General features: G+C 38.5%; 2 protein-coding genes and 2 pseudogenes across 2 annotated transcripts; 3 read left to right on the top strand and 1 right to left on the bottom strand.

Moving 5' to 3' along the window:
* Window positions 1-15,502: 15,502 nt before the first annotated feature.
* LOC147607415 (uncharacterized) lies at window positions 15,503-21,898 on the bottom strand (annotated as a pseudogene).
* On the top strand, window positions 16,266-17,509 carry LOC147607417 (uncharacterized). Its single transcript, XM_086790433.1, has 2 exons — window positions 16,266-16,288; window positions 16,801-17,509. The coding sequence occupies exons 1-2, from the start codon at window positions 16,266-16,268 to the stop codon at window positions 17,507-17,509; spliced, it is 732 nt and encodes a 243-aa protein (XP_086646559.1).
* On the top strand, window positions 18,659-19,919 carry LOC147607416 (uncharacterized; annotated as a pseudogene).
* Window positions 21,899-43,744: 21,846 nt separating the features above from the next.
* LOC147607414 (putative pre-mRNA-splicing factor ATP-dependent RNA helicase DEAH2) lies at window positions 43,745-47,416 on the top strand. The gene is made up of 7 exons (XM_086790827.1): window positions 43,745-44,269; window positions 44,422-44,609; window positions 44,728-45,812; window positions 46,147-46,272; window positions 46,356-46,594; window positions 46,802-46,920; window positions 47,013-47,416. The coding sequence occupies exons 1-7, from the start codon at window positions 44,012-44,014 to the stop codon at window positions 47,143-47,145; spliced, it is 2,148 nt and encodes a 715-aa protein (XP_086646953.1). The 5' UTR covers window positions 43,745-44,011; the 3' UTR covers window positions 47,146-47,416.
* Window positions 47,417-64,782: the final 17,366 nt, after the last annotated feature.

Here is a 64,782-nt window from a genome sequence, read left to right as displayed (position 1 = left end):
AGTGTTAGTCTCCTTAAATGGAATTTATGTATAAATAAATGTGTAGAGAAATCTTATATCAAATAAAAGAATTCTCTTAAAAAAAAAAAGATATGAAATGTGATAAGATGTGATAAGAGGTGTATGAGATGTGATAAGAATTGATAAGATGCGTATGGAAAGTGATAGGATGTGATAAGAGGTGTGATAAGAGGTGATAAGATGCTTATGAAATAAGTTAGGATGTGATAAGATGAATTAAGATGTGTATGGGGGGATGAGGTAAGAAGTGTATGTGATAGGATAAGATGTATATGGGTTGATGTATATGGGTTGATGTATATGGGTTGTGATAGGGCGAGAATGGATGTGATGTAAAAGATTAGATGTGAAGGTATATGGGGTTATATAAATGGGAATGTGAAAATGGATGTATGTATGTGGATGTGTGGATATGGAGATGGGAGTGTGGATATATGAACATGAAAATGGATATATGCATGAAGATGTATATGCATAGATGTAAATGTGGATGTAGATGTGGATGTATAGATGTGAATGGATGTGGATGTATAGATGTGAATGGAAATGTGGATGTGAATGTATGTGAATGTGGATGTAGATGTGGATGTATAGATGTGAATGTGGAATGTGGATGTGGATGTATGTATGTATGTGGATGTAGATGTGGATGTATAGATGTGAATGAGAATGGGGATGTGGATGTATGTGAATGTGAATGTAGATGTGGATGTATGTGAATGTGAATGTAGATGTGAATGTGGAATGTGGATGTATAGATGTGGATGTATGTGGATGTAGATGTGGATGTATAGATGTGAATGGGAATGGGGATGTGGATGTATGTGAATGTGAATGTAGATGTGGATGTATGTGAATGTGAATGTAGATGTGAATGTGGAATGTGGATGTATAGATGTGGATGTATGGGAATGTGGATGTGGATGTATGTGAATGTGAATGTAGATGTGGATGTATAGATGTGAATGTGGAATGTGGATGTGGATGTATGTATGTATGTGGATGTGGATGTGGATGTATGGATGTGTATGTATGAATGTGGATATGGGATGTGGATGTATAAATGAGGATGTGAAAATGGAGGTAAGCATGTAGATGTGGATGCATGGATGTGAATGTGGATGTGGATGTGGATGTGGATATGGATGTGTATGTATGAATGTGGATATGGGATGTGGATGTATAAATGAGGATGTGAAAATGGAGATAAGCATGTAGATGTGGATGTATGGATGTGAATGTGGATGTGGATGTGGATGTATGGATGTGGATATGGATGTGAATATATGATATGTGATGTGAAGGAATCTGAAGTGAAGAGATGGAAAAAGGAGGTGATTGGATGAGTACACATATACATGGAATGTGGAATAAGTAATGTGGATTAATGAGGGACAATGTGGAAAAATGAGAGTTAATATAGAAACTGTATTTGTAAACTGTTTGTAAATGCTGTTTGTAAATGGCTGTTTTATGTCAAGAATGCTGGGGAAGCATTTTGACCGTCTTGTGATTAAGGTCGTGGAGACCTAACTGATAAAGTTGCAACTGCTGACGGAGAGTCAATGGAGGACGTCTCGCGTAGCAAGGTCGACCGAGGTCTTGACCAGCCTCGGTTCGATTAAAATGGTGAGCTTCCGGTACGGTGGATGAGGGACCAAGGAAGCGGCCTATGAGTGAAGCGCTAGGTCACCTGCGAAGGATCCTAGAGGGTGCTGACCATACGGTGCTCGGGCTCTGGGTCGCCTAGGATACCCACGCGTGCGTCGAGGAAGATATTGGAACAAGGAGTAAGAGTTGTTTTGTGAAACCGGGCATGGATCTAGTTGACTGACCTTGCTGGTCCTCAACGGATGAGTCCATGGCTCTTTTATATGGATCTGTTGGTTGATCTTGCTGATCTTCAACGAGAGTCCATCTTGATAAGTGATTATATTGCCGAGTATTATGGGCTAGGAACTATGGAAACGGCCTCTGAGTGGACAGGTGGTGAGCGTTCTAGTTGCCAATGATGCCATAGATACTCTGATGATGAAGGAATGATGGGAAATTTGAGAATCAACCGGATAATTTGGAAGATTGTGATCAGTGGTACTATGGTTTCATTAAAGGATTGTTTTAAAGTTAGCTGATGCTAAGAATAAGGCAATTTCAAATTGGGTGTGTAAGTGGTGTGCCTAATTTTATGTTTGCATGAACTTCCGGCTAGGGGGCCTTGGAACTCTTTTCCTTGGTACCCGGGACAAACCTAACCAAATTCCAAATTGGATCCCATCACTACAGTGGTTGGGCGGTTGGCTAACCCATGGGATCGGATGGGGTTAGGCTGGACTGATGGATCCGTAAATCGAGACTCAACTTTTGTTAATACGATAGATAAAGTAAATCCCGGACAGTAATTGTTCTATGGATAGGAATCAACGGCTGTGCCTCTTGAATGGGGAAAAAAGCGTTGATCCCAATGATCCAAGTGCAAGTTTCTTCCTTGATCTGATCTAGTATCTTGAAGATACAATTGGATCAGCTTGATCAGAAATGATCTTGTCTTCGTTAGAGAAAAAAATTATCCTGGTGGAATCGCCCGTGCTTTCCGGTAAGGGAAGTTTTTTCCGGGTTCGGTTTTGGAAAAACCGACGGATTAGTCTCTTGTCCGGATATCCGTGGACGAGGCCCCGAATGTGGGACCCCTGTCCCGCGCGAGAAGTGCTACTTCCGCTGCTAGTACCCGAATCCGTTGCTCGGTGGGAACAGGGGGACCTCACAGTTGGTATTAGAGCATTTGGCTAATAAAGATCAACTGAGAAACCAAATATGTCAAAAATTTATCAAGAAGCACAAAAAAAGGTTGTAATTGTGTGATATAATTCATACAATTTGATATTCAAACTGAAATTCGTAAATTGGTAATTGGGTCTTCAGATGGAAGTACCGCAATTATATAGAATCCCTGACTTGCTTGAGGCCTAGACATGATGGTATTTACCTTATAATTCCAAGGGCCGTGACTACCGTATATACCGAGAGTATAAGTGCAGCTCTTTACTGACAGTATATACGAGTAAATCTAAGACTTGAAATTATAAGCGTTAATGCTATCCAGATGATGATTTCGAATGTGGTTGATATGATTTTTAGTTCTGTTTGGAAACCGATGAATTGATTTGGATTCTGATTGAAAAATGATGATCCCTGAAAATGGATTGAAATGTAATAAGCTGAGCGAAACCACAAGGTGGATGATTGGGGGACGAGTCCCTGTAATGATAAATGATGAAAATGATTCAGCAAATCACTATGAGATTAGTGGATTGTGCTGTCAAATTGCTACTGTTAACACTTGACCGTTAGATCAAGTTAAGGGATGACAAATTGAGAACTTACTTGACTGAAATTCCCGTGGAGGAATGCTCAGAAGGAAATTTTTCGGTCTAATGGACCTTTATCATGTTAAAGATATGAATGATATGATCTGAATGAATTGTTATTTAATGATGAGTTCTAAGGGATATTTATCCCAGTATTCTGTTGGGTTGACCAGAATATAAGGAACCCCAGAATAAAATTGGATCTTAAGAAAAAGAGTTGTCCTCTACTTTATGAGATGAGGACATCTCGCACTTTTTAAGTGGGGCAGAATGTAAGATTCTCCCCCAGCCTTCGAGGTATACAGGAGTAAGAATCTCCCTTTTTGATCTTATAATTATTCCCTCTCTAAAATAAAAGAAAGATTCTGTTTAAAAAAGGAAGAACCTTTTTCCTGAATACTTCTCAAGAATCCCACCTGTTTTAAGGATTCAGAACAACGAGTTCAGAAGTGAGAATCGATGTTTTGGATATCAAGGTTTTGGTCTCGAGTACGACCCAAAAGAAGTTCTTTATCTCTTGGGAAGTATAAGAAGTTATCTCCCAGATATTGTGGACCAAAGAAAGTAGGTGATTTAACTTACGAACTTTTTTTATCTCCTCATCTCAAAGTTCTTAATGCCTTCTATAGAAAATTGTGCCAAACCCAAATCATGGAAAGACGGTAAAACTTCAGTGGCAAGCTACCGTTGGCTTCTAAGTTACGCTAGCTCCTTCCTTTATATAAGTCGTAACTTTTACTTGTCGCTCACAGTAATCTTACTCCCATCGATCTCCTTTCTTCCTAATCTCCTTCATGGCTTGGCAACAAGAATTAGTTTTATCCATAATGATTCCTCACCTTCAAGACGCAAGTGAGTCTGTGAAGAAGGATTTTATAGAACAGTATGAGCGCTCACTTTTCCCTCACTTGGGAACTTCTGTAGCGTAGACCAAATGGCGGACCTATCAAGACATAACTAGGGTAACACCCTGGGGTCAGCAGCACTTTCGCAACAATGTCCGCTTGGCCATGGTTATTGAAGCCTTGGGTTTGGGTCCCCGATACTACTGCGTCATGAGATCAAGGCATCCTGGGTTTTCTGAGCGGGTCTTCTTATTGGCGTGTTTTCTTCCTCACGAGAAGATATGCCTTTACCCCGTTTTTGGCTTGCCTCTCAGAGGTCCTTTTGTTAGATCACCTCATACCACTGAGATAGGTGCGATAATAACCAGCAGAATCATTCCCATAGATGAGTTACCCTATACTTGTGCAGCTTGTGAGTGCTGCTTTTGTGATCATATGATGGACGGGCTTATGGAAGTGTAAAGAGTTCTTCTATCTTTACTGTATAAGTTCCGAGAATGAATAAAGTTTAAATCTTGTTCTTATCTTGAATCTTGCTCTCTTTGAGACTTTTTCTTGGTGGTTAATCCTGATTTAAATTTTTCTCTAAGTCTCATAATTCGTGCATCTTGCGAAATTATCCCAGTTTGCGAGATGAGGACATCTCGCGTTTTTTAAGTGGGGTAGAATGTAAGATTCCTCCCCCAAACCCCTTTTTGATGTCTAGTATCTTCTTCTATAATCAATCCCTCTTCAGAAATATAAAAGACTTGTTTCTAACTGTTTTAACCTAGAGAGAGAAAATATTCTAGAGAGAGAATATTCAGATTTTTAATATTTTTAGATAGAAAATTATCTCATCTTATTAAAATAAGTTCCCCTGAAACAGAAATTCAAAAAGAACTTTCCAATGTGCAATTGGAATTAATTGGAAATGTGTATAAAGGACCTTAGTCTAAGGGTCTAGATTTTCAGAAATTTTTGGATTATGGTCCAATTAAGGTTCCTATGGGCCAATAGCATCAATCCATGTGTAGGGAGGAGATAAATCCAATTTGAAAAAGAAGATACCCAAAAATGAGTAAATGCTCACATAAGATGAAGAGTTGAAAATGTACAAGGTTTATTAGTAAAAAATTATGAGCAATATTAAAAGTATGACATATGTAAGGAAGAGGAGTTCTTTAAAGGAGGTGCATATTTCACATAAGATGAAGAGTTGAAAATGTACAAGGTTTATTAGTAAAAAATTATGAGCAATATTAAAAGTATGACATATGTAAGGAAGAGGAGTTCTTTAAAGGAGGTGCATATTTCACATAAGATGAAGAGTTGAAAATGTACAAGGTTTATTAGTAAAAAATTATGAGCAATATTAAAAGTATGACATATGTAAGGAAGGGGAGTTCTTTAAAGGAGGTGCATATTTCACATAAGATGAAGAGTTGAAAATGTACAAGGTTTATTAGTAAAAAACTATGAGCAATATTAAAAATATGACATATGTAAGGAAGGGGAGTTCTTTAAAGGAGGTGCATATTTCACATGCTTGAATGAGTTTTAAACTCATAAAAATTGAGATATTTCATCTCTCCTCTCTCCTCATTTAAGTCTAGTTCCAAAAAGTTAGCTTAACTGACCTAAAAATGGTCAAATATTGACCAAACTGATTTAGAAAATTCTAGAATCAGTTTGTTTGGTTAGGAGCTCAATTTTTCCTATAAATAGAAGCCTCCCCCTTGTTGAAAAATATATAGTGTTTATGCATCGTTACTCTACTCCACCTAAGCCAAGAACTGTGAATTCATTTAATAATTCACTAGTTTTTGGAGCTTCCCTCTTTCTTCAATCCCCATTAGTGGCTCCATCAACATACTTAACCAATTGATTGGTTGGGGGCCTCTACCGTGAACAAAGAATCAAGCAAGTTGTAAGGTAATTAGTGAATATTGATCTTTCTATAATTTCTCAATGTTTCTCTCTTCTCAACCCCTCTCAAGCTTGAGAAGTTTAATTGGTATGGTTTTTTTTTAATGCTATTGAAGTTTGAATAGTAGTGAAGAGTTACATAATGCTATTGAAGTTAATTTTCATTTATGTTTAAATTCTAATGATTTTTATGTAAATTCTCTCTCTCACTCAAGAAATGGTCATACTCATGAACCGTTCTCAATCCAAATCAAGCTTTTCATAAAGCTTTTCCTTAACCCAAGATTAAGCTATGCTTGAGGCCAAATTAATGGCTTTTTTCTATGCTTTTAGTTTATGTATATTAATGATTCAATCCATTATGGATTGATAATCCAATTAGAGATTATTTTAATTATTTTCTTAATGATAAGCATTATCCCTTAGAAAAATTGAGATTTATCAGTCATAGCAGCGGAGCTATGGCAAAATTTTTATAAAAATTATGCATAAAATAATCTCATTCAAAGCATAAAAAGAGGACTTCCTACCATATTCTAGGAATTATCATCCTAGATTAATTGAAAGAATTTCATTACAATCATGGAGAAATTGAATTTTAATGCTAGGCATAATGGATAAATTTTTATATCAAAAGTGTTATTTTTACCATTTTTATTTCATGCATAGAAGTATGCAAAATGGATAAATTTTTATATCAAAAGTGTTATTTTTACCATTTTTATTTCATGCATAGAAGTATGCATAATGGATAAATTTTTATATCAAAAGTGTTATTTTTACCATTTTTATTTCATGCATAGAAGTATGCATAAAGGAAAAATTTTTATATCAAAAGTGTTACTTTTATTATTTTTAATTTTCATGCATAAAAGTATGCATAAAAGAAAATTTTTATATCAAAAGTGTTACTTTTATCATTTTTAATTTTCATGCATAGAAGTATGCATAAAGGAAAATTTTTATATCAAAAGTGTTACTTTTATCATTTTTAATTTTCATGCATAGAAGTATGCATAAAGGAAAAATTTTTATATCAAAAGTGTTACTTTTATCATATTGGATTTCATGCATATAGGTATGCATAAAAGATATTTTTTTTATACTAAAAGTATGATTTTCCTCATAAATGGATTTTATGCTTAACTTAGATGCATAAGAGAAATTCTTTTATTCTAAAAGTATAATTCCCTACCAAATTGAAATCATGCATAAGAAGATGCATAAAAGATTGATTTTAATTTCGAAAGTGTTAGTCTCTTTAAATGGAATTTAGGTATAAATAAATGTGTAGAGAAATCTTATATCAAATAAAAGAATTCTCTTTAAAAAAAAAAAGATATGAAATGTGATAAGATGTGATAAGAGGTGTATGAGATGTGATAAGAATTGATAAGATGCGTATGGAAAGTGATAGGATGTGATAAGAGGTGTGATAAGAGGTGATAAGATGCTTATGAAATAAGTTAGGATGTGATAAGATGAATTAAGATGTGTATGGGGGGATGAGGTAAGAAGTGTATGTGATAGGATAAGATGTATATGGGTTGATGTATATGGGTTGTGATAGGGCGAGAATGGATGTGATGTAAAAGATTAGATGTGAAGGTATATGGGGTTATATAAATGGGAATGTGAAAATGGATGTATGTATGTGGATGTGTGGATATGGAGATGGGAGTGTGGATGTATGAACATGAAAATGGATATATGCATGAAGATGTATATGCATAGATGTAAATGTGGATGTAGATGTGGATGTATAGATGTGAATGGATGTGGATGTATAGATGTGAATGGAAATGTGGATGTGGATGTATGTGAATGTGGATGTAGATGTGGATGTATAGATGTGAATGTGGAATGTGGATGTGGATGTATGTATGTATGTGGATGTAGATGTGGATGTATAGATGTGAATGAGAATGGGGATGTGGATGTATGTGAATGTGAATGTAGATGTGGATGTATGTGAATGTGAATGTAGATGTGAATGTGGAATGTGGATGTATAGATGTGGATGTATGTATGTATGTGGATGTAGATGTGGATGTATAGATGTGAATGGGAATGGGGATGTGGATGTATGTGAATGTGAATGTAGATGTGGATGTATGTGAATGTGAATGTAGATGTGAATGTGGAATGTGGATGTATAGATGTGGATGTATGGGAATGTGGATGTGGATGTATGTGAATGTGAATGTAGATGTGGATGTATAGATGTGAATGTGGAATGTGGATGTGGATGTATGTATGTATGTGGATGTGGATGTGGATGTATGGATGTGTATGTATGAATGTGGATATGGGATGTGGATGTATAAATGAGGATGTGAAAATGGAGGTAAGCATGTAGATGTGGATGCATGGATGTGAATGTGGATGTGGATGTGGATGTGGATATGGATGTGTATGTATGAATGTGGATATGGGATGTGGATGTATAAATGAGGATGTGAAAATGGAGATAAGCATGTAGATGTGGATGTATGGATGTGAATGTGGATGTGGATGTGGATGTATGGATGTGGATATGGATGTGAATATATGATATGTGATGTGAAGGAATCTGAAGTGAAGAGATGGAAAAAGGAGGTGATTGGATGAGTACACATATACATGGAATGTGGAATAAGTAATGTGGATTAATGAGGGACAATGTGGAAAAATGAGAGTTAATATAGAAACTGTATTTGTAAATGCTGTTTGTAAATGGCTGTTTTATGTCAAGAATGCTGGGGAAGCATTTTGACCGTCTTGTGATTAAGGTCGTGGAGACCTAACTGATAAAGTTGCAACTGCTGACGGAGAGTCAATGGAGGACGTCTCGCGTAGCAAGGTCGACCGAGGTCTTGACCAGCCTCGGTTCGATTAAAATGGTGAGCTTCCGGTACGGTGGATGAGGGACCAAGGAAGCGGCCTATGAGTGAAGCGCTAGGTCACCTGCGAAGGATCCTAGAGGGTGCTGACCATACGGTGCTCGGGCTCTGGGTCGCCTAGGATACCCACACGTGCGTCGAGGAAGATATTGGAACAAGGAGTAAGAGTTGTTTTGTGAAACCGGGCATGGATCTGGTTGACTGACCTTGCTGGTCCTCAACGGATGAGTCCATGGCTCTTTTATATGGATCTGTTGGTTGATCTTGCTGATCTTCAACGAGAGTCCATCTTGATAAGTGATTATATTGTCGAGTATTATGGGCTAGGAACTATGGAAACGGCCTCTGAGTGGACAGGTGGTGAGCGTTCTAGTTGCCAATGATGCCATAGATACTCTGATGATGAAGGAATGATGGAAAATTTGAGAATCAACCGGATAATTTGGAAGACTGTGATCAGTGGTACTATGGTTTCATTAAAGGATTGTTTTAAAGTTAGCTGATGCTAAGAATAAGGCAATTTCAAATTGGGTGTGTACTATGGTTTCATTAAAGGATTGTTTTAAAGTTAGCTTATTCTTAGCTGATGCTAAGAATAAGGCAATTTCAAATTGGGTGTGTAAGTGGTGTGCCTAATTTTATGTTTGCATGAACTTCCGGCTAGGGGGCCTTGGAACTCTTTTCCTTGGTACCCGGGACAAACCGAACCAAATTCCAAATTGGATCCCATCACTACAGTGGTTGGGCGGTTGGCTAACCCATGGGATCGGATGGGGTTAGGCTGGACTGATGGATCCGTAAATCGAGACTCAACTTTTGTTAATACGATAGATAAAGTAAATCCCGGACAGTAATTGTTCTATGGATAGGAATCAACGGCTGTGCCTCTTGAATGGGGAAAAAAGCGTTGATCCCAATGATCCAAGTGCAAGTTTCTTCCTTGATCTGATCTAGTATCTTGAAGATACAATTGGATCAGCTTGATCAGAAATGATCTTGTCTTCGTTAGAGAAAAAAATTATCCTGGTGGAATCGCCCGTGCTTTCCGGTAAGGGAAGTTTTTTCCGGGTTCGGTTTTGGAAAAACCGACGGATTAGTCTCTTGTCCGGATATCCGTGGACGAGGCCCCGAATGTGGGACCCCTGTCCCGCGCGAGAAGTGCTACTTCCGCTGCTAGTACCCGAATCCGTTGCTCGGTGGGAACAGGGGGACCTCACAGATTTCATGCATAGAGGTATGCATAAAAGATATTCTTTTTATACTAAAAGTGTGATTCTTCATCATAAATGGATTTTATGCATAATTTAGATGCATAAGATAAATTCTTTTATTCTAAAAGTGTAATTCCTACCAAATTGAATTTATGCATAGGAAGATGCATAAAAGATTGATTCAAAAGTGTCATTCTCATCTAAATTGAATTTATGCATAGGAAGATGCATAAAAGATTGAATTTTAATTCAAAAGTGTCATTTTCATTTAAAATGAATTTATGCATAGGAAGATGCATAAAAGATTGATTTTTACTTCGAAAGTATTAATCTCCTTAAATGGAATTTATGCATAAATAAATGTGTAAAGAAATCTTATATCAAGTATAAGAATTCTCTTGTATTCTATAAATAGATATGAGATGTGATAGGATGTGATAAGAGGTGTATAAGATGTGATAAGAGGTGATAAGATGCTTATGAAATAAGTTAACAGGTGATAAGATGAATTAAGATGTGATAAGATGTGTATGAGATGAGATAAGAAGTGTATGTGATAGGATAAGATGTATATGGGTTGTGATAAGACAAGAATGGATGTGATATAAAAGATTAGATGTGAAGGCATATGGGGTTCTATGAATGGGAATGTGGAAATGGATGTATGTATGTGGATGTGGATGTGAATGTGGATGTATGGATGTAGATACGGATGTATATGTATGTATGTATGTGGATGTATAGATGTGAATGGGAATGTGGATGTGGATGTGGATGTATAGATGTGAATGGGAATGTGGATGTGGATGTATGAATGTGGATGTGGATGTATGGATCTGTATGTATGAATGTGGATATGGGATGTGGATGTATAAATGAGGATGTGAAAATGGATGTATGCATGTAGATGTGGATGTATGGATGTGAATGTGAATGTGTATGCGAATTAATGTGTCGTTGATATGAGGAAATGGATGAGAATGAGTACACATTGAATGGAATGTGGAATAAGTAATGTGGATTAAGGAGGGATAATGTGGAAAGACGAGAGTTCGATTTAGAAACTGTATTTTGTGATTGTTTGTAAATGACGGTTTTATGTCAAGAATGCTGGGGAAGCATTTTGACCGTCTTGTGGATTAAGGTCATGAAGACCTAACTGTTAAAGTTGCAACTACTGACGGAGAGTCAATGGAGGACGTCTCGCATAGCAAGGTCGACCGAGGTCTTGACCAGCCTCGGTTCGATTAAAATGGTGAGCTTCCGGTACGGTGGATGAGGGACCAAGGAAGCGGCCTATGAGTGAAGCGCTAGGTCACCTGCGAAGGATCCTAGAGGGTGCTGACCATACGGTGCTCGGGCTCTGGGTCGCCTAGGATACCCACGCGTGCGTCGAGGAAGATATTGGAACAAGGAGTAAGAGTTGTTTTCTGAAACCGGGCATGGATCTGGTTGATTGACCTTGCTGGTCTTCAATGGATGAGTCCATGGCTCTTTTTATGGATCTGTTGGTTGATCTTGCTGATCTTCAACGAGAGTCCATCTTGATTTTTATAAGTGATTATATTGCCGAGTATTATAGGCTAGGAACTATTGAAAAGGCCCCTGAGTGGACAGGTGGTGAGCGTTCTAGTTGCCAATGATGCCATAGATACTTTGATGAAGGAATGATGGGAAATTATGAATCAACCGGATAAATTGGAAGATTGTGATCAGTGGTACTATGGTTTCATTAAAGGATTGTTTTAAAGTTAACTGATGCTAAGAAAAAGGCAATTTCATATTGGGTGTGTAAGTAGTGTGGCTAGTTTTATGTTTGCATGAACTTCCGGCTAGGGGGCCTTGGAACTCTTTTCCTTGGTACCCGGGACAAAACCTAACCAAATTCCAAATTGGATCCCATTCACTACAGTGGTTGGGCGGTTGGCTAACCCATGGGATCGGATGGGGTTAGGCTGGACTGATGGATCCGTAAATCGAGACTCAATTTTTGTTACTACGATAGATAAAGTAAATCCCGGATAGTAATTGTTCTATGGATAGGAATCAACGGCTGTGCCTCTTGATGGGAAAAAAACCGTTGATCCCAATGATCTAAGTGCAAGTTTCTTCCTTGATCTGACCAAGTATCTTCATAGATGCAGTCGGATCAGCTTGATCAGAAATGGTCTTGACTACGTTAGAGTAAAAGTTATCCTGGTGGAATCGCCCGTGCTTTCCGGGTAAAGGAAGTTTTTCTGGGTTTGGTTTTGGATAAACCGACGGATTAGTCTCTTGTCCGGATATCCGTGGGCGAGGTGAGACCCCTGGCCGCGCAAGATGTGCTACTTCCGCTGCTAGTACCCGAATCCGTTGCGCGGTGGGAACAGGGATCTCACAGTTGGTATCAGAGCCAATTGGCTAATAAAGATTAACTGAGAAGCCAAATATGTCAAAAATTTATCAAGAAGTACAAAAAGATTGTAATTGTGTGATATAATTCATATAATTTGATATTCAAACTGAAATTTGTAATTTGGTAATTGGGTCTTCAGATGGAAGTACTGCAATTATATAGAATCCCTGACTTGCTTGAGGCCTAGACATGATGGTATTTACCTTATAGTTCCAAATATTATGACGACCCGTATATACCGAGGGTATAACTGTAGCTCTTTATCGACAGTATATACGAGTAAATCTAAGACTTGAAATTATAAGCATTAATGCTATCCAGATGATGATTTCGAATGTGGTTGATATGATTTTTAATTCTGTTTGAGAACTGATGAATTGATTTGGATTCTGATTGAAAAATGATGATCCCTGAAATTTGGTTGAAATGTAATAAGCTAAGCGAAACCTCAATGAGGATGAATGGGACGAGTCCCTGTGATGATATTCATAACTGGAATGATGATAATGATTTCAGCAAATCACTATGAGAATAGTGGATTGTGCTGCCAAATTGCTACTGTTAACACTTGACTCCGTATATCAAGTTAAGGGATGACAAATTGAGAACTTGCTTGACTGAAATTATCGTGGAGGAATGTTCAGAAAGAAAAATTTTTGGTCTAATGAACCATTATCATGTTAAAGATATGAATGATGTGATCTGAATGAATTGTTATTTAATGATGAGTTCTATTTAAGGGATATTTATCTCTGTATTCTGTTGGGTTGACCTGAATATAAGGAACCCCAAAATAAATTGGATCTTAAGAAAATGAGTTGTCCTCTACTTGCGAGATGAGGATATCTCGCACTTTTTAAGTGGGGTAGAATGTAAGATTCCTTTCCCCAACCTTCAAGGTATGCAGGAGTAAGAATCTCCCTTTCTGATCTTATAATTATTCCCTCTCTAAAATAAAAGAAAGATTCTATTTAAAAAAGGAAGACCCTTTCCCTAGAATACTTCTCAGGAGTCCCACCTGTTTTAAGGATTCAGAACAATGAGTTCAGAAGTGAAAATTGGTGTTTTGGATATCAAGGTTTTGGTCTTCATTCGAGTACGGCCCAAAAGAAGTTTCTTTATCTCTAGGGGAGTATAAGTAGTTATCCCCCAGATATTGTGGACCAAAGAAAGTAGGTGACTTAGCCTACGAACTTCTTTTATCTCCTCATCTCAAAGTTCTTAATGCCTCCTATAGAAATATGTGCCAAAACCAAATCATGGAAAGACGGTAAAACTTCAGTGGCAAGATACCGTTGGCTTCTAGGTTACGCTAGCTCCTTCCTTTATATAAGTCGTAACTTTTACTTGTCGCTCACAGTAATCTTACTTCCATCGATCTCCTTTCTTTCTTAATCTCCTTCATGGCTTGGCAACAGGAATTAGTTTTATCCATGATGATTTCTCACCTTCAAGATGCAAGCGAGTCTGTGAAGAAGGATTTTATAGAACTGTATGAGCACTCACTTTTCCCTCACTTGGGAACTTCTGTAGCTCAGACCAAATGGCGGACCTATCAAGACATAACTAGGGTAACACCGTGGGGTCAGCAGCACTTTCGCAACAATGTCCGCGGCTATGGTTATTGAAGCTTTGGGTTTGGGTCCCCGATACTATTGCGTGATGAGATCAAGGCATATTGGGTTTTCTGAGCGGGTCTTCTTCTTTTCGCAATAGTATCGGGGACCCAAACCCAAAGCTTCAATAACCATAGCCAAGCGGACATTGTTGCGAAAGTGCTGCTGACCCCACGGTGTTACCCTAGTTATGTCTTGATAGGTCCGCCATTTGGTCTGAGCTACAGAAGTTCCCAAGTGACGAAAAAGTGAGCGCTCATACAGTTCTATAAAATCCTTCTTCACAGACTCGCTTGCGTCTTGAAGGTGAGAAATCATCATGGATAAAACTAATTCCTGTTGCCAAGCCATGAAGGAGATTAAGAAAGAAAGGAGATCGATGGAAGTAAGATTACTGTGAGCGACAAGTAAAAGTTACGACTTATATAAAGGAAGGAGCTAGCGTAACCTAGAAGCCAACGGTATCTTGCCCCACTGAAGTTTTACCGTCTTTCCATGATTTGGTTTTGGCACATATTTCTATAGGAGGCATTAAGAACTTTGAGATGAGGAGATAAAAGAAGTTCGTAGGCTAAGTCACCTACTTTCTTTGGTCCACAATATCTGGGGGATAACTACTTATACTCCCCTAGAGATAAAGAAACTTCTTTTGGGCCGTACTCGAATGAAGACCAAAACCTTGATATCCAAAACACCATGGTACAGGTACGTGGTACATAAATTGGTACTTTGAAATCACGTGCTTTGAAACTTCATGGTTCGGATCTTTAAGCTTGAAAGTTAGCTTGAGTTGATACGTATCGTACAATCAGGGACCCCTGCAAAAAATATGAAAATCAAAAGCTTGTTAATATTAGAGCCTAACATAGAAAAACAGTCAAACTGGAACTGCGATAAAGTTTTTGATTTGTCTCTATCTAGCTTTCCAAGAGCTTTTGAGAAATTGGTGATGCTTGCCAATCTTTTGCTTCTTTTGATGTGTTACATTGTGGGCTCGCCTCTTTTCTTGTTTAGGATTTGTTTTGTTTTAAAACATACAGATAAATAAATAACGTTCTAGCTTCTCGCACATACTTAGGCTAATTAACTTACCGACAAATAATTAATTGTTTGACAATAGACAAATTCAGTGATGCAACGAGAACATATGTCAACATATATCATCAACAAATATATGTACATGTATATCATCAACAAATATATGTACATGTGTCTACAGTGTGTGGTGATCAATCCTCTCATATATATAAAACAAATCACTAAGTATCACTACGTGAGCCATCACTACATGAGTCGCTAGTATCACACTCGGAATCATCATCAACATTAGCACTGCCACCACTCGTGCCCCCAACAACCACAACACCACCATCACCATCGCCACCACCGATGTCCCCACCTGGGATCACGCCGCCGCCGCCGCCCGCCTCAGACTCTCATCGTCGCCCCTCGGCCTCCTGTCGAGCCACCTCTGTCATGTCCTCCTCGCCATGTTGCTCCTGCATTACTTAGTGAAATCAAATAAGAATATATTACAGTTAATATGAAAATAAACCACAAAATAAATCAGTGATACCCACAAGTGGATCAGGCATGTCCGGAAGTGTCGCCTGCAAAGCGCGGTACCCGTAGTATGTAGCGTACTCCATCTCCTACGCCGTAGGTGCACGACCATAGTCTTTGGTCTACATCAAGACAGAACCAAAGACTTATTGATTTCTTCATTCAATAATAGTATCTTTGAAAGTTAAAATTAGAACGATTTATACTCACAAATGTGGCCACAAATCCATCTCGACCCATCCGGCCTAGTCTAGATGTGTGACCAACTTGCAGTCTCTTTCGTGCTGCCGTCTATGTAAATTTCATTAAACAAAATGACATAGATTAGAGAATACTTAGAATCAATCTATCAAAGTTCAAATTAATTCTAATATACATTAGCAAAGGCACACACCTTCTGCTCTGGAAAAGTGATTCGTAGGCGTTTGTCTCTCCTTGCGGAAGTATTGCCATGTCTCCATGCACATATCAGCCCTCCTCTTGTTTGTCTCCACCATACAGTAGCGTCTGTTTATTTTTCATATTGCATACCATAGAACTTGTTAGATTTCAATGTTTTCTTTCATGCATTGCTTTTTTCTTCTCGATCATTTGATTAATGACTCGTGTTTTTATGGTACTTGAAAATCAGATTCGAACCAATCAGAGGGTACACCACCACCTCCTACTCGTGGTGATTGGGGTGCACAGAGTTCCAATACTGCACATGAACCCGTTTATGATGATTTCTACTATGATGAGTCTATTATATGCTGGTGCGCTCGTTGTCGTGGCACATATCGGAGGCCACGACGGGAGTGCTTTTCACATGAGATGACTCATGGTACTTTTGAGCGAGCACTGCCACCTGAGGAGCGACATCGACCTATGGTATGTGACTGTTCTCCCTTAGTTTTATTATTGGTTATTTTATAAATCAAAGGCTCATATATAATGTAACCATATCATATATGTAGGTATATTCACTTGATGACGTGGATGACTTCACTATCAGTGGTGCACATGTCCCTCGCACACGGCACGGACAGGTCACTCTGCAGCTCGAGGTTTCTCGACATCCTCTACCTCCTGCTTTGGAGGCCGAGACGGGTGGAGATCATCCGTTGCCTACTCGTTTGCATTCTCTAGTACAGACGTATGATCACAGACGATACGGAGGATGGCAGAGAGGATCACTTCCTTTAGATGGAGTGGTTTTCAGCTTCTGGGGCAATCGCTACATGATTGCTCCATCTACCATTAGTGGAGCAGGACGAGGCCTCTTTATTGCACAGGATTTACATGTGCCCCCTCATTCAGAGGTCACCCTTATGTCTTTCTGTGGACCTATATATAGATGGGGTCCATGGCATCAGCTTACTCACTACATTCAGAGCATGAGTACTTATGGATTATGTCTCAATGCAGCCTCTCTTTCTGATAGAGGGATCACACATGCAGAAGGACAAAGACTCTATGTTGATGGAAGACCTTACTCTCAAGGAAACATAGCAGGTTTAATCAATAGTAGTCGAGGGATGAGTTCAAGAACCAATTGCACGTTTGTGGAGTGTGAGAATAGTCATGAACCAGAACATATGAGCAGGGATGTACAAAGATACATAGTTGTCAATGCTATTAGATCATTACATGCTGGTGATGAATTGCTGGTCAATTATGGATGGCGTAGACCTCCACGAGCATCCTTACTAGATGAGGATTGAGAGCTTCATTGTATACATTTCCTAATGTTATTGGACCTCTTGTACCCTAATTCTATAGTTTAATTTGCACCACGTTCTCTACTGTCTCTATCTTAATTTGATAATCATTTTTTATTGTCTGTAACTATTTTGTATCTATCTTTTCTTTTATATAGAAGCATGCTATTGATATTGCCTTCAAATATGTAGATTCTAGATTGTGACATCGACAATATCACAAATCAACATTCACATGACACGCATCTCACATATCAATAGAGTGCATGAGGATCCTACGCAAGAGTGATCCTAATGCGTATGCAAGACTAAAAAAACAATATTCTCAGGACTTCAATAATGTGCGGGACCATATCTTTGATGACGACGATGGCATGTCTGATTTTATTGAGGATTGGTATCAAAATAATAGTGCGAGCGATATTCCTAATAACAACGAGAAGTATCTTCGAGAAGAAGCTCTAAAGCGTATCTACGCACAGGAAGCCAACTGACACGACTCAGTGCAAGCTTACTTATTCTGAATCTTCAAAACCGTTTTGGATGGAGTAATATATCCATTTCAGCACTTTTGAAGTATGTAACAATCTAACACTTTTTGAAATCTAAATATTTTAGGAGTAATCACAATATGTTTTGTTCTTATTGATCATATTTTTAATGGACTTTGCAGGCTACTCTCTCAGAAGTTCTTGCCGACAAGCAATTCCCTTCCTACATCACATGATGAGGTGAAGAAGATGATAAGTAGGTCAATCAACCAGATCCATGCAAAACAACTCTTACTCCTTGTTCCAATATCTTCCACGATGCACGTGTGGGCTCGTGATTGTCCACATCGCTCAAGGCAAGCAGCTTGATCCAATACAACAGTACCACAGTTTCCACCAATTGAAAGATATTGTCTAGGGTGTTGTGTAGAACACATCCCAAAGGATTGTTTGCTGAAACCAACTTGACTATTCTATACATGTATGTCCCAACGATTGTATTTTATATAGAGGTCAGTACGAGGACGGTGTGACATGTCCAAAATGTCAAACTCCTCGTTATAAAGAGGAGAAAGGTAAGGTTCCTCGGAAGGTATTGAGACATTTTCCCCTGGCTCCGCGTATAAAACATATGTCCCAAAGTCCCGAATTAGCTAAGCTTATGACATGGGGAGCGGAGCACAAGAGCAAAGATGGAGTAATGCGAATTCCATCAGATTGTCCTGCATTTGAGCATATTGATCTGCGATGGCCATATTTTGCAAAAGAACCATGCCATTTAAAGATGGGTGTAGCATTGGATGGCATGAATCCATTTTCAATGAGATCAAGTAAATGGTCTACATGGCCAGTGGTAGTTATTAACTATAATCTACCCCCGTATCTCAGCATTAAGAAAGAGCATTTAATGCTCTCACTCTTAATTTCGGGAAAATGACAAGTTAAAGATCTGAATGTTTATTTGGCCCCTCTCATCAACAATCTTCAAGATTTGTGGAGAGGGATTGATGTCATGGATATGTCCGAAGCATCGATCAAAGACAGTTCATTGTTCGTGGAATTTTAGCATGGACTATCCACGACTTTCCAAGATATGGTTTTTGCTCAGGTAAATGGTTTAAATATATATATTCTTTCATAAGTTTGTACGATGTTCATTACGCTAATCATCTTTGTTATGTTTTCCATGCAGGGATATGTACCAAGGGTTATAAAGCTTGTCCAATTTGTGGTGATTGGTTGAGATCGACTTATAGCAAAAACCTCAACAAAAATATATATCTTTGACATAGACGATTTTTATCTAAGGATCATTATCTACGAGACAGAAGGCAAGCCATACATTTTAATGGAAAGGTAGAAGAAGGGAGATGTCCAATACCAATGACACCAAAGGATTGGTATCTAAAGTGGACTGTTGGACACGCTATCGATCCGGAGTCGGAGATCATAAGCGGCGATGATGATGACGCTGTAAAGTAGCAAGTGAGAGGAAAACGTACTGTAGCTCAAAGTCCTTCGATATGGTATACTTTGGAATATTGGAAGGATTTGAGGATATGTCATCTTCTTGATCCCATGCACATATTCAAGAACGTTGGTCAAACCTTATGGCAACACCTCGTTGGCTTGAAAGACACAGCGGCTGCAAAAGAAATGACTTAAAGGATCAAAACTCAAAACCCAATCTATGGCCACTTTATGATGAAACTCGACGTGAGACAACCTACGAGCCTGCCCCATGGGTGCTCAAGACCGAAGAGCTGGAGACTATCAACAGGAAGATTCAGTCGATTTGTACGCCTACAGGATATGGAGCATCTTGTCGAAACATGTTCACTCTAGATGACAAGAGTTTGTCTGGTTTAAAAACACACGATTGGCACAATTTTGTGAAGGTAGGTTCCGTGCGCCGGGTATAAAGGCAATAATGCCACAATGAAAAGAGAACCATCCGGATTTTGGTCCGTCGACTCCTCGAAGTTATTGCGTGCAACAAAAGAGCCTTACATTCTGCCAACTCATGTTGAACAAGCATTCTTTTACAAGAATACAGATGCTCATCCATGGTGGCAAGTTGTGCATGTCCAACCTAGAGGTCGACACTTGTTTGATAGCGTTGACTCTGAGACAGCGGATCAGGATAATTTGATTACATCCTCGAATCTAGACACATCGACCTCAGAGAGGTGTAGAATTCTTCTATCCGTCGATCATGATGACATTGTAGGTGATGAGAACGACAACGATCCAGACTCTGACACTACAGACACCGAAGAGGAGGAAACAATGGATGTCGAGCCTACGGAGGAAATGAACGTGAAAAAATTTAACGATTGAGGAGTTCGAAGAAGTCAACAAGGATAATGAAGATGAAATTTTATTGACGGTTTATCTCAGAGATGATGATGAGGACCAGTAGTCTTACGTATCAACTCACAGATCAGCCTATGTTCGGTAAGATTTAATCTCAAAATCATTCATTGTGAAGTCTTGTTTTTTTTAATTTATAAACTTACTAACAAGGGTGGGTGGTGGGGAGTCTCGTGGTGATAGCCTCATATGGCTAGTGTTGGGGTTCGATTCCCCTCAGACTCGTTTTTCTTACTCTAGTTGTGTACAGGCTTCTATCTCGCGTTTCAACCCCAGTATCAGCATCTCAACCTTCAGTACCCATAATCAAGCAAGGTTCCCTGGATCGACTTGGCCTAGCAGTAGACCATCGAAGCCAACAGTCTTCTAGCATTTCGTTGCAGTAGTTCTTGCAGCACCCTCAGTGACTATCCGCAGTACCCTTAACCGCAACACACCCCATGCTGCCCATTGGTATCAGAGCTCTCTGGTGGTAACTTTTTGGTCTCATAGGTCATCTTGGCCTTTTGAAGACGTAAATATAGCATTTCATTTTGTTTCATTTCTCTCTCTCTACTTACTGTGCATTGTCGCGTCGATGACTCAGGAGTTTACACATTTGTTTCAGCAACCACTTCCGACTCCATCCTGCCCCAAACTCCATCTCCAGTGTGTTGATGACATATTTCTTGTCATCCTCGAGTTGATCGCTGCATTGCAAAATAAAGTCAGTTAGTAATTCAAATAAAAAACTGTAATTCATATTCTTTATGTTAAATAATACTTACTGCCATGGTATATGAACTCGCTGTAGATATGACATGCAAAGATCTCTCATCCGTCGTCTGAAGGCAATGCCGGCTCCGACTTGAAGGATATCCCCGTCAGGTGTGATGTCGCATGTGACACCCAAAGTCCCAGTGCACGTGCGCATCGGCACTGGTGGGGGCACTGGGTGGTGGGGGCACTGGTGGTGTGGTACTCTGCCGCCCACTGATGCCTACGCGCAATACAAACATACGATATATTGAGATGTGAGTTCGTAAAAAATACTTGATATTTAATCCATAATTGCCATAAAAGATATACCTGCGGGAGGAACGGCCACTACCCTGTGAATCAGGTGTCACCTGAGTACTAGGAGGTACATCAGGAGTAAGCCGCTGACTCTCGTGATGTGATGTAACTGGGATAGGAGTCCTAAGCAAACAAAGACATCAAAAGGATATATATATTAAGAATTCTATATGTAAAAAATGGATGACATTACTATTTTATCAATCAAGAAGATTACCGACGCGCAGTAGTATGTGCATGCCAAGACGTCTCCACTCGTCTCCACTCCTGCATGTGGCTGGGAGGATGTACCCTCTCCAAGTCGTACGAGCATACTGAATCTCCCAAGAATCTCAATCGCGCCGTCTAAACCCGCATCATCCAACTCCACATAATTTGTCATGGCCTCTGACAGTGTATCTCTAGAAAGTCCAGTGCCTCGTAGCAAAGACTTGATGATCGCCAACTTCACTTTACGGCCGTGGTCACTCATCGTATCTATATATTTAAAACAACTATATGTCAGACTAGAGATACATTGTTAGAGAAGAGCTGAATACATTGTTAGAGAAGAGCTGAATACATTGTTAGAGAAGAGCTGAATACATTGTTAGAGAGGAGCTAAATACATTGTTGGGGAGAGGAGCTCAATCGGGCCAAGGCTCATATTGGCAGCTGACCATAAGAGAGCGAAGGGCTAAAAGATTGCCCACGGTGAAACCTTGAGACTTGGGAGGCAACCCTGAGGCGGCTGGTGAAACCCGGCTACTACGGACACATAACGCAGTAATTCTTTCAATTAAATACCTGGACTTTATGACACACACACAAACAGAATCCTCGCTCCCTCGCTCAACACCAGATTGGCCCCGAAGTCCGGCGCCCCTTGCGGTATTTATTTCTTCATTAAGAGATTGAAAATAGAAAGCGGGAGTGCAATTGGGCACTCCATTTGAGTCCCAAACAGTGAATTTCAGCTTGCTATATTTTTTGTACATACCTGTTTTCAGCTCTGTACAACCACCACACTGTCTTGGTACACCCTAGCAAGGTCCCTCTACAATCTGGCATCAACTGGGCCTTGGAACAGCCCCTGAACAGTCCAAAAACAGCACTGATTTAGTGCTGAATTGGACACCTGCGTGGTGAGGTAACTATCCTCACCTGTTCCTGCTTTGGAGCAGCAGTTAGTTGCTCCTGTTCCTGTCAAAGGAGGCTCTTGCCTCAGCCAAAAAGTATATTCCCCACACAGTTGTACATAATTCATGAGAGTAGCCCACTAGAGGGGCATTACCATAGCTGAATATAGGTTAAGAGAGGCTGTGGGGAGCAAGCTCAACCCTCAATGCATAGAGAACAGGGAAGGGGAAGCTCCAATAGCTCTTAACCTGCAACAATCCACCTGAAAAACCACAAAAATGAGCCCAGGGGGAAGATAATCGAGCGCCCAGCCTCCTGTACTTAGAAACTGGCCTAAAAGCTGCCACATGGCAGTCATGCAGCTCATTTCCCATTCCAGCCTTCCGGTCTAAAAATCTCCCAATCTGCTAACATTTTGACATCAGTCCTTTGGTGATTATTGATCCTTGCAACATTCCGGAGAGATTGACGCGAAGAGATTTCAAATCTGATCACTGTCCAAAAATAGCAGTTTTCCTAAATTTTAGGGATGATGTCATCTACATTCCTTATGGTCTCTTGACCATCTTTGACCTCTATGGTCACTTCAAAATCTGCTTAGAAATCAAGATACAGTGACCTTTCAGGCGACGGCCACTAACTGGTGTGAACCGTCGCTTCTAGCCAAATCCATTGGCCTATCCTTTCATCCAAGTGACCATGTCCTGTTCATTGGTAGTCACATTTCAGTGCATATCTCAGGCTTGGCCATCCACTGGTCCAACGTCCCACTGGACCACCCAATTGACAATGCAATGGCCCTAGCTCTTCCAAGAGATCCGGGGGAAAGCAACAGCAGCCAAAGAAAGAAAAAGAAAAAGATATTTATATAAAGAAATAAATAGGGAAAACAACTGCAGCAAAGTACACCACTTGGTGACAGCTGGAGGACCCAGTAGCTGTCCGACTGCTCAGACATCAGTCGTGGAGTGTCTCACTGCTGGCCGACTGGATGTATGCAGTCGTGGGCCTCATGTGCTGCTGGCCAACTGTTGCTACAGTCGTGGAGGGCCTTTTCAGCAGGCCGACTGCCCATCTGGGGGCATATAAATAGGCCCCCAGCCCCATACCACTCAGTGTATCTTATCGGGATCTTCTTGTGTATATCAGAGCAGAGTTACACGCCTACATCTCTCTCTGTCTTGTGCTGTTTTTCTGCATGCGTTTTTTGCTCTTGTGTTCCCAGATCTGGTCATCATCTCCGCTGACAGTTCCCTTTGTGTTCCCAGATCTGGTCATCATCTCCGCTGCGTATTCTGACAACAACTTGGGGACACAAAGGGAACTGTCAGCGGGTGTTGTGGCTCGGCACTGTCAGCTCCTCATAAAGCAAGGTGTACATATCACGCTCCTTCCTCCATCGTTGCGCCCCTCCTTCCTCCTTCGTTTCCTTCCTCCTTCACTGCGCCCATCCGCCTCTCTTCCTGTTTCGCCACCCATCCTCCTCCGCCTCCCCTCCTTGCCTCTGCCCGCCCTAATTCGCCTCTTCCTTCCCCTCTGTTCGCTCCTACCCCTGCCCGCCCTTCTTCGCCCTCCTGTTGATCGCTCCTCTAAACGCCTCCCCTCCTTCCTCCGCCTCTTCCCTCTGCGCAGCCCTATTGTGAGGACCGGCAAGGTTTTGGCCTGGATAATGGCATCTAGACAAAGGTGGCATTGGATTTTCATCATTAAAGTGATGAGTTAGTGTTTTCATACACTAATAGCAAAGGGGTGGACATATTAGTATTTGGGCATGGCTCAAAAAGTCAATAAAAGCCAGGCGCCTACCTTTAATGAGGTATTTTTATAATCTAGACTCTAAAGATGGCAAGTTGGGTCATTTATAGAGTGATTGGATATATAAAGCACAAATTTGGATATTTTTATGAGGGAAGGCCACTTTTAGCTAAGGGAAAAGCAAGCACATACTGAAAATAGAGGAGGTCGACTCTATGAAAAGGGGGAGAAGGGAGGCGCCTCTTGGATCAGCAGTATGTATATATATGTATATATATATATATATATATATATATACCTCTCTCTCTCTCTCTCTCTCTCTCTCTCTCTCTCTCTCTCTCTCTCTCTCTCTCTCTCTCTCTCTCAATCATCAGCAGCGATTGAGGGAGCACTCAGGCGGCAGTTTTCTCTCTTTCCCCTCCACCGGCCGTACTGATACAAGCAATTGGGCAACCTCTTCTTTCTTTTGTGCTGACCGTACAATGTACGGCATTTGTATAGTTCTGCCCCCTCTCTTGTGTGCAGGCCGTATAGGTGCCGTGAAGCCTCTTCCCCTCTTTTCCTTGTGCAGGCTATGTAGTAGGTACATCAGCCGTGAAGCACTCCATCTCCTGCCTATGCTGGTTGTACAAGATATAGCAACAGTGCAGGTGTCAGAAGATCTCTTATCTCTCTTACATTTGGTCAATCTTGGAGCCGAGATTTGGGACTGTTTTGGAGAAATCCGGGATAGTTTCAAGGCTTAGTTTTGGAACTAATTTGGCATGGGGTTCGGGGCAGCTCCTGGTTTCATACCGGGCTGATTTTGGGGACTGTTTTGTGACAGTTTTGGATAGCTTTTAGAGGTGTTTGCATCTTGGCACCGGATAGATTATTTGAACAAGATTTGTGTTGATGCTTTGTGGAAAGATCTGGTGTTGTTCACACTCGCACCTTGGTATCTTGTAAAAGCTTCTCTATCAATAAAGAAGTTCCTAGGGGGGGCCGGCCATTCCGGCTCAGTGTCGTGTTCCCTTTAGCCTTGTTTATAGTTATTTCCACTGTGTTTTCACATCTTTGTTTAACATTTGAAGTGTTTGTCCATTGATCTAGGTTCCTATCCGGTTTCATATATAGATGACATTGTGCTGATGTCTAGTTCTAAAGAGGGGCTGCAGAAGCACCTGGAGGCATTGCAAGATTTTTGTGAGCAAAGGGACCTCACCATTAACCTTGGAAAAGCCAAGGTCATAGTCTTCAATACCACATCGATGGGACTGAGAGACACGAGATTCGCATATGTAGGGGAGACAGTGGAGATTGTGCACTCTTATGTATATCTATCTGGGGGTCACTTTCATAGGGCCACGATACTGGATGAAACCAACAGCACATGTCAGGATTGCTAGGGGATATGCAGCTCTTGCGAGACTTGAGCGACAGTGCTTTCAGGCCTACTTCTAGGAACTGTACGCCAAGAGATGGTGTTTTGACACCTTAGTGACACCTGCAGCGATGTTAGGGCACCTTTTTGGGGCCCCAATCTTAGTGGAGAGGATTGGAGGAGGGTGGAGAGGCTACAGATTATGATGTATTCACGTATGATCAGGAGTAAACCATCAGTGCCTCATGCCATTGTTCTAACAGAGTTTGCAGCCTCCCTGCTAGTTGTGGATGCCATGTTCCAGAGGGTCTATAGTTTTGAGCAGAGATAGGCTCCCCATGCTGGAACTCGAGTCATCCCGCCGCCTAGCAGAGGTAGGACACATGCAAAACTTGGTATGCCAGGGTCACAATGGTTTCAGGCACATGGGTTCCATATAGACTAGTTACCTCCTTTCCACTACATCCTCGATGCTCTTCTCCTACAGCTCACCCACTAGGACATTAATCACCTCATCCATAGAGATCTATCTAGACTAGAGACACATCACATGGGTAGCACCACAACAGCTTGGCGCTAAGATGTAGTTCTATCATGACAGTTGCCAATAGTTCAGGCCAGGTGGCTTCTTTCGGGAGCCCCGTTACATGCTTAGGCACATTTCACATGACATGAGGATTGCTATTGGCCAGATCAGAATTTCGTCTCACTAGCTCAGGGTGGAGACAGGGAGAGCAACAAATATCCCTAGGGAGGACAGGATCTACTTTCTATGCACATTGGGGAGGTGGAGACGGGGGGGCACTACATATGCAGATACTCAGTGTATTGTGAGATCAGAGGGAAATTCCACTGTCTTTTCCTTGAGGGGTTTGGGCCACTCACAAGAGTTCCAAACTATCTAGATTAGAGATGCTTGTGGCTTTACCTACTAGAGATCAGGTGGCACAGAAACCATTTACTTCACATGAGACAGGCAGCCCACATACACATCCCAGTTAACCCATCACGAGCTTCTTTGACCAACCACTGAGATTAACCATGCAATGTATACAAGCCTTGAGTGTTTCCGGAGAGAGCTACTCAGATCCAGAGATCCAGACAGCTGCGACCGAGAGGACCCCAGATGGCCTCTTTCAGGAGATTTCACGTGCTATCCTATGCGACATGGTGCCAGCACATAACACTATGTACTAGCTCCTCTATCTCTGATACCTCATGTACAACATCTTACAGTCTTAGCATGCCCTATTGGAGTAGCTGCAGATCATGCATACCTCTCTTTCTCCCTGGACTGTCACTACTCCACACAGCCTATCAGACATCAGAGATCGAGGCATCCTAGATACCACTTCACTAGGGAGACTGCCCATGTCTATACTATTTACATTCCACTCTGGGTATCGATGCCAAAGAGGAATAAAACTGGAAAAAAAAACTCAAAAATGAACTCTTAAGACTCTTAAGAGTTTAAATTACAATGGGTTCTATTGCATCTAGTTCGAAATTGAGGTTCAAAATAAAAATAGCTATATTTCATCCATGGATGGATTTGCTCTTGAGGGGGGTGGGGCACGGAATTCTTTAATGATTGCTTGTCCTCCTCTGTATATTGCCCATTTGCCATTCTTTCTTGCTTCTTTAACTTTATTCAGCTCTGCCGATCTGTTCTTGAGTTGTAGCGGGGTGAGTTCATCAGCTATCCATACCTTTGTCCATCACTGCTATTTTCTCATTGTTGTCCATATAGGAGACTTTTGCCTGTGTACCCTTTACTATAATAGAGATAGGGTCTCCTAAGTCCACGAAGGGGACTACTTTGCTCAGTTGTGCTGTAAGTACATCTGTATCTAATATGTAGTCTTCTCGAAGCTCTTGAGCTATGTCTGCCCTATCCTAGCCTCTCTCTCTCTCTCTCTCTCTCTCTCTCTCTCTCTCTCATATATATATATATATATATATATATATATATATATATGAGAGAGAGAGAGAGAGAGAGAGAGAGAGAGTGCGTCTCTCTCTCTCTCTCTCTCTCTCTCTCTCTCTCTCTCATATATATATATATATATATATATGAGAGAGAGAGAGAGAGAGAGAGAGAGAGAGAGAGAGATATATATATATATATATGAGAGAGAGAGAGAGAGATATATATATATATATGAGAGAGAGAGAGAGAGAGAGAGAGAGAGAGAGAAAGACACACACATACATACATACAAACACACACATACATACCTCTCCGTGCTCTCCCGTCAAAGAGAAATGAGATTCTCGGTAGCGCGGGAGTATAAAAATGCGTAGCGTCGCTTAAGCGATAGCAAAAAAAAACGTCGCATAAGCGAGGATTTTTTTTTAAAATTTAACGTCGCTTATGCGACGCTAGTCAGTCTGCAAGCGTCGTAAAAAACGTCGTTCAACATCATCGCATAAGCGATTCAAAAAAAAAGCATCGCATAAGCGATATTTTTTTTTTAAAATAAATTTTTTACATCGCTTAAGCGACATGAGATTGCTTAAGCGACGCATTCGTCATCGTGTAAGCGACGGTGTATATTTTTAACACCCTCGCTACTACAGTCCCCAAGTGTGTTACAAATAACTTGGTCGAAACTGCATCATTATGGTGGAATGTAGTCAAGCAAGGACGTGAAAGACCAAAAACTTGGAAGGAATTTCAAAAGCTTATCAAAAAGAATTTCTTCCAGCTCAATATAAAGAAAGATCATGTCAACAATGGGATATGCTTCGTCAACTTGACAAAGAGACCATATAGCTATATGTGGACAAATTTTGGCAAGTTCTCATCCAACTCCAAACCATTGAATGAGTGAGATCATTAAAGAACCAGAAACACAAATTCATTGCCAGACTAAAGTCTACTCTTCAAGTGGAGACCAATATGTTCCAATCAAATTCTCTTTCCATGGCAATCTCTTTGGCTTACAATTGTGAGCAAAAGAATGGAGTACCAAGGGATAGCAGACCACCTCAGTATTCTCAAACTAACAAATTTTAAAAGTCTGTTCCTTTTTGTAAGTTTTACAAGTACAGCAACGATACCAAATATGTTGTTCTCAAAACAACAACAACAATCGTGGTGTTAATGACAACAAAGAAATAAAATCTTGTACCTCGAGTTGTGACATGTTACAATTATCGACAAAAAGGACATATTGCAGCCAATTGCCTGGAGAAGAAGTAGCAGTCAACAAACGAGTCAACATGATTGATGGCAAAGATGATGCAGAGGACAATGACATTTCTCTCGAGCAAGAAGAACACAAAGATTTTTTAGATAATCTAGGTATGCCTAAACCTATTGAAAAACAAGTTTCACCTCATATGCTTCTAAAAACAAAAGGACAAATTAAGGGCATGCAAGTAAATATATTGCATGATGATGGTAGACTGGTAGTACGTATGATTTTTTTTTGAAAAGCTCGTGCATGCTCTTAAATTGAATTCTATTCCTTCAAAGTATAAAATCAAAACTTCTTTTCAAGGAACAAAGTATAATTGCACTAAGGAAGTGAAAGATGTAGTTTTATCTATTGCACCATATAGTCAACCTTACACTTTTCTAGTTGCACCTTTGCAATCATATAATGTTATTCTTGGTATGCCATGGATACATGAGCATAATCCTTGCATCGATTATGATTCTCATGAAACATCTTTTAAATTCAATGGTGAAAATATTTGTTTGAAAGGATTACATGAATCTAGTGGATGTACGCTCCTTAGCCATATCCAAGCTAAGAAAGCCATGAGGAAAGAGGATAAGACTCATCTAGTCAAGGTTAATGAAGTTTTATCTCTAAAGTAATTCCAAGGATACCTTGCACAGCCATTCATTTCATAATTTTTGGATTATTTTATGAATGAGTTACCTCCTTGATTACCTAATTCTAGACCGAAAGACCATAGGATAGACATTATTCCTAATAGTATTCTGCCCCTTATAGAGCTCCTTATAGAGTAAAATTTTTAAAGCAAAAAGAAATCCACTATTAGATTGAGGACCTACTTGATACGAAACTTATTAGGCATAGTAATTCTACATACGAATCACTTGTTCTTCTTGTCAAAAAGAAGAATGAAACGTTTTGCGTGTGCATAGAGTACTAAGCTTTAAATAAGAATATTATAAAAAATAGACATCCTATTCAATGTGTGGATGATCTCTTAGATAAGTTAAGAGGAGCCAAAGTATTTTCTAAAATTGATCTTAAGTCAGGCTATCATCAGTTAGAATGGCTGAAGAAGATGTCTATAAGTCTGCTTTTTGTAGGCAAATAGGTCATTTTATGAGTTTTTAGTAATGCCTTTTGGACTTACTAATGCTTCGGCTACATTTAGTCGCATGATGAACCGTATATTCCTATAGCACCAGAATTTTGTAGTTGTTTTCTTTGATGATATCTTGGTCTTTAGCAAAGACGAATATGAGCACAAGAAACATCTAGAGATAGTATTCAATCTTTTAAAAGAAAATCAACTCCATGCCAACAGTGAGTTCTTTCAAAAAGATACCTTGGACATATTGTGTCCTGTAGAAGGAATTCATGTCATGGCCTAGACCAAAGGCATTCATCATGAAGAGTTGAGATCTTTTTTTGCTTTAGGTTATTATTATTGAAGATTTATGAAAAAAAATTCTTACAAAGCACATTGTTTAACTGAATTATTGAAAAAGACTAAAGTTTTTCTTTGGATATAATTTTTTAAAATGCACTTATGTATACGCTAACCCATGAACATGTATTAACATTATATGATTTTCTTAGACCGTTCTTTGTGGTAGTAACTAATGTTAGTGGACATGGTATCTGTGATGTGCTTATGCAAGATAACCATCCAATTGCTTTTGAAAGTAGAAAATTCAAATGATCTGAGCTTAAGTATAGTACTTATGATAAAAAATTGATTGCTGTTGTTCATACATTGAAAATTTGAAAACACTATCTTATAGGTTTTAAGTTTATCATTAAAACTGATCAACAAAGTATTAAAGATTTTCTTTCACAACCTTTAATGCCAGATAGACATATTAAGTGGGCATCTTTTATTTAAAGTTTTCAGCCAGCTATTCAATATACACCTGGACATTAAAATCTTGTTGTTGATGCTTTGAGTAGAAGACCTAGCATTAATAATATATCTGTTACTATTAAAGGCATTTCTTTTGATAACATGAAAGAAACATATGAAAATGATTCTATTTTTTTTGATGCATATAACAAGATGAAATATAATGATTGGTTACCTCATTCGGATTATTCATATGATGATGGTTACCTCATTCGGATTATTCATATGATGATGGTTTTCTTTTCTTCCAAAAGAAATTATGCATTAATAGACTATTTAGGCAAGCTATTATTGAAGAATCTCCCACCTTTTGTTGGTCATCGAGGAGCATCATCTTCTTTGCAAAAAGTTTCCAAAGATTTCTTTTAGCCTATTATGTGTAATGATATTGCTAAGTTTATGTTTGAATGTGTTGTTTATCAAAAGATTAAGAGTCATAAAGGAAAGAAATTTGGTTTGCTTATGCCTTTACCTATTCCTAAATATAGATTTAGCGAATAGGCTTACTTTATTTGCTTGCAAAAAGACATTGATTGCATATTGATCTGCACATGTCTTCATTAAACAAGTGTTTGTGCATCATGGTTTACCAAAGATCATTGTTTTTGATAAAGATATAAGTTTTTAGTAACTTTTGGACTACTTTGTTTGATAATCTTGGAATAAAACTTGATTTCTCTACTGCTTTTCATCGTGAATCTAATGGACAAACCGAAGTAATAAATAGTACAATTCTTGATTTGCTTCGATCATATGTCTCATCTTAGCCTAGGCAATGGGATAAGTATTTACATATTTTACAATTTGCATATAATAAATGTCCTCATACTGCTACTAAGAAAGAACCATTTACGATAGTCTATGGTAAGGCTTTGCCAACTTCTAAGACTAGACTTTCACATTCTATAGAGGCTGCATAATCTTTTGTTAGAGGCTGCATAATCTTTTGTTAGAGACTTTGACCAAATTCATGAGTTAGTAAATTTGAATATTGAAAAATCTCAAGAAAAGTACAGGAAGTATGCAAACATGTCATTTTCAATGAAGGTGATTATGTACTTTTTTGTATCAAGAAAAAGACTTAAGTTTGTAGAGACCAATCCTGTAGTAAAGTTAGCTCCTAGATTTTATGGACCTTTCAAGATAATTGCAAAGATAAATGATAATACATATAAGTTGGAGCTACCTTCTAATTGGCATATTCATAATTCTTTTCATATTAATCTTTTGATACCTTTTGGAGGACCTCCATCTCCGCATCCTACTTTAGAACAACCTCTTGAATTGGTAGATAAAGAAGAACATTTTGGGCCTGAGTCTATCATTGACCCCACGAGACCATGAGACCATCACTACACACATAGGCAATACTTATATTAAATATCATGTGACTTTCAAGAATTATCTTATTGAAGATGCCAAATGGATGCTAGAAAAGTTTTTATGTTCTTACCAAAATCTCATCCACTCTTACCATCCACGCAATTAAGGTCAATTGAAACCTGAGCAAGAGGGAATTTTAGTCATAACCTTTATGGGAACGCTCATTATTTTATTTTGGGATATTGTATTTTGGATGCTCCTTTTATTTATATCATCTACCAAGATTAATGTGTTTAATGAGTTGTGTGCAGCACTGGTATGATATAGTCGAGATTAATGTGTTTAATCAGATGTGATATTTTATTTTGGATGTACCTTTTATTTATATCATATACCAGGATTAATGTGTTTAATGAGTTGTGTGTATTGGTATGATATAGTCAAGATTAATGTGTTTAATCTGCTATGAGAATTAACTAATATTATTTTGGATGTAGGTGATAATTGAGTGGCAGATTATGCGTTGATCGCAGTGAAACATGTGTTGGACTACTATGAAATATTTTAGAAGACATGTGAATACCTTTTATGGTTTCATATTTTGGTATTAAGACTAAGGGCTCAAACCTTTATATATACCAATTAGTGTTTTATACTTTTGGTAGGCCCAAGACTTATATTTGTAGTTTGTTATATTTTTACATAGCTTTTATGCTCAAAAACTCAAAAGCACTTGTGCTTTGTTTAGATATCTTTTTAAAAAGCAAGCTTTCTAATACATATAAATATGGGTAAGTGGTACAAGGGCCACACTCATCCCAGGGGAGATTTAACCTAATCTTGTGTCGACGGTGATCTCTTTCTTATTCTCTGGCTCTCTTATTTATTCAACTTTTATTATTAACGTTTATGCTTCTAATTTGTGCAAGTCTATGTTATGCTCTAATTTTTGTGCTTGAGAATTAGAGTTTCTTCTCAAAGTGTCATAAAGGTCCTAATAATAACATTTTTGATGCCATTGTTAGGGAGGAAATCTTGCTTCCTTCACTTTTTTTAAGGTCTCTGCTTCCTCATACAAGTAACTTCTCCCTTAGCCATTGTACTATGAGCAGTGTTGTGGTGGTAGGTTAAGAAGTTGATAAGGTTAGGTGTTATAATACTATCATGTTATCCATAGTAATTCACACCTTGAAAAACTAAATCACTAGTTTTTTCATGCCCATCAAATTCTCAAAAGTCTTTAATGAAAATATTTGCATCATAAATCATCATTGTGATCATCTCAAAGAACAACAATCTCTATGTTTAAAGAAACCTCCAAACCAACACCATGAATAACCAAATTTTAAGTGAAATTATTTTTTCACACAATAAAATACGAGGTAGTTTTTCACGCCGTAAAAACTCAAGGCCCTGTCAATTATTGGGGTATTAGAGTATTATGCAAATATCATTGCCATACATTGAAAAGACAACATTGTGTAAACTACATTGGAAAAAACGTCATTTGCAAGGTGGAGTCACCATCGTGAAAAAATCAACTTTTACATCGTGAAAACCCAGGTAGTTTTTCACATCGTGAAAAATGCAATTATGTAAAAACTAGAATCTTTAACAAAATATTGACATAGGTGTGGTGAGTGAAATTTGACTTGTCTTTAGACTCGCTCTCATACACTTAAAATCTGGGAGAGTGATTGGTAACAATCTCACTCCAGAAGATAGTGCATTTAATCACCCATGATCCTCCTCAAAGGACTGGAATCTATTGAAACCAGTAGTGAGGAATCCATGGAGAACACTTCAAAAAATCTAAGGGAGAAATTTGACGAGAGGATATCCTCTCCCAAAAGCCTTTCAAATTATGCTAAAGGACTATTTGGATTACAACCTAAAACCAAACAAGAACCCCAATAAGGACTGAGGTAATAAACTTAAAATGTTCATGTACTCAACCCCATTAGTGGTTACAAGTCTTAAAGAACAACTCGAGGGACCAAAAGTGTCTAAATTTGAGCAAAGACGTCGCATCGTAGTATTAGCTTAAGCAAAAGAAGGAGCAAAGGCTCGATAAGCTAAGTTGGTCCTAAACAATCTAACATTCTTATGGATGATTTGATAAAATTTGATGATGATGATGATGAAGCCATTGAACCATCTAAACTATGGGTATGATTACATGCTAAAAAATTGATGTGTTGTTGTGCTTTGGTTGATACAAGTGACTTACACATGAATGTGGGAGTTGTTGGGCAAGCCCAAGTTGATTGATTCTAATGCATTTGTGGAAGGTGTAAATGGACAAATAATATGGGTGTATAAATCTTGATATTGACGTGGAAAATGATTACTTGGTGAGGAAGTTATTTATAGGCCTAGAAAATACTCTTAAAGAGTGGGTTGTATTGGGACGAGTTTAGATCAAGGAGACACAGTGCATCAGGCAAAGTGCTAAACAAAGTTTCATTAAGGGATGAACCATAATTATGCGATGTGAAGGAAAGCTCGAGCTATAGAATCCCTTAATGGATATAGACAAAGGGATGAACCATAATTTTGCTATGTGAAGGAAGCCTGATCTACAGAATCCTTTAATGGACACAGAAAAATGAACATGTATATCAATGTACTCTTGCAATCCTAAATATGATAGCATATTTATCTAAATCATTGTTTTTATTGAATAAGTTATAATTGAAACTATGATATAAAGCATCATTAGTAGCTTGCATTATCTATGCTAATAAATGAATAAATGTAAGCATACTCCTAAGCTAAGGTATGAATAAGACTATTAAATTTTTTTGTTCTATTTTTTGAGTCGAGGTCAGGGGTAACCAGAGCCTTCCCTAGACTAGGATTTAACACCTAGCACACCCACTAGTCGGTTGGCCATTTCATGGATAATCCACACGACAGCGATGGATAATTAACAATATATCCTAAGTGGCCCAACCCTTATCCATCTCTAGGATGACAAAATACTACACAAATGACTTAGATTTCTTACTGAAGAGTTGACTATTGCTAAAATTGATTGACAAGCATAAGGGGGGAAAAATGTGCCCAAGCCAGAACATCTACCAGCTATGCATCTAACCATAAACTTCCTTGCCAGTAGTCAGAGCTTCTTTGGCCATGTACTCATTTCATTGAACTATGGCTTCAACTAGATCAAGGTTGGATAGGGTGCTTCAATCTATGAGAGGTGTTGCTAGAGTGTGTGTTGCACACTTGAGCTTTTGCATCAACCATCTTGGGCTGCCCTCAACCTTACCTTCCTTTAGGCATCTTCTCCTCTTTGATTCTCTTTGAAGATCATCCTCCAGCCTCTTGATGGTCTAGTGCACGCTAATTTCATTCAATTCCATAACTTCTGGACGTGATCACAGGGTTGGGAGACCTGATGTGGGTAGCCTAGGCCTCTTCCTTCTATATTTACAGGGACTATTTTTCTATTTGTAAACCTTGCATTTGTCACGTGACTACCATGGCACTTAATTACATGTAATGTGACAAGAAACCTGCATTCGTGAGAGAGGTCTGCCTCCTTAGAAAAAGCATCACTTCCAAGAAGTCATCACCTTATGAGTCTCTACAGAGGAACCATTTGTGGAGAGCGGAGAGAGGTTTTGGGGCTACTACATAATAAGTTGTTGGAGGTCATTGTGTTGCTTATCCACTAGACAATTGTGGTGGGTAATTTGTGGGGTGGTGGTGAATCTATCTTTTGCTGCTTAGAGGGATTGGATGAACCACACTCACTACCAGCTGCTCCACCCATAGTACCCTTGTGGAGGGTTTTGTCTTCTTCATAAATTCAAAATCTCTTTTAACCTTGACTTGGTCTGTGTGAAAGAATGCATTTGACACATGTGCAACACAATGACCAACACACATTAAGGAAAGAAGGTACCGATTCTGGTAACGTCAACACATGTAGACACATCAAGGAAAGAAATTCTGATTTTGGTAACTTCAACACATGTAGACACATCAAGGAAAGAAGTTACCGGATTTTGGTAGCTTCCCATAGTAAGTTGTTTATGCCTTGGGCAATTTAACACTATCCATCACGAACATGCTTGATCTAATCTTTATGGAAACACGATAAGAGCCAACCCAATGTCGCTTTAATTTTTCGGGATGTAGGCCCATCGGATAATTAAGAGGACTAGGTCACCAACCTCAAACATCCGAAACTTAAGCATTTCGATCCACCTATAGCTTTTGTTGACACTGGATGATATATATACTAGAGCCACTTCTCAACAAGAGCTAATAATTGCTGAATTTGTTGCTCCTTTGGAGATAATTTGGTTGACATAGCTGCACGTAAACTTGGAACACAAGTTCCATGAAAAGTACTACTTACCATGAAAATGGTGTATGACCTATTATGTCTTGTAAGCGGTGCTACCAGAATGCCCAAAATAATGAAAGCTTATGGTCTGTTTCAAGTGAGACTGCCTTCTTCAAGACATTTTGTAGGAACGTGTTGGAGGATTTAACATGACCATTTGCTTCTCTATATTATCTTAAGGAAGAGTTTCACAAAGTTGCCAAGTGGCAAGAATTTGGAGGTTCGGGAAAGGGAGGAGGAGGTTTGGGTAGAATTTGATTTTGGAAGCCTCAAAAGACGTGCAAAGCACGGGTTCCCAACTAGTATAAATAATACATGATAGGTTTATTATAAATGATCATGTGTGGTTTGATCACATTTTGTATTGCTTTATTAAGAAAATGTCCTCTTGACTCAATTCGACAACCAAATCAGGTCATGATCATCTGATAGAGAAAATCTACAATAGAAGTGGCCTTATTTTCTCTTAAAGCATGAGCCTTTACCCACTTGATGCAATAATTTGTTACCATCAGAATGTACTTATTCCTCCTTATCTGTTGAGCTGATAGTTTGAATGTTCCTACATAATCAAGACCCCATTTTTGGAACGGCTTAGGGAGAAATATTGGATTGTGTGGCATCTCATATGCAACGTTAGGCTAACCCAATTTTTGCAAACATCACATTGCTTGGCAAAATTCCATGCATCCTTTAACAATGTGGGCCACTATGAGCCTATGAAATGCCTTCCTTCCTATAACATCGCCGGATAAATTCTCTCCTTTAATTCCTTCTTGTAAACATCATTGTATCCAATACTGCTTATTGCTCATGAATGCTTGTTGGTCATGTCATTGCATACACACATCCCGTCTCATACGACTGCTTGGGTAACAACCACCATAAAAGTCTTACTCTTGAGCGGTGATCTTAACTCATTGCCTTTGGAAAGCTCTCTTTTGGAAGAAAGAACATTATCTCACATTCTAATATGGAGGGACAGTAAAATACATCTGAAGATTGATCCAATATCCCATCCACCACTGGTTCTCTTGCTTTAATCTGGGATAAGAAATCCTAATTGCATGCTAGTGTAGTGGTGTATGCTAGATTGAAAAATCAAACTCCTATAGCAACATCCTTTGGACTAACTTGCTTGCCAATTTCGGTTTGTGCATTGCCTGCTAATCTATGAAATGTGATGACCCAAAATGTAATTATGAAATTTATTGACAAAGTAGATCTTCATCCTAAGAGCTTTATTGACAAATTACATCTTCATTCTAAGAGCTTCCTATTTTGTGGTGAAATACTTATAGGAAAGCATTATAGTAGATAGGCCATTCATCTAATTCTCCCAATCATCATCCTAAGGAGCCTCCCATTTTATGGTGGAATATTTGCACTCCACATTAAAAAGTATTATAATAGCATAGTAGGTAGGCTAGAATAATGCTTATCATATTCTTGCATCAACATGCTCTTAATCATCAAATGCATCAATGGACACTTGGAATGGTTTGGGCTAATCCACTCTGAAGGTTGCGTGATTCTAACATAAGGTTACAAGTATCTGAAAGCCTTTTGGCATTGCTCGAACTAGTCATACCATGCATCTCTAGTCCACATCAACTAGGAATCTCAAGAATTGACTATGCCACTGGATTTGGCCAAGGAATCCGCCCAATTCTTTGAGGTTCTGTAACCTTTATAGGGATGCCCATTATTTTATTTTGGGATATTTGATTTGGATGCACCTTTTATTTATATCATCTACCAGGATTAATGTGTTTAATAAAGCTGTGTATGGCGCTGGTATGACGTCTCTACTAGGATCAAGTTGTGTGTGGCATTGGTATGATGTCTCTACTAGGATCAAGCTGTGTGTGGCATTGGTATGATGTCTCCACTAGGATTAATGTGTTTAATCAATTGTGTGTGCCGGTATGATATGGTCATGATTAATGTGTTTAATCAGCTGTGTGCAATGACTCATATTATTTTGGATGAAGGCAATGATTGAGTGGCAAATTATGTGTTAATCATGGGTGGAACATGTGTTGGACCACTATGGGATATTTTGGAAGACATGTGAACAACTTTTATGGTTTCATATTTAGGCATCAATATTTTTGTAAGGCTAAGGCCTTATACCTTTATACATACCAAATAGTATTCTATACTTTTGGTAGGCCCAAGACTTTATATTAATGCTTGCTATATTTTTGTATAGCTTGCATGCTCATAAAATTAAAAGTACTTGTGCTTTGTTTTTGGGGGTATTTTTTTGATAGCAAGCGTCTTTTCTAACACATAAATATGGGTGAGTGATACAAGGGCCACACTCATTCCAATGGAGATTCAACCCAATCTTGTGTCGATGGTGATCTCTATTCTATTTTCCATGTCTCTTGTTTATTTAATTTGGTTTATTTAGGTTTATGCTCTTAATTTATGCAAGTATATGTTATGCTCTTAATTTATGCAAGTATATGTTATGCTCTAATTTTTGTGTTGAGAAATTAGAATTCCTTTTCCAAGGGTTTTAAAGGTCCTGACACGTTCCATTAGTGTTTTAATCACCTCCACTTTCTTAGATTCCACTATTATTCTAAGTGTGGACAATACATGACCCTACATAATACCACTAGTGCTACTGTGAATGTACACTTAGCTAGATTCAAGCTTAGTTGGTCTAAATGGCACTTGTCCATGTATAAAGACAAGCAGAAGAGGAGATCCACAACTTTGCTAAAGATCATAGAAGGTTCGACATCATCAATAATAATTTTATAAATTCTTTCCTGCATAGGGTCAGTGGGATTATTAAAGGTCTTTATCTCATCGCCTTCATGTTTTCTCTTGTTTAGCCCTCTCTAGGTGCACCCACAAAGTTTTGTGGACAATAAATTTCTTCCAAAATCTACCCTTTTTTCCCTTTCTTAGAGCAAGTCTTTTAGACATAAAACTATAAAAATTACGAAAACATAAGAATTATGCACCACATAGATTATAGGACTACAAATTTATGTACCACATATAGTAGCAACTACAAACTTCTAAATAATACAAGTACTTATCTATAATAAGAAAAATTCATTCACTGCATCTTGCGAGCTTGACTTTGGATAATTTTGTCTAACTTCATCCCATGTGTTCCAATTAGTCTTGAATTTTCATTAACACCTTGCGATTACAAAGAACTTTCATATTAGTGATACTATTACCAAAAATATTCATGCTCTAAATTAATAAACAAGAGAAAATAGTTTTTTGTTAAATTCTAATGCCATCTTGTCCAATGAAAGCTCTTTTGATATTTATCTTAAAAGGGTTGATACCAAGTGTGTCTCCTTTTTAATCCCTTGCAAAGAATGCTTATTCTTTGGAAGGTCCCCAATAGTGACATCCACCCTTATGAACTCTACCCTCAATATAACGTTTGCATCATCTCACACTTTTATATGATTTTGGCCTTCAATTCTTTGTTTTCCCAAATATTGTCTTATAGTTCTCACAATTGTCCCATTTTAAAAGCAAGTTAAAAATAAGGATTATATGTTTAAGGAACTTTAGATTTTTTAGACTCATTAACAATAATCCCCACTTATATAAGACATTTTCTTCACATAGTTGTAGCATAATCCTCACTTATATAAGACATTTTCTTCACATAGTTGCAGCATAATCCTCAAATTCATGGTTGAAAAATATATTTCTTTCTAAAAAGACATCTTTGCAAGGTAGTTATTGTCATTGTTGTGGTCCTAAGCAAGATTTTTCTTCTTCTTCAAGTGACATTTATCATATTTGAAAATAACGTGATAAGCTGTTCATGGGCTTCTTGCTTCTATAGAATGTGACACTCCTATTACAATTACATAGTAACCGTGCAACATTAACATTTTTGAAACTATGTCTATTAATGGGTTATTATGTAGGATCACCATAGTTGAGCTCGTCAATATCTCAACAGTTTCCCTTGAGCTTAACTCCACCCTATACTCCAAGTAAGCTCATGAACCTACGTAGCTTCTCTTTACCTAATGCCTTTGTGAAGATGTGAACTGTTTTGTCCTTTGTACTGATAATACCCCAAATCCACATCACTTGCTAGAGCCTTTTCCCTCATAAAAAGTGATAATACACCTCAATATGCTTTATCCTAGCATGATGTGTTATAAAAGGCTCTAGTACTTCAATTTATCCTTGTTTAGGTCCGAGGGGTTGATTTTCTGAGAGATTGATGCAAGTGAAAGTCATGAGTGGTTAAGCTCTTTTGGCACATGTTCCCTAGACCTCTAAGTCTCTGTACATCCACGTTGTTAAGCCACTATGCCATGCTTGTTAAGCCTGCCAAGCTCATTGGCCTCTAAACCATACTTACTAGCCTCTGAGTTTGTAGTAGGGAGGATGTCTTAGATGGAGCATTAGAGTGTAGTGTTGAGCCCAAATCACTATGGCTATTAAAGGTTGTCTGGAGCATTAGAGTGCAGTGTTGAGCCCAAATCACTGTGGCTATTGAAGGTGCAATGAAGGAGCTCTCATACCAATGCAAGCAACCAGGGAGCTCTGATACCAATGCAATGGAGAAGCTCTTATACCAATGCAATGGAGGAAACCTAAGGGCTTTGATACCAATGTAATGAAGGAGCTTTGATACCAATGCAAGCAACTAGGGAGCTCTTATACCAATGCAAGCAACTAGGGAGCTCTTATACCAATGCAATGAAGGAGCTCTGATACCAGTGCAATGGAGGAGCTCTGATACCAATGCAATGGAGGAAACCTAAGGGCTCTGATACCAATGCAATGAAGGAGATTTGATACCAATGCAAGCAACCAGGGAGCTCTGATACCAATGCAAGTAACTATGGAAGTCTGGTGTGTTAGGAAGCTCATCATAGGGAGCAATACCTAGAGCACTCATGGGAGTTTGCACCATATCTGATACCAATGCAATGAAGGAGATTTGATACCAATGCAAGCAACCAGGGAGCTCTGATACCAATGCAAGTAACTATGGAAGTCTGGTGTGTTAGGAAGCTCATCATAGGGAGCAATACCTAGAGCACTCATGGGAGTTTGCACCATATCCAAGAGAACACATGTTCCAAGGAGAATAGACAACCAAATGTCATAAAGTGAGTAAAAGATCATAGTACATGATAGTAATCTCCTATTTAGTACATGATAGTAATTCTCCTTTATGACCAAGGAGAATAGATGACCAAATATCATAAAGTGAGTAAAAGATCATAAAGTGAGTAAAAGATCCTAGTACATGATAGTAATCTCCTATTTATATCCCTAGGGCCCCATGTGCCCCACATGTGTAAATGGACTCTAACCCCATGTGCCTAGGCCCATCCCCATGTGTATGTGCACCACTAGGACACTTTGTTATATAGAAGGGAACATGTCTTATATGGAGTATGAGAGTGTAGTGTTGAGCCCAAATCATTATGGCTATTGAAGGTTACCTAGAGTGTAGTGTTGAGCCCAAATCATTGCTATTGAAGGTTACCTAGAGCATTAGAGTATAGTGTTGAGCCCAAATCATTGTGGCTATTGAAGGTTGTCTCAAGTCACTCCACCATCGCTCACACCATGCATTGATAGAAATTTTCAGCTTCACCCCTTATATATGGCAACAAGTTCTCTTGTGGAAGATCCAATTCAAGCTGCTTCAAGCACAAAGTTACTATGAGGGTGCCAAATGGATTTGAGTCCCCAAGCCCAAATCAAGCCAGGAAAACGTGTGGAGATCTAAGAGATGTGTTTGTCATAATAATCTATGTACTTTGAGACATGAATGGGTAAAGTTGGCAAGACTTTGGGGTGGCAAGACTTTGGAGGTCAAGAAGATGTACTCTGAGACATGAATGTTGAGTTGGTAAGATTATATATCTTAAGTCATCAAGAATTTATAGGTTAAGGGGAACTATAAGACTTTAGGGGTATGTAGAAGGACCTCAAATGGTTTGGTAATAGTAAGATGTTGGACATATACTTTAGAGGTATGTGAAAGAACCTAGAATGGCCACGAGTTTGATCTTGGTAATAGCAAGATCACTGATTAAGGCAATGCACACTTCAGTCCTACCGTGGAGAAGAGGTGAATGTGAATTTGGGAAACTAAAATGTTTCCAAGACTTGTATTTGATAACTTCAAGTAATGTTTGAAGAGATTTGTCATGGTGTCAAAGAATGTGAGTAACTGCGAAACAAACGTGGAAAAGATTATTGAATACCTCTAGAGCATGAATTGAAAGGGACTTGTAAAAGTTTGCAACAAAATCACTAGGAAAAATATTATTGAATACCTCTACAGTGTGAGCATGAATTGAAAGGGACTTGTAAGTTTTGAGCAAAATCACTAGGAAAAAGATGTAGAAGGAGAGATCCACCTTGAAAGTGATGAGCTACTGTCTCTAACTTGTTTTAAGTGTTGAATGGAAACAAGGAATTTAGATGTAGAAGGATAGATCCACCTTGAAAGTGATGAGCTGCTATTGAATTTTCAAGGCCCTACCTAGTATGCGATGCATGTGTCGCCAACTTGTTTTAAGTGTTGAATGTAAACAAGGAATTTAAAGGCTGAAAGAAAGCCTTGGAGACATGGAACAATCGATTTGCTATGTAGCAGATCAAGCTGATGATCAACTATGAATGATTTTGAAACAATGAGTAGGACGATTGTGATATTGTACTCTTTGGGATTTCTAATTGTTTTTGTGACACTAGTCCTTAAGAGTTTGTCATTAAGGATGATGAAGGGGGAGAGAATGCTATGACCCTAACGAGGACATTCTGGCAACAAAGTGCGGGACACATAGGCAAAGCGTGAGATCCCATGGTGGCTTATGATTACACGTCATTGCTTTTACGAGGTTAAGAGTGAATGGGTAATGTTCATAGGTGATGATTGTAGGTAGAAGACCCACTTGTGTGAATGGGTAATGTTTGTGGGTGATGGTTGTAGGCCGAGGATGTGTGAATAGGTAATGTTAATGGGTGATAGTTAATAGGCCAAAGACCCAGTGATGTATAGCACGAGGGTATCAACGATGACACAAGAGACAGGTGAGTATGGTGTGTGGCCCCAGTAAGGTTCACACTGGACATCCGGGGTCACTGGTATATATAATGCTTGGGTGGTTAAACTAAATGCCATGCAGGGGTTCTTGCTTTTATCTTTGGAGATCTTCATCTTCATCACGCTTCATGATTTTGCATGCATGCATATTTCTAGGGTTAGGGTTTTGCCTCAAGCAAGGGCCCTCTTTTGTCCAATCAAGTGTATGTGAAATGTGTCCGGACTCGTGTGACTTGGAGCATGCCCCTATCCTAGGGCCCGACGATGTTTGAAACTGCCCACCCTATAAGGGTTTCTGACAGAGAGTGCCAGAGGGTTCTTTGAAACAGAGAGAGAAATTAGGGTTTTTGAGAGAGGGATTAGGGCTTCTGACAGAGAGGTCTAGGGTTTCTGACAGAGAGTGATATAAAAAAGAATTAGCGTTTCTGATATAGTTAAGAGAGAGGGATTAGGGTTTGTTCTTGCTAAGGTTTTCACCACTGTTTCGATGGGGTCGGAGCGAAAGCGGAAGCTGAGCCTGTTCGATGTGGTGGACGAGTCGGCCATACCGGGCAAGATGAAGCCCAACGGCATCGCCAACCTCAACCCCTACACCGGCCGCCTTTACTCGCAGCGCTACCACGATATTCTGCAGAAGCGCAAGACCCTGCCCGTGTGGCAGCAGCGCCAGGAGTTCCTCGATATCTTGGCCAAGAACCAGACCATGATCCTTGTGGGAGAAACGGGAAGCGGCAAAACTACACAGGTATTTTCTCTCAACCCGAATTGTTTCTTATGCCCAACTTCCTCAACCCTAATCGTTCCATCATAACCCTACTTGTTCCATAACCCTAATCGTTTTTAAAGGTCTTTGCCAGTAGGGTTTGAGGTCTATGTTAACCTATTGCTCTTTTGTAGATTCCGCAATTTGTTGTGGAGGCTGGCTACACATCCAACAGGAAGCAAATAGCTTGTACCCAACCCAGGAGGGTGGCGGCCATGTCGGTCTCTCGACGCGTGGCAGATGAGATGGATGTGACAATCGGGGAAGAAGTTGGATATAGCATCCGCTTTGAAGATTGCAGTGGTTCCAAAACGGTGTTGAAGTAAGTGCACTTTCTGGTACCATACTGGTTTTGTGTGATGGCTCGTTGTTGTCCAGCCATCTTTCACAATGGGGGATTTGTATAATCTATTCAATGATTAATCTATCTTTGTTTTCAGATATCTTACTGATGGAATGCTCCTAACGGAAGCAATGACAGATCCTTTACTTGAACGCTACCGCGTGATAATTCTTGATGAGGCCCATGAGAGGACACTAGCAACGGATGTGCTTTTTGGCCTCCTTAAAGAAGTTTTGAGGAACAGGGCGGATATTAAACTCGTGGTCATGAGTGCCACCCTGGAGGCAGAGAAGTTCCAGTCGTATTTTAGTGGTGCTCCTCTGATGAAAGTCCCTGGAAGATTGCATCCGGTTGAGATATTTTACACTCAAGAACCAGAAAAGGATTATCTTGAGGCGGCCATACGAACAGTGGTTCAAATACACATCTGTGAAGCACCTGGAGACATTCTTGTCTTCTTGACAGGAGAGGAGGAGATAGAAGATGCCTGTCGGAAGATATCCAAGGAGATTCAGAATATGGGTGATCAGGTTGGGCCTGTGAAAGTTGTGCCATTGTATTCTACTCTACCTCCTGCTATGCAGCAGAAGATTTTTGAGCCTGCACCTTCTCCTACCAAGGAGGGGGGACCTCCAGGGCGCAAGATCGTGGTATCGACCAACATTGCAGAGACTTCACTCACTATCGATGGGATAGTGTATGTCATTGATCCAGGGTTTGCCAAGCAGAAAGTTTACAACCCTCGCATTCGGGTTGAGTCTCTTTTGGTGTCTCCGATCTCAAAGGCTAGTGCACATCAGAGGGCCGGAAGAGCTGGCCGGACACAACCTGGGAAATGTTTCAGACTATACACGGAGAAGAGCTTTCAAAATGATTTACAGCCCCAAACTTACCCAGAAATCTTGAGATCTAATTTGTCAAATGTGGTGCTCACTCTGAAGAAGCTGGGAATTGACGATTTGGTGCACTTTGATTTCATGGATCCTCCGGCTCCAGAGACTCTGATGCGCGCCCTTGAGCTGTTAAATTACTTGGCTGCTTTGGATGATGATGGGAACTTGACTAAGCTGGGACAGCTTATGAGTGAATTCCCCTTGGATCCGCAAATGTCAAAGATGCTAGTGGTGAGCCCGGAGTTCAACTGCTCCAATGAGATCCTATCAATTACCGCAATGCTGTCAGGTAAGCCTTCCCCCCTTTCCTCACACGCACCTTCACTTACACCATGTATTTTCACCCATGGAGCTGTCTGCAGTAGTCTAAGTGCCTTCCTGTGTGTCTCACGCTTGCCTGAGTCCCACATTGAGTGTTCAGAAAGGGATACATAATGAGCATTTCACATCTCCGAACGCAGGACTGTAGTCTGTCTGATTGGTGTGATCTAGTTTCTTAAGGATAGCTGTGATGCAGACAGCTTCAAAACTTCAGTGTATCAATGCACGGATGTGATCTCGCCTCTCTGCGTCTGCTGACCTCGTTGGGCCTCATCTGTGATAACAATGCTTTATTTCAATAGTCCCCAATTGCTTCCTTCGCCCGAAAGAAGCACAGAAAGCTGCAGATGAAGCGAAAGCTCGGTTTGCGCACATTGATGGGGACCACTTGACGCTGCTGAATGTGTACCATGCTTTCAAGCAAAACAGTAAGTGGTGTTTTTAGTAAGCTTCTTTTTAAGGTTGCATATACGTAATAATTCTGAATTGTCACAAGGATACGGAAATGCAGGTGAAGATCCCCAGTGGTGCTATGATAACTTTATCAACGTCAGGGCACTGAAGTCCGCTGACAATGTAAGGTCCCAGCTTGTGCGCATCGTGAACAGGTACACCTTGAAGATGTGCAGCACAGACTTCAACAGCCGGGATTATTATGTGAACATTCGGAAGGCTATTCTAGCAGGTTACTTCATGCAAGTGGCTCATCTTGAGAGAACTGGGCATTATTTGACAGTAAAAGACAACCAGGTATTCTCCTCTTTCTGCCCCCCCCCCCCCCAAAAAAAAAGCACACGTCCGCATACACACCCTGCACTCACACATGCCCACTCCCACGTATGGGATAGTAAGTTAATGCGTGGGCTATATAAGTCTTGCAGCCTGGCTCATTAAGCAGCACCAAAGTTTACAAATAAATATAATTTTGACCGTATTGCGGGGATTGTCGTTTTGCAGATGGTTCATCTGCATCCCTCTGCCTGCTTGGACCACAAGCCGGAGTGGGTGATCTATAACGAGTTTGTCTTGACTACCAGAAATTTCATCCGTACGGTGACTGATGTTCGAGGGGAGTGGTAAGCAGACAGGATTTTTCCTGCATGTTTTTGGGCTAAGCAGCATGGCGCTATTTCAGTATTCAGAATCTTATGTAAAACTTTTTGAACAGGCTTATTGATGTTGCACCACACTATTACGACCTCAGCAATTTTCCTCAATGCGAAGCAAGAAGACAGATAGAATGCCTGTACATGAAACGTGAAACAGAGAAGGTGGAGTCGAAGACCAAGAAAAGCAAATGAAGTCAAGAAGCTTGATTGAATGCACTTGCACTCTCAGATTCCTATGCTAAGCAGCAATCCTTGTTTAAAGTGCCTTTCCATAAGGAAACAGGTTACTCTTAACATTTTTTAAAGAGAATGATTGATATTAAACCATGTTGGTTGAGTAATAGCACTATGGTATATGCAGCATGGGCCCTGATGTTGGTGGCGAATTCCACATATTTTGTATTGGTTAGCAGATATTGCAGCAGCCAATCTCGAAATCCTTGCGAAGTCTGTTTTTGTTTTGTTTTTTGTAGAGGACATATTTAGTTAATAGGCAGGAGGAACCTGCCTGGTGCGTCCAGTCCTACGACGACCGTGATATATATGCCCTTAAATAATTCTGTGTCTGCTGCTTGTGTTGTCTTTTGATATTTAATGGGTTCTTCTCGATATGCACATAGGAATGTGCTTATCGAGCATTTAGAGTACTGTATTGGAAGGATTGTCTGCATGCGCCCACCTTCATACACAAATGGTGTGGTTTGGTTGTGCATATTGTTACTCCTACTAGGAATGGTATGCGAAAATAAATATGCGATTGAATGATGGTGTGAAAATAATTATGCAACTGAAGATTAGTAGTGCTAAAATTAAGGTATACCATCTGTAGTGTCTGCCAATTATTTTGAATTTAAGCCCCTCTAATTGCTCTTCATTTAAGCGTGCACTATTCAAGTCGTAAGGAATCAACCACTGTACTATTCAAGCCTTGAAGAATCTGCATGGTGTGGGGGAATTTTTGCACTAGATTATCCACGATCAATAAAGAGCTGAAAGTGATAATCATGAGTCAGTGTTGGGCGCGATAGTTTCTAAATAATCATGAGTTAGTGTTTTGATTGCATCATTGATTAGCTGGGCAGATGGGCAATGGCACCTCTTCCTTTTGAGAAAATGATGTAGGGGAACATCTTTTCTTAGATTGCAGGCATTATACCTAACATAGATGAGTACATGTTGTAAGGAAAAAAATAGGACACATATTTAGTTCAGTTGCTATTGTGAAGGTCCTCTAAGAAGTGATTGGCTGTTTTAGAAGGAATATTTGTAATCATTGAAATTTTAAAAGATTTGCCCAAGGTTTCTTTATTTCTATATAAATAATAACAGGCTCTTAATTTTTACCTGAGTACACGCCATATCTTGCCACTTTCTCAAGTACCATGTCACATTTTTTTTACTTAAGCACACCATAAAACCAAATTTGGAAGTCAAGGAAGCACTTTTTTTAATCCATGCTTCGATTTTTAATTGAGAACTGCGATTAAATTCTTATCGCTTCTTTTTTTTTTCTCAAATTGAGGAGTAATTTTATTGTTACATGTTCCTTCCGTGTTATTGCTTCTGTTCATTCAGTTTATTGCTTGCACCTGCCTGACAATGGAAATTCAAGGCCATTTTGTGTCGATACTTTGAATCTAAATCTCCTATGGACTGCATCTTCAAGGTAGTGAGTGCTTGGATTGTTGCTTGTGATTCTTGATATTTTTTGTCATGACTCCGTCTTACATGTGTTTTGTGAAGCTCAATGGTATGATCACTACTTTGTAAAAAACTTTCTTTGTGCCTCTTTCATTACGTGGAGGTTAATTGTTTTTTATTTGATATGTTTTGACAAACACAAACTAAATGTCCTTTGGTGGGCTGCAATGAGCTCATCCAAAAAGAGTGTGTGCATATGGTTAGAATGCCTAAAAAGTCATTAATCTAGGCCTCACCTATTGCCAATTTGGTTTAGGTGGACATTGACATCTTGGGTGGGACTTTTCTAACTACCAAAACATTGCAACTCTCATGTGTGTATGGTTAGACCATTGTCCAACCAATTATCTTTTTAGGATGGGAGAATGTCTAAAAAAGTCATTAATCTAGGCCTCACGTGTTGCCAATTTGGTTTAGGTGGTCATTGACATGTTGGGTAACTACCAAAATATTGTAACTCTCATAGACCCTTGTAGTCTTTTGTAGATGTTAATATATCTTTCTTTCTTTCTCTAAATATCATGCATCTCATTAAATCATGGTCATTTGGTAGGACATATAGGTCTACATTTTAAAGACACTATTGAGGGAGACAAAAAAGTGATATCATGAACATAGAATTTGAATCGATGTGACTACTTGCATTTGGATGTTGAAGGGTGGTGATTGCCTTTTTCTTTTGTAGTATCTTGCCTTTGACAACATTGATGCTTGCCCACTATCTACAAAAAAATTGTCCATGATAGAGCCCTTGCCTTGGGGTCCATAATTTTTTTAACTTTTTCATTGATGTTTGGAGTGACAATAACTAGTTCAATTGCAAAAGTTGCACTTTATAGGCATTGATTAAAGAGGCTTGTGGTAGTCCGTTACCATTTGTTGCTTGATGAAGTTAAGGCCAATGTGCAGAAGAGTGCACATTTTGTAAAAGAGTCAATCAATAATCCCATAAAAGCAAGGTTATTAGTAGGATCTAAGGCTTGCATAAGTGACTTAGCATGCACATGATTGCGTGTTAAGCTAACAATAAGTGGGTATATGATCTAGAGACCTCACTTTTAGGTGTATTCACTTGTGTAATTCTTAAACACTTGGGGTTTGGAGTAATTGGTCTTATGGATTGTTTGGTGAGCATGTCTAAATACTTTCCTTGTATTCTCCATGCTAATGTGTGCTTGTGTATGTGATCTAGATACAAGTTGGTCTTAATTGCCTAGATGATAGTGTTTCAACCATTCAAAAGTCTCCCTCAACTACTTTTCTTGTATTCTCTATGCTAATGTGTGCTTGTTTTGTGCTCTGGATACAAGTTGGTCTTAATTGCCGAGATGATGCCTACATGATGGTGTTTCAACCATTTAAAAATCTCCCTTGACGTACATGGTTTAATATGGAAAAAGCTCTTGTAGCTTAACCATAGAAGCAACCCAAATTGCAAAATGAGAAATGACTAAATCCAAAAATGACACTATAAAGAAACAAAAAATACACGCCAAGGCATTAAAGATTGGTCTAGGGAGACAAACCCACCACCCACAAAGTAAGAAACAAAAAGGTAAGGGTCTACTTTACACCAAGGAGGCTAAATTACAAAGTGACAAAATCCCTTTGACCCATCCGCATACAATGTATCATCTTTTCATGCTAATAAGAACGTTTTGTCGGTCAAAGTATTTAAAGAACACAATGATCTAGCCACTTACATACATGCCTTTGATCAATATTACTGGATGGGGCAATGTGACACCAAAGAAACGATAAAGAGATTAATTCCATCTACCCTAATAAAAAGTTAAAAATTGCACCATTACTTTCCACCAATCATGAAGAAAAAGAGGAGGAGGAAGGCATCAAAAGGATTGATTCAAAACTTTGAAGAGGAGGTGGCCAAAGAAGGATAAGTCATACAATAATATTGATTTAAAAGTTTGAAGAAGAGGAGGCCAAAGAAAGATAAGTCATAAAATAATATTGTAGCATAGTAAGAAGATGGAGCATAGTAATTGGATAGGAATGTCCAAATAAAATAAGAATTAATGCAGTAGATTGGGGCACACTTGTAATGAATATTGTAGCAAGAATGATGTGGACAATGCAAAAGAGTAGCACTAAGGAATAATTTTACTCCCAAAGAAGTTATTTAGTCATATTAAATGTTGGGGAAAGAACTCCACTAAAAGTGGTCCATCTAGGGTAAAGGGGCCAATACTATTGCACCATAACTTTTACTCAAAAATAATTTCGGAAACCTAGTGGATTTATGCTTTTTTTTTTCCATCTTTAGCTATCACAAGATAGCCCTCTATAAGAAAAATTTTGTTGGTTGATAAGTATTTCATGTAATTTTCTAAGCCCGATTAAAGACACAGGTTAGATTAAAGATAGGAATGAGCATTATTATGCTCATTATCAACAAATTAGATTTTGACACCATGGGAATATGTCTAAATTATTATAAAGTGTTCTTCTATTGGGGCAAGAATTAGAGGGTTTTTGGAATCCGCCACCTTAGTGGCGCCCTTTACCCTAATAGCCAAAACTCATTTGTTGAAATGGGTAAGAAAGATCACACATTATGTTTATGAGAAAGGCGGCCATATAAATTGTGAGAAAGAAGGCCACACAAATCAAAGTTTTCTAATCTTGAAAATGATCATAGAAGCATAAAAAGAAGTTGCACCACACCACTTTTAATTGTTAACTATTGGTTGCAAATGTCATCACATACTCCCACAAAGATTCATTTAAGTACTAAAAGCAACACATTAAAATGTCATCACATACTCCCAAAGAGTCATTCAAGAAACATACAACACATTAAACTAAGAAGATGCAAAAAGTTAAAGGTCACACGATGTGATTGGTCTCATTATCTTTTTTTGTAACGAAGCTAAGCCTAGGCCTCCAATAGGGACTCACACACCGAAGGAGTGGAGAGAGGTTTGGGATGATCGAGGTAAAAGGTAGGCTAGACCCTATGATATCTTTAGATCAAGATAAAGGAGTGGAGACAAAAGGTTGGGATGATCAAGGTAAAAGGTAAAGGCTAGACATTCTCATATTTTTTGTTCAATACAGAGGAGTGGAGGTAGAGCATTGAGATGATTGGGGTAAAAGGTAAAGGCTAGACCACACGTACCTCTCTTTCACTCCTCAATTTGCAGTAGAGCTGTAGTGAGTTAGATCACTACTAAAGTTTCAAAGCCTTAAAACTATCAATGTCCACCTCAAAAACCTATCCATCCCACCTACATTCATAGTGAGAGGATGCCCATTTTGGAAAATTAAATAATACCAAGTGTTTTTTTTTGAAAAAGAGCTAGTGTGATGTAAGGTACTTTATTTTCCAAGATTTTGTGTAATCAAGATTTTGTGTAATGAAGATGCCCATATTTCAATTAAAAAAAATAGGCACCCAATGTTTTAGGAAGCATGCATAGATAGGTGGGATGAGTTTTTGCATCTTCATTTAGGTAGATGGCACTGGACGATGATCCAAATCAAAATAAAAATTTGAAGGATGCAAGCTTGAGAGTGAGATTAGGAAATGACGTGCAGGGGGGGTAGGCTATCAACTTTGAATGAGGAAATCCTTTCTAATGGTAGTGTTGTTGTGTGTAGTTGCATTGATGAAAACTTGTGCATGTCAAAGGAGTTATACACACATTGTGTTGTTACACAACTATTTTAGCAATAATTGTAGCCCATATACTGGGTCTGTTAATGACATAAATTCAAATACATTCTCTTGATGTGGTTTCATGATTGAATGCATGCTCTCTTAGCTTAGCACACATAGGCCCCTAGTCTCTTGTGAGGATGCTTAGCATTCATTGGTCTTGTACTTTTGAACATTTAGGTAAGTTTTAAAAAATACGATAGTATTATGTAATGCAGTTTGGAGTTCAGTGCATGCTATATTCCCTTAAGTTGATTCACAAATTTGATAAATTTTATTGAATGCACTTGCCCAAAAATTTGTGGATGCTTGCAAAGAAATGTCCATGTAGGAAATGATTATATGCTTTGATGGTATGAATGGTATTGATATGCTTACGTGGAAATGATTATATGCTTTGATGATATGAATGCTATTGATACGCTTACATGGAAATAAGATTAAAGGTTTATGGATGCTTGCAAAGTGATGTCCAGGTAGGAAATGATTATATGCTCTACTAGTATGAATTTTATCGATACGCTTACGTGGAAAGAATATATATGTTCAAGATTATTATCGACTGACGATCGACATCAACTATTATAAACACACAAAATTTATACACCCTCTTTCTAATGTGCTTACATGGGAAAAAGATAAACGTTCAAGCTTACTATCAACTTACAAAAAATGACATTAACTCTTATCAACCAACACAAAAATTATATGCCCTCTTTCTAATGTGTGTGGAAAAATAAAAGAAAGACCATATGTATTGCATATGGTGGAGAGGTCACACAAGTATCCTATTAAACTTACAAACGTAGGGAAACGTTTCCTTCCCCTGTTTAGAAAAAACACTTTCATTGCGAAAAGTGCAACAAAAGGGTTCTTTCTTAGTGTGGCATAATTTAAAACATTGTACTTAAATTATGCTTGGATTGAATAAGCTAGTTATTGTATCTTGTTAGTTTTGATGTCTTTCAGTCTCTCTGAAACATCAATGTTGATGTTGTGATTCTTAGCCTTACTATTAAAAGGACGTGATAGTTTCCTAGATTCTCTTAAAGTTTGAAATATTTTTAAAAACATGAATAAATAGAGCCTCAGAAGCATTAAAAATGCAATTAAATGTAGCCTCCTTAAAAGTACTAAGAGACTATTTTCTTAAAAATCTACCATCCTTTAAATAGTCACATTTTTAAAGAAGAAATTTTGTAGACTATAATCCTTTCAACTGCCACTTTGAAAGGTTGTATTAAGTTGTTGGTCTATATCATTATTACAAATGCATGCAAACTAGTACAATAGCAAACATGTAAGAATATCAGCTGCCATAAATAGGAATTCACTAAAGTAGATTTTTTCTTCTATTAATCGGGTGGATTGATTTCGTTGATAGCTAGCCAGGCTTACTCTATGTCAACCACACAATGGGTGGCTAACCCCATAATTGGTGGTTAACCACACAATGGCCAAGGCATCCAACTTGTTACTCAAGCTCCCCCGCTCCACTCCCCCCCCTACATGGATTATACTCCTAGTAGAAGGAAACAAGCCCATTGCTAAACCAAAAAGTGCATAAGAAAAAAGAAAAGAACTGCACTTAAAGAGGTGATTAACTAAAGTCCTCCCCCAAAATAAGAATAATTTTAAATCGATGATTTTCTTCTAAAAAATTTATATCGCTTGCTTTTATCAAAGTTATTAAAATTTTGTATTTGGTTTGATAATTGTATAGGTTTATATGTGGGAAGATAAAGTGTAGGTTTGATAATTGCATAGGTTTGTATGTGGGAAGACATAGCATTTATAGTAGGTTGTCCACTATAGCTTTCATCCAAACTAGGCTTGTGGAAAACCAGATCCACATTGGGTAGTTAATTATTATAATTTTTTCATTGGATTTACATAGGCTCATATGTCAAAAGATAGAGCATTTAAAGTAGGTGGTCCACTATATAGCTTTCAGCCAAACTAGGCTTGTGGATAAGCATATCCACATTGGGTAGTCCATGTAATTGTACTTATCTTTCCATAGAGATCAGCATGTGAACAAGCTGAAGAGGAACCTTGGCCCTAAAATTGACCTATTGTGGAAAGGGTTTTGATTCTTCTTACCCATTATGCAAGATTCACATATATCCATATTGTTACAAATTAGTGGAAAGGGTTTTGATGTTTCTTACCCATCATGCAAGCTTCACATATATCCATATTGTCAAAAATTAGTTTGCAAATAGTCAACTAGGCTCCTATTCTGCATCTTTAAAAGAGTTTACAAAACTAAGATGCCCATATCTCTCATGCCAAAGTTTTCTACTACCCAAGCTGGTATGGACCGCAAATGCCAAAAGCTCATACAAGTTGTTTCTACGAATGCCCTTTACAATCATCCCCATCAAGAATGACTGCACCATTCTTATCGAAGTAAACCCGCAAGTCATGGTTTATGATGGCTGAGACAGAAACGAGGTTTCTCTTCATATCTGATACCCAATGTAAGATTCCTCCCCAGCCTCTCAAGATGTCCAGCATCTTCCCCTGTAATCAATCCCCTCTTCAGAAATATAAAAGATCTTGTCTCTGCCTATTTTGACATAGAGAGAGAAAATATTCTAGAGAGAGAATATTTTAGATTTTGAATATTTTTAGATAGAAAAATTTCTCATATTATTAAAATGAATTCCCTTGAAACAGAAATTCAAAAAGAACTTTCCAATGTGCAATTGGAATTTATTGGAAATGGGTATAAAGGACCTTAGCCTAAGGGTTTAGATTTTCAGAAATTTTTGGATTATGGTTCAATTAAGGTTCCTATGGGCCAATAGCATCAATCCATGTGTAGGGAGGAGATAAATCCAATTTGTAAAAGAAGATACCCAAAAATGAGTAAATGCTTACATAAGATGAAGAGTCGACTATGTACAAGGTTTATTAGTAAGAAACTATGAGCAATATTAAAAATATGAGATATTTTGGGTATCCAAAAATGAGTAAATGCTCACATAAGATGAAGAGTTGAAAATGTACAAGGTTTATTAGTAAAAAACTATGAGCAATATTAAAAATATGAGATATTTTGGGTATAATGATTCCATTTTGACACATATGTAAGGAAGGGGAGTCCATTAAAGGAGGTGCATATTTCACATGCTTGAATGAGTTTTAAACTCATAAAAATTGAGATATTTCATCTCTCCTCTCTCCTAATTCAAGTCTAGTTGCAAAAAGTTAGCTCAACTGACCTAAAAATGGTCAAAAATTGACCAAACTGAGTTGGAAAATTCTAGAATCAGTTTGTTTGGTTAGGAGCTCACTTTTTCCTATAAATAGAGGCCTTCTCCTTTGTTGAAACTCAACAATGTTTAATGCATTGTTACTCTACTCCACCTAAGCCAAGAACTGTGAATTCATTAACAATTCACTAGTTTTTGACACTTCCCTCTTTCTTCAATCTCCATTGGTGGCTCCATCAACATACTAAACCAATTGATTGGTACTAAACCAATTGATTGGTTGGGGGCCTCTACCGTGAACAAAGAATCAAGCAATTTATAAGGTAAATGGTGAATTTTGATCTTTTCTATAATTTCTCAATGTTTCTCTCTTCTACCTCTCTCAAGCTTGAGAAGCTTAATTGGAATGGTTTCTGAATGCTATTGAAGTTAATTGATGAATAGTAGTGAAGAGTTACATAAATTGATGAATGCTATTGAAGTTAATTGATTAATGATAGTAAAGAATTATATAAATTTTCATTTATGCTTAATTCTAATGGTTTTTATGTAATTTCTCTCTCTCACTCAAGAAATGGTCATACTCATGACCCATTCTCAATCCAAATGAAGCTTTTCATAAAGCTTTTTCTTAATCCAAGATTAATCTATGCTTGAGACCAAATTAATGGTTTTTTTTCTATTGTCACTTTTATCAATTTTTATTTTCATGCATAGAAGTATGCATAAAGGATAAATTTTTATATCAAAAGTGTTACTTTTATCATTTTTATTTTCATGCGTAGAAGTATGCATAAAGGATAAATTTTTATATCAAAAGTGTTACTTTTATCAATTTTTATTTTCATGCGTAGAAGTATGCATAAAGGATAAATTTTTATATCAAAAGTGTTACTTTTATCATTTTTATTTTCATGCATAGAAGTATGCATAAAGGATAAATTTTTAGATCAAAAGTGTTACTTTTATCAATTTTTATTTTCATGCATAGAAGTATGCATAAAGGATAAATTTTTATATCAAAAGTGTTACTTTTATCATATTTGAATTTCATGCATAAAGGTATGCATAAAAGTTGATTATTTTATTATAAAAGTGTGACTTTTATTATAATTGAATTTCATGCATAAAGGTATGCATAAAAGTTGATTATTTTATTATAAAAGTGTGACTTTTATCATAATTGAATTTCATGCATAAAGGTATGCATAAAATTTGATTATTTTATTATAAAAGTGTGTCTTTTATTATATTGAATTTCATGCATAGAGGTATGCATAAAAGTTGAATATTTTATTATAAAACTGTGACTTTTATCATAATTGAATTTCATGCATAGAGGTATGCATAAAAGTTGATTATTTTATTGTAAAAGTATTACTTTTATCATATTGGATTTCATGCATAGAGGTATGCATAAAATATATTCTTTTTATACTAAAAGTGTGATTTTCATCATAAATGGATTTTATGCATAACTTAGATGCATAAGAGAAATTCTTTTATTCTAAAAGTGTAATTCCTACCAAATTGAATTTATGCATAAGAAGATGCGTAAAAGTTTGATTTTTAATTCAAAGTGTCATTCTCATCTAAATTGAATTTATGCACAGGAAGATGCATAAAAGAATAAAATTTCAATTCAAAAGCGTTATTCTCATCCAAATTGAATTTATGCATAGGAAGATGCATAAAAGATGGATTTTTAATTCAAAAATGTCAATTCTGATCCAAATTGAATTTATGCATAAGAAGATGCATAAAAGATTGAATTTTAATTCAAAAGTGTCATTTCATTTAAAATGAAATTATGCATAGGAAGATGCATAAAAGATTGATTTTAATCCGAAAGTGTTAGTCTCCTTAAATGGAATTTATGCATAAATAAAAATGTAGAGAAATCTTATATTAAATATAAGAATTCTCTTGTATTCTATAAATAGATATGAGATGTGATAGGATGTGATAAGAGGTGTATAAGATGTGATAAGAGGTGATAAGATGCTTATGAAATAAGTTAGGAGGTGATAAGATGAATTAAGATGTGATAAGATGTGTATGGGATGAGGTAAGAAGTGTATGTGATAGGGCGAGAATGGATGTGATGTAAAAAATTAGATGTAAAGGCATATGGGGTTATATGAATGGGAATGTGGAAATGGATGTATGTATGTAGATGCGTGGATGTGGAGATGGGAGTGTGGATGTATGAATGTGAAAATGGATGAATGCATGAAGATGTATATGCATAGATGTGAATGTGGATATAGATGTGGATGTATAGATGTGAATGGGAATGTGGATGAATGCATGAAGATGTATATGCATAGATGTGAATGAGGATGTATAGATGTGAATGGGAATGTGGATGTGGATGTATGTGAATGTGGATGTGGATGTGGATGTGGATGTATGGATGTGGATATAGATGTGTATGTATGAATGTGGATATGGGATGTGGATGTATAAATGAGGATGTGAAAATGGAGGTATGCATGTAGATGTGGATGTATGGATGTGAATGTGGATGTATGGATGTGAATGTGGATGTGGATGTGGATATGGATGTGTATGTATGAATGTGGATATGGGATGTGGATGTATAAATGAGGATGTAAAAATGGATGTATGCATGTAGATGTAGATGTATGGATGTGAATGTGAATGTGTATGTGAATTAATGTGTCGTCGATATGAGGAAATGGATGAGAATGAGTACACATTGAATGGAATGTGGAATAAGTAATGTGGACTAAGGAGGGATGAGTACACATTGAATGGAATGTGGAATAAGTAATGTGGACTAAGGAGGGATAATGTGGAAAGACGAGAGTTCGATTTAGAAACTGTATTTTGTGACTGTTTGTAAATGACTATTTTATGTCAAGAATGCTGGGGAAGCATTTTGACCGTCTTGTGGATCAAGGTCATGAAGACCTAACTGTTAAAGTTGCAACTGCTGACGGAGAGTCAATGGAGGACGTCTCGCGTAGCAAGGTCTTGACCGAGGTCTTGACCAGCCTCGGTTCGATTTAAATGGTGAGCTTCTGGTATGGTGGATGAGGGACCAAGGAAGCAGCCTATGAGTGAAGCGTTAGGTCACCTGCTGGCGAAGGATCCTAGAGGGTGCTGACCATACGATGCTCGGGCTCTGGGTCACCGAAGATACCCACACGTGCGTCATGGAAGATATTGGAACAAGGAGTAAGAGTTGTTTTCTGAAACCGGGCATGGATCTGGTTGATTGACCTTGCTGGTCCTCAACAGATGAGTCCATGGCTCTCTTATATGGATCTGTTGATTGATCTTGCTGATCTTCAACGAGGATTCCATCTTGATTTTTATATGTGAAAATATTGTCAGGTACTATGAGCTAGGAACTATTGAAAAGGCCCATGAGTGAACAGGTGGTGAGCGTTCTGGTTGCCAATGATGCCATAAGTACACCGATGAATGAATGATTGGAAATATGGATTCAACGAGAGATTTTGAGGATTGTCATCAGTGACATAATGGTTTCATTAAAGGATTGTTTGAAAGTTGATGCTGAGAAAAAGGCAATTTCATATTGGGTGTGTAAGTGGTGTGACTAGTTTTATGTTTGCATGAACTTCCGGCTAGGGGGCCTAGGAACTCTTTTCCCTGGTACCCGGAACAAAACCTAACCAAATTCCTAATTGGATCCCATCACTACAGTGGTTGGGAGGTTGGCTAACCCATAGGAATGGATGGGGTTAGGCTGGACTGATGGATCCGTAAATTGAGATTTAATTTCTATTATTACGATAGATGAAGTAAATCCCGGATAGTAATTGTTCTATGGATAGGAATCAACGGATGTGCCTCTTGATGGGAAAAAAAGCGTTGATTCCATGATCCAAGTGCAAGTTTCTTCCTTGATCTGACCGAGTATCTTTATAGGTGCAGTCGGATCAGCGTGATCAGTAATGATCTTGATTACGTTAGAGTAAAAAGTTATCCTGGTGGAATCGCCCGTGCTTTCCGGGTAAGGGAAGTTTTTCCGGGTTCGTTTTTGGAAAAACCGACGGATTAGTCTCTTGTCCGGATATCCGTGGGACGAGGCCCCGAGTGTGGGTCCCTGCCCCGCGCATGAAGTGCTACTTCCGCTGCTAGTACCCCGAATCCGTCGCATGGTGGGGACAGGGATCTCACACCCAAAGAACATTTAAAAGAACTTCTTTATAATCTTCTTTAGACATAAGTGAAATAGTACCAAACCTTTTATTGGGCAGTTTTCCCATTGCCATCATGATGCTATCTCTCAGAGGCTTTAGGAAGGAATACCAATCCTTGTGATTGGTCATGTGCCTAGAAGCCCCATTGTTGATGACCCAATAATATTCTCAATGTAACATCCCTTTTGGGAGCCAACAACAACTTCAAACCAGGAGTAGCTAGTGATGTATCTAGCAAAGGACTCATAAAAAAGGATCAATTTATGAATTTTTTCACATCCACCTAGCCAAGAAGGTGGAGAAAACTACCTAGAAAGCCTAAAGAAGTATCTTCTCCCCATCAAGATGGATCTTCACTTGCTTCACTATGGTAGATTCACATGAAACCTACACCTGCGAGAGTGGGAAGCTGACCTAGAACAACATCACCATTTAGGCAAAGATAATGGTCTATAAAGGTGATGAGAATCCCATAAGATCCGAGCATGCCAAGCTTTACCAAGCTACTAGGACACAAGCTCAACAAAGTCAAAGATGAAGTAGAGAAGAAAGAAAAACTCGAAGGGCTCATCGAGCCTCAAGAGGAATATTTGAAGCCAATGCCTAAGTACTTTAAGTCGTACAACATCGGGGATAGAGTGGCATGTTAAGAAGTCTTGAGCAGAGAGCTACATGCTTCATATAATGGCCCTATAGAGGTCAAGGAAGTAAATCTTGATAGCCTAGGTGAAGAACCTAAGCTAATGTTTATTTCCAAATACCTCACCCATGAGCAAGAAGGAGAATTGATAGCTAATATTTATTTCCAAAGACCCCACCCATGAGCAAGGATGTGCTTAATCCCATAATGCATGCATGAAGTTCATTCATAGCCTTACACTCTTAGAGTTGGATTTTCCATAAGTATGCTATCCGACCCTTATGGGGCCCATCCACCAAGGACACCATTGCTTCATAGCTTGATCATACATCCTTTTGGTAGTACATTCATAGGGGATTCTATCCTAGCTTACTACCACAGGAATAATCATAGGTGTTCCATTGGACCATTATAGGCACCCATCCCAAGTTATAGTATGACATACTAGCTTAGGTATGGACAATATGAGTTGGGAGGGTAGTGTTGGCAATGTACACAACACATTTGGTCACAAGTTAAAGAGGTTTCAAGTATTTCAAGAATTTTATTCACACACACTTAAACTATTGTGGAGTAAGTGCCCAAGACTCAAAAGTGGCCTATTATGTATACAATGTGCTAATCAAATAGTACATGCATGAAGTACATTCACAACCTTACACTCTTAGAGTTGGATTTTCCATAAGTATGTTGTCTAACTATTATGGGTGCCCATCCAAGGACACAATTACTTCAGAGCTTAATTATACATCTTTAAGTGTGTCCATGTTTTCTCTTCGATGTAGCATATTAGTTGTGATAGCTATTAATACCAAAAATGGGTTAAAAGTTTGCCTTAAGCCACAACTAACAACTTGGGGGCCCAAAAATGGGTTAAAAGTTTGCCTTAAGCCACAACTAGCCACAACTTGGGGGCCCAAAAATGATTTAGAATATGTGTTGTCCTTTTTCACCATTCTTACCTTTGGCTAGCCAAAGATGTATAGGTTACATAACAAAGTTGTAGCAAGTCACCAAAAAGTGGCAACAACCTAGGGATAACCACTCGACTCTTGGAGTAAACCTAGACACACAATGCATATTGGTCACAATGCTAGAGTCATTACATGATACTCTTCAAACAAAGGCTATGCATATTCATGAGGGTTTCTAATCATGGACATGGTATGGTGGATGCATTAGTCAAATCTTAAAGAAGCAGTTTGAGTGTATAAGCATGTAGTAGGCTAAGAGATCTTAAAAGTGGGGAGCAATATGCAATCCATACTCCTTGCAATCATGGACATGGTATGGTGGATGTATTGGTCAAATATTAAAGAAGTATTTTGCGTGTATGAGCACGTAGTAGGATAAGAATAAGAGGTTTCAAAAGTGAGGAGCAATATGCAATCTAGACTCCTTGCAAAATACCAAAATGTTGTTAGCAATCCCCAAGTGATATTTAAGTTTAGTTTTATAAACATCAAGTTCTATGTACCTCTCGCAAGAGTACACAAAGGATTAAGGAATTGGCATTAGGGAGAGGACATCATGGTGACAATCATAGTTCAAGAAAATTTACTTCATCCTAGAGATAACTCAACATTATTTTTTTAAACCTCAAATCAATGGAAGAAGGCAAAACTCCTCTTTTAATTGTTTTGGAGAATAGATATCATTGGGGAAAATATAGTATCATTTAATATTACCATTTCTTCTTCAATGAGTGTTGAGAATGATTCCTATCAGGTTTCTCTACAAATTTCACTTAAACACTAGTAATAGTTTATGAAAGTAATTAACGTAGCTATTGTTAAGATTCATGGTACCTCCTACAAGAAGATAATTAGCCTAGTGACACACTAAGCACATACTAATCACACATGATTAACTTAAACCTAGGATGGTGCTTAAGTGCACTCATAATGATGAGTGTATGCATTAGACTCAAGCACAATTAGGTTATAAGATTAAGACTTGTACTCATAAAGAGGCTTGACATGATGTGTGCAAGTGCTTGTACTTCCATTGCTTGAAAATGACCCATTTTTTATAGGTAGAGTACATCTTTGCTTGGTCCTTGCATGTCGGATAATCCACTTTTTCCATATGGCTTCCTCCTCACCTACTCACTCCATGATTTCTTCCTTTTAATTATCTCTCCTTCTCCAAAAGAGAGAAGACACATCCATCAAATGTTGTCTTTGGTAGATTCTTCAAGGTTGTGAGACAAGTGTATTGTATTCCTTTGGCATGCTTTTTAAGATTATTGCAACTGCATCTTTATCTCCAATCCTAGCATCTATGCCATCTAACTGGGTCATAATGCTTTTTATTTTATAGATAAACTGAGCCAAAGATTCATTAAAGTTCATTTCTAGACCATAGAACTCAATCTTTAAGTGAATTTCTTGGTTCTTTGCCTTAGCTCCAAACATCAGATTCAATGTATCCCATGCATCTTTTGCATGTTCCATAGAGTCAATGTGATGAATAAGCCTTGCATGTGAAGATGTAAACCAATGAGTGACAATGCTTTCTCATCTTTTTCAACCCACCCTTCACTTGGTGCATTCGGCATATTTTCCTTAGTGACTTTCCACAATTTCTTTTGCATTAGGAGGTACTTCATTTGTGTAGCCTAGGTGTGGAACCTTTCCCCATTGAACTTCTTTACATGTGAGGTAATGCTTGTTGATGTTACCATAATGAGAAGGTCTTATGAATGAGATTATGATGCTTCAACTGGCAGTGTCTATTCTCGTATAACTTGGCAAATATGGATGCTTTAAACAGGATGAAATGCAAGTAATGTGTGTGCTTCCAAATTCTATTTTTTTGCTTCTAGAGCTTCTTGATGGTAGCGCCAATGCAAAATTAGTGCTTTTGATCTGTAAACACACTAAATGCAACTCTAATTACTCACTCGTATCCCCAATTTTAGCTAATTTTATATTAATCACCTAGATAAGTCTTAATCACAGAGTGATTAAGTAGTCAAGAAAGTGGAGGCCCAAATTGAGCTTGTGGATAGCAAAATAATTGGGGCTTTTTGCATGGAGTTTTACTTGATGAGAATAAGTGACGCAAGTAAGGGTTTTATCTCAAATGCACCCAAACTTCCTAGATTTGACCTAAAGCAGCTGGCTGTGTTTTTGCTTGTTGTGACTCACACAGTGGATGAAATGGCACCAAACTTGAGTTGTGGGAAGCTCATACCATTTCTAAACTTCACCTAAGAGAGCTTTCCCTAATTGTGAACACGGACGATGAAATAGAGCAAAAGACCAAGTGGCGCATTTTCACGATTTTCAGCCTGTTCACGGCGATTTTGTGTGATTCCCCCAGGTTGTAGCTTAGTAATAACCTAAGGAACAAACTCATAAAGTGGCTTGGGAAATGGTGAAGGGAATTGGGAGAATAAAGAGTTCAAAATCTAGCCACAACGAGGGAAGAAGAGATAAGCTTGTGATTAGTGGCTTAAACATACTAATGAGCTAAAATAAATTAAATGAAATGATTAAGAGAAGCTCTAAGGAGAGAGGGAGGCTCTGATACCATGTTAAGATTCATGGTACCTCCTACAAGAATCTAATTAGCCTAATGACACACTAAGCACATACTAATCACATATGATTAACTTAAACCTACGGTGGATGGTGCCTAAGTGCACTCATAATGATGAGTGTATGCATTAGACTCAAACACAATTCGGTTACAAGATTAAGACTTGTACTCATAAAGAGGCTTGAGATGTGTTCAAGTGCTTGTACTTCCATTGCTTGAAAATTACCCCTTTTATATTGGTAGAGTACATCTTTGCTTGGTCCTTGCATGTGGGATAATCCACTTTTGCCATATGGATTCATCCTCACCTACTCACTCCCTACCTCTACATGTGCTCTATGGCACCACACTTTTCAACAGCTATTAGTGTTTGAAAAGGTTCTCTACTACACAAATTTCTTTAGTAGCAAATGGTGAAAATGCACCATTTGTTTTATAAACATGTGAAACTTGTATCATACACCCCAATGGTAACGGTAATACCATAGTGTTTGCAAACTTTTCCAAGCAAGGTGGTGCAACAACTACTTCATCAAGGGCACTCCAAAAAAGAATTCAAAGCTTAGGAGGGGGAAGAGCCACACTAGGAACTTATAGTGCAAGATAATACCTATGTGATAAAAGATTTTTGTAAGAGTTGCTGAGAGATCCTTCTTCTCCACTCAACCATAGCCAAAAACATACATGACCCACTAAGATTGGACCCAACCCCTTTTATTAGCTTATTACTCTTCACATCATGTACCCAACCCCTTTTATTAGCTTATTACTCTTCACATCATGTACCCGAAAACTCTCATTAGTGTTCGGCCACTCTTGGGTCGTCCCGCACCTGGTCTTTTTGGT

The sequence above is a fragment of the Cibotium barometz genome, chromosome 55, assembly GCF_041138505.1.
Source record: "Cibotium barometz isolate CiBa-2024 chromosome 55, ASM4113850v1, whole genome shotgun sequence".
Taxonomy (NCBI): domain Eukaryota; kingdom Viridiplantae; phylum Streptophyta; class Polypodiopsida; order Cyatheales; family Cibotiaceae; genus Cibotium; species Cibotium barometz.
This window is presented reverse-complemented; position numbering and strand designations above follow the sequence as displayed.

What these genes read in the sequence shown, in the direction of transcription:
- LOC147607417 (XM_086790433.1), top strand. Translation starts at nt 16,266, where the DNA reads ATGCACATATCAGCCCTCCTCTT. An exon ending in CACATATCAGCCCTCCTCTT is followed by an intron (nt 16,289 to 16,800) that starts GTTTGTCTCCAC and finishes CTTCACTATCAG; the next exon opens with TGGTGCACATGTCCCTCGCA.
- LOC147607414 (XM_086790827.1), top strand. Translation starts at nt 44,012, where the DNA reads ATGGGGTCGGAGCGAAAGCGGAAGCTGAGCCTGTTCGATGTGGTGGAC. An exon ending in GGTTCCAAAACGGTGTTGAA is followed by an intron (nt 44,610 to 44,727) that starts GTAAGTGCACTT and finishes CTTTGTTTTCAG; the next exon opens with ATATCTTACTGATGGAATGC. An exon ending in CCATGCTTTCAAGCAAAACA is followed by an intron (nt 46,273 to 46,355) that starts GTAAGTGGTGTT and finishes ACGGAAATGCAG; the next exon opens with GTGAAGATCCCCAGTGGTGC.